The sequence below is a fragment of the Varanus komodoensis genome, unplaced genomic scaffold (genome assembly GCF_004798865.1).
Source record: "Varanus komodoensis strain SLA01 unplaced genomic scaffold, ASM479886v1 scaffold32, whole genome shotgun sequence".
Taxonomy (NCBI): domain Eukaryota; kingdom Metazoa; phylum Chordata; class Lepidosauria; order Squamata; family Varanidae; genus Varanus; species Varanus komodoensis.
Window position 1 is genome coordinate 11,389,589 of NW_025335798.1, and position 71,886 is coordinate 11,461,474.

Sequence of the window (71,886 nt, forward strand, 5' to 3'; positions counted from 1 at the left end):
GAAAGGAGAAGACAGTTCAAAAGATTCACAACAGATATTGTCCAAAGAACTTGCTATCAGTTGCAATTTAAGTTTCAATTTCTTAAAAAAAAATACAATTCTTGCGAAATTTTATCTTCTGAGAATGCTGATAGTTGTAGGCCTTTTTTCCCAAACTTGCACAGGACTGCATCTGCCTCCTTTTTTTTACTGTATAATGCCTAATCCTGCAAAACCTGTTCAATCTACAAATCCTAAAGACCCATGTAATTATTAGATTCAGCCCTCTATTTGTAGGATTGTTCTCAATTTTTGGTTTTACAGCCCGGTTGTGAGGCTGTGTTTACATTATAAGGGTGCAGTTGCTCTAGCTACCACTGTAGCTCAGTGGCAGAGTTTGCAACAAGCCTTGCAACAAGCCTTGCAAACTGTTGCAGGAGCAGACAGATTGGGAGCACAGCTACTTTGGAAGCCAGCAGATGTTCTAACCCCACATTTCCTTCAGTAGCCACTACTGTGCAGGAGAATAATGAAAAAAATCCATGGAAATTAAGGGGCATCCTTAAAAACAAATCCTTAAAACATTCCTGAATACAGACAAAAACAAGAAGAAAAATGTCAAAAGCAAGAAAACTAGTGAGCTGGCTGAATTATTAGACAGCAAGTATGTAGAAAAAATACTGGAGGAGGATATGGAAATGAAAACCAGTTAATTATAGGTTCTGAGTTCTTAGGAAAATATAGCCTTCAAAGCTGGTTTACACGATCAGCCTTCTACTCACATGAAGCTACTATAAGATGCTGAAAATATGCTGCCATGATTGCAGAACCCAGTGTGCGGAAAAAACATCTATGTGCTTATACAAAATATTCCCCATGGGCATGGACCCCAGCATTTCTCATGGAAGTACTGTACCTCCTTAGGAACTGCTGTTGCTGCTTTTGCAATGGGGCTGCCATCTTTTCTTTTTTACCAGCACCTGCTGCTGAGCCTTCAGCAGCAGCTTGACCTGGCAACAATGGCAGATGATCATACTTATCCCTGGCCCTTAAAAGCTTTTATCACCTGAAGTGGACTCTAGTCCCCCCCCCCCCGGCAAGCTTATCCTGCAATACATCTGTCAGCCTTTAAGGCACCAGATGACTCTTTTTTAATTTTATCCAGTGATTTCTGTATGAGGAGAACCAGTTAAGGCACAGAAGCAGAACCTAGCCAGATGGCAACCCTATTTACAAAACCTAATAATGCTGAGGTATTACAATCAATTGTGGACATGGCCACATCTTAAGGCAGGGATGGGCAACTTGCGTCTCTCTAGGTATTTTGGCCTACAACACCTCTCAGCCCTAGGGAACACAGTCAGTGGTTAGGAATAATGGGAGCTGTATGCCAAAATATCCGGAATGGCACAAATTCCACACTCCGGAACAGAATCTGCAGCCTCCTTGTCATAAGTAAGCAAGGTGCCAAGCTCATTCCAGTCCATGCTGGCTAAGGCAACACCTTCCAGCGTTCTACAGACTTTGGATTCCAGGGTTCAGAGGCTTCTCAAGAGCCATATGCTGCCTGTAATCAGGGAAAGAGGAGGGTGAACCTGTAGGACAGTATGTGATACCAACTGTGACAAATGCCACACAGAATACTGCAAGCTGCTTTTCTAAAGACAAAGAGCGAATCACGATTCTGCTTCACATCCATAATATAATGATTAATCACAGACACAGAAATGTAGCAATGATTTGTCCCATGGTGTTTTATCTATGATTCACCACCAAGGTTATTCTGTGAATAGGATTCTAGATTCTGTTTAAATCATTCCCAGGGTATCATCCCTGCCCAACCAGAGTGAAAAACATATTGCAACATAGTATCTTCTGATTTTCAGCCATGGGAAGAATTCTAGAAACTGTCTCATGCATGCAAACACTTATATTGGAACAGGGGGCAAAACCGCAAATGTGCTAAAAGAAGCTCCCACACCTAACACAATGCAGTTGTCTCCCACTTTACTTCAATTGTGTACCCAGCATATAAGCTCACTCTCCTAAAGTTAATACGAACATCCACATGGGATGTGCAGAAATCAGGTACAAGAACAAACATAATTAAAGATGTTGTTATGTTAATATTTTGCCTATTAACAGCTCTTTGTTATGCTCAAACAATACATTTATATTTCCATAGTATCCAGTGTTGTATCCAATGTTAGCCTAAATTAAGTCCCATTCCCATTACATGAGTCTATTCTAGTTACAACTAACTTTGGAGGCAACTTGCCTGTGCATGGAGGTTTCTGATATGGCTCAAAAAAGACCCGATTCCCCCAATCGGCACAGGTGTTTGTGCAAGGGACATGGACATAAGCAGCCAAATTGGGTTATGGTAAATGGGATTCCCCTGACTAGTCAAGGGATGTGTCCCCAAAATCTTGCTAGCCCAAGACATTTGCTTGCAAAGCACAAGGCGTTCCTCCCTCCCCATCCACATGCAGAATCCAGCCAAGCCGGCAGATGAATCCTACTTTAAGACAGCACTCCGGGCCCTCCTCAGGGAGGGTATGCTTGCTCTGGGGAACCAGTGAGGAGGCTGCCACCATCTGCAGCCCTCACATTTGCCACCCAGCCTAATGGTAGTGCCATCCTTGCTCTGCAAGTGACTCGAGAATAACTTACAAGGAATTAAAAAGAAGGGGAAGGGCAGGCTAAATGCACATACCATATATACAAGCATATAACATGCCTCACATACAAGGTGAAGTTGATATGTTGGGCTGTCTTTCTGGTGTTTCTCATATGTCGGGCGTATAGGATAGCCCTCAATTTTGCACAGGGCATCTTATATGCTGGTATTTATTTATTGCATTTGTATGCCATTCCATAGCCAGAGGCTCTCTGGGTGGCTCACAGTGCAACACGAAAATACAAGCAAAAATAAATAGCAATAACAATCCATACCATAAAACATAATAGGATTAAAATACAATAAAAATACAACTACAGTGATACCTCAGCTCACGAATGCCTTGGTTCACAACCAAATCGGGTTGCAAACAAAAATTTCATGAAAATTTTGACGTGGGTCGTGAACTCCGCATTGGGTGGCGACCAAGATCGCAGCCATCTCTTCACCCCACTGAGTGGGTAAATGGCTGCGATCATGCTGGGGGTGGGGGGGAGACGCCGTGTTCGCGCCCGTCTCTCGGTTCCCCAGCACGCCTCATTTGCACCCGTCCCTTGGTCCCCCAGAGCGCTGTTTGTACCCATCTCTTCCTCCCCCAGTGTGCCCACAATCACACCCATCTCTCCCCTCCATCCCCCAGCGTGCTGGGAAGACTGGCACATGCCAGGATGACGGGCGCCTGCAGGGATGACAGGCGCGATCTCGGTCATGCTGGGGGTGGCGGGGAGATGGCCGCGCTTATGCTCAGGGTGTGGGGGGAGAGATGGCTATGATCTTTCTTGTTGTCACTTTGCTTCACATTTTTCTGATTTAAAAAATGGTTACAGAATGGTTTAACCATATTTACATTGAACCTTATGGGGAACTTTAACTTGGCGCATGATCAATTTGGGTCACACCAGAGTCACACCTCCCTTGGAATGGATTAAGTTCGTGAGCCAAGGTACCACTATATATGTATTGAACAGGAGGAAATAAAAACAATATAACCAATAAAACAATAAACAAGCAGCAAACCAATAATCCAATCTAAAAACAGATGCTGAATAAAAAAGTCTTAACTTGAGCTGAAAGCAAAAAAAAAGTGGTTGCCAGTCACACCTCCCTTGGGAGGGAATTCCAAACTGAGGTGCAACAACAGAGAAGGCCCTTTTCCTCACCGAATTCCCCCTCAACTCATGGGGGGGGGTGTTGCGAAGGAGGGTCTCATTGATGACCTGAGTGGTCTGGTAGGGATATATGGAGACTGGCGCTCCTTTAGATATCCCAGCCCCAAGCTATTTAAGGCTTTATACGTTAGTGTGAGCACTTTGAATTGGGCCTGGGCAACGACAGGCAGCCAATGCAATTGGCGGAGAACCGGCATGATATGTTCTCTAGGGCCAGTCCTAGCTTGTAACCATGCTGCTCTGTTTTGTATGAATTGGAAAACCCGGTCCGTCTTCAAAGGCAGCCCTACATAGACAGTAATCCAGGCGAGAGGTTATCGGCACATGAATAACTGTGGCAAGGCTCCGCTCGTTCAAGTAGGAATGTAGTTAGAAAATGAGTAGGCCATCCAAACAAACAAACAAAAAAGCTTTTAACTATAACAGTGTTCCCAATTAATTGAGTGACAGATGTTTTAAAGTTGCTATTTTTACCATTTAAATTACTATTTTTAATACAAGTACCTCTGAAAACTGCAGCATGTGGTACTGAGGGCGGGTGGGCGCCAGAGTCCCGACTGGGCATGTGGCTGTAAGTGAGGCTCATGAAGTCAGGTGGCACAGCAGGAGCTTTCCAAAGCACTCCCCTTCCCAGCTGCCAGCCCAGAAGGGTGCACTGCCCCCAACAAAGGCAGGGATGTGGGTGGGGCAGCCACTTCTGGGCTGGGCAGGCAGCCATGCACAGAGCCTTGCAACCCGACGCGAACTATGGTAAGGGAAACTTTTTCACCTCACATATAAGACGACCCCCCAATTTTTGCTTTGCTATTTTGGTTTTCAAGGGTCATCTTATAGGATGGTATATATAATAGATCTACCACTCCACATAATAACCCTAGGGCAACCTTATCCTGTGCTGCTCCCTTTCCCCTTATGCCCAACTATCTTTGGGCATCTGAAGAAATGCAGCATTCCAGGCAGCAAATAATATTGCTAGCCATTATTTTAATAATTGTGGCAGCACTCTCCCCAACTAATGCCATCACAGGAAGAGCTGGCTATATCTCTGTGCTCTTTGTTCACACTTTGTTTTGCCTGCCTGCTTGCACATTAAAATACAGCCGCACCCACAAAAAAGAGCACACCGTTTGAACTGAACCTTAGCAAAATATTTTACCATCACCACATTCTGCACATGTACACATGTGCACATACCTCCCAAGCTCTGGAAACCCCATGCATCTCATCAGATTGTAGCTGAAGGTGGCACTGTTGTGCCCTTCCACATTGTTCAGCCAATGCGAATGCAGAGGGCAGAGATTTCTTACTCTGTATTATGAAAAGCGGCTGTCACTCATAAAGCCCCTGAGTCTTACGTGGACTTCTGTAGGTGCCAACAGAGCCCACAGTCCCCCTGCAGCACTCCAGTCATTTGCAAGCCACAAAAGGCAGGTGCAAGTGCACCCACTGCAAACCAGGCCCCAGGCTGCTGTTCAAATCTCCTCATGGATTTGAGTCAGGCATGCCGTAAGGCAGCATCCTTTCCTTTGGGAAGGTAGGACCAGCCGTACTTTCAGGCAGAGCGAGGCCACTATTCAGGGGTCAGAGCCCTGGGAAAGGCAGAGCGGCAGCAGCGGCAGCCCCTACTGCCTCTTGTGAGCTCATCCTGACTGTTCCCTGACTGTTCCCCCACAGCCAGGGGACCTCGGAGGACCAGGGTGTATTTGCCATATGGCAGGTCTGGGGAACCTCTTCCATCCTGGGGAGTCCAATCTCAGAGCACCTCCTAGTGCACCACCATCGCAGTGGTGGGAGGGACCAAGGGCAAAGGGGGCAGGGCCAAAGGCAAAGCCAGAGGTGTGGGGATTCAAAACAAGCCAGCATATTGTAAGGGGCTTACAGGTAAGCAGGTCTCAGGGTGCACAATGGTTAGAGGTGACATCCACAGAGAGTCACCTTGAACCCCGCCATGGAAGAAAATTGAGGAAAGGAATAAATAGGCCTTAGGAGAGGCATTTCAACTTTTTGAAATGGGTAACAAAAACATTGCACAGAAGCTAGGAAAGAAGTGAATGATCAGTGGTTGAGGAAAAGAGTGTGGGGTCCACAAAAAGGGGTGAAGTGGCCTGGGGAACCTCGGTGGGCCAGATTTGCTCTTCCAACCTGAGGTTCTCCACCCCACCATGTAGCTGACTAGCTCCCTAAATTATCCTGCTGCCTCTGGTGAGATGGAAGATGCCATCCTATCACCAGTGTTGAAGTTTAAGATTCAATTGCCTGTCCAGGCAGCTTCTACACAATGGAGTGGAAGGAGAGATGCCATCTTGGCTTTTGTCTCAGGCCAGAGAAAATGTCTTGGCCTGTCCCAGGTGGACCTAGATGATGAAAGCTGCCGAAGACCACTGGAAACCCTGTACTTCCCCAACTGAGGGACTTCAGAAATTAAGGCAGCTGTGGATCATGCAACATCAAGAAGGGCTTGTGGAGCTGCCGTTGGTGCAGCCTGGATCATTTTAGACCCTGGGTAGAATGACGTGATTCCCTCTTCCACTCCTCCTCTTGAGAGCACATCACTTCATTCGTCCTGGTGCTTAACATTTCTCTGCCCCATCCCCACCATTCCCTGCTTCAAAACTGCTTCTACATTCCTGGTACGTCAGCAAAGCAAAGGTGTGCACAATCCAACTTTAAAAGAAACGCCCTGAGCACGTGGAGTTTCATATTTCCAGCTCGCTTAAAGCAGAGCACCATCAGGACCACGAGCACTGTCGGGTGCACTGATGCCCTCGTCACCTGCTGCTCTCTGGGTGGCCATTTCGAGTCCTCCTGGGCCTCCACTTTGCACCCCCTCCCCCGCGCGCGCCGCTGCACCACTGAGCGAAGTGATTCAGAAAAAGTGCTAATACTGCACACAAAACAAAGGTGTCTGTGGCCCTAGCTAGCCGGGAGAACCTGGCCCTCCGGCTCAACTGAGTTTCGCGTCCGTCTACGAGCGCTGAGCCCAGGAATCGGCTAAGCCTGTTCCCAGAACGAGGCAGGAATGGCCTTTGCGCGGAGGCGGGGTGGAGGGCAATGGAAATCGCAACAGAAACTGCACATTGCAGGGAGAGGAGGGCGAGCGCGGCTGACCTTCGTTCTGGAGAGGTACGACAACAAAGGCTGGGAAGCTCCGAGGCACGACCCGGAGAGTCCCTTCTCCGCCCCACGCGCTGCCAGCCAGGGGTCCCTCGCGCCTTCGCCCAGCCTTCGCCCTTCACTCAGGGACCGGCTTCAAACATTTCCCTCCCGACGCTCCAATTCCCCACGCGCCATTCTTAATTAATGGGAAGCCGCCGCTGCTCCAAGGTAACCGGCGCGGTTCACGCCCGCTCGCTTTCATCACCAAGCAAGCCTCGTTACGAGCCGAGGCAAACCAAGGGAGGCAGCTTTGCGCGCGCTGGCGCTGCATGCAGCTCGGCCCCTACTCTCTGCAGCACCCGGGTGTCGTCGCGTGTGCACTCGAAACACACTCGCACAGAGCGTCTTTGCATTCACCCACCAGACGCCTTCCCTTTTGCAATTACGAGGTCGAGCGAAAATAAATTTCTGAATGGGAACTCTTGCCTCCACAACCCGGCCCCACGAACTATTCAGGATCCGACGATCTTGGACCTACTCAGGAGTAAGATCGTCCAACAGAAGCCAGAGGGGGCGCGCGCAGAACTGCAGCCGTTGCATGAGGTTTGCTTTAGGGGAAGAAAGTCGCGGTCTGCCTAAGAGGCTCACTCCCAGGAAGGCGTGCGTGGAATTGCAGCCTTCGCGAGCTAAGCAAACGCAGTGGCAATGTAAATGAATGAATGGATGGATGCATCGATAAATTCACAAACGTACTCCTCGGCGCAGAAGGAGACGCATCTTGCTCCCAGGAATCTGCACCCCGTTTTTTTAAAGGGGTCATCTGTCTTGACCTGCCTTTTAAAGTACGAGGTGGTCGTCAGACCAAGGCAGCGAAAACAGAGCCCATCGTCAGAGGCGACGAGGAGGGAGCCAGGGACTCACCGCGATCACTCTTGTGCTGCAAAACAAGTTGGAAACTCCCGCCGGATCTCTTCCTCGCTTGCGAAGTTTCTCAGCGACACCATCCAAATCCGGACCTTTCTGGACTCCCCGGACTGCCCCTTTTGAAAATGTGAGCCGCTTAATGCCCGGGGAACCTTATTAGGCAATGTTTGCCGGAGTTCAGGGGCAGGCGGAGAGCCGGGTGTGGGGGGTGTGTGGCCTGAAAGGCAACGCGGGTGAGGGAGGGAGTGGGCGACTGAGAGGCAGCAGCCGGCTCCGGATCGCGCGGCTGCCGTTTTGACAACAAACGCTGGTGACCTGCAGCCGGTGGGAGGAGGGGCGGGGGAGAGCAGACGAGGCGGGGATGGGATGGGATGGGATGGAGAGGGGAGGGCCGGCTGCGTGAGGTTGCCGGGTGCAGGCGACGCCTGTAGAGCATGCCACCTACAGCCAGAGATCCTTCGAGCCGGCCGGGCTGCTTCGCACATCAAAGTAACGGGAGCGACAAGCGGTGATCCGCGTGAGGCGGCCCGTTCACACTGCTTTGAGTACAACCCAAAGTTCGTGGCACCCACAACCCGCCAAGACACGCTCACCCCAAGATTGCCTTGCATTATTTGGATGTGTGTGCTGTGAGTGGAGGACAAAGCAGGTGAGACGAGGCATACATTTCAAATTGAAATTAAAGAAACCAAATGTGGAAGCTGATATTTTCTTACCCTCCCCCCCCCGCCCGGTCTTTCTTTCCTTAAATGACTCAGTCAGTCTGAAGTGGTCCTCCTCTGCCCCCACGCTGTTCTCATAACCAGCGGAGATCGGTGTGCCTGAAAGTGATGGGCCCAAAGTCACCCTGGAGTTTCATGTCCAGGTGGAGTTTTGAACCAAGTGGTCCGAGCACAACACAGTTATCAACGAATCTGTGCTATTTAGCTGATATTGAGAGACCCAGGCATGCTCTCTAGTTTGCGTCTTCCTGATTTGTTGGTGACTATCTGTAGCGAGCATATGGCCAACCATTTTGGTGTCTGCTGGTCTAGGTGGAGCCTCTAAATGGGTTTGGTACAGCCTGAAAAATACTGGAGGAGCTGAATTTAGACCAGAATTGATACAAAGCAGTTTTGGAAACACACACAAATAAATAAATCACCCCAGAAAGCTGGGTACCTCTGCAGGTCCTTACCCAGGGCTAGTTGAACCAGAGTGAGGCAGTTTCTGCAGAAAGCAGAGGCTGGGAAACAGCAAGTATGACAGGAACTCTGCACCATGTAACCTGCTTTATGCCCCTAAGTTAGCCCTCTACGTTCAGGTGCTAGAGAAAGCAGTTCCTCCATCAGAGCTGAAGAAAGAAAGGTTCATCAGCCAATCCAGTGTGCTTCTGTACAAGGAACTAGATAGAAGAAGCACCAGCTTGTTGAGCACCTCAGGCAGCAAAATGTGTTTGTCTGGTCTTCTCTTTTTCAGACATTCCTGAGACGGAAAACAATCCTTTGCCACCACACAAAATAACCCTTGCACTTGTGTTTTGGCCTCGTTACTTAGGAAATAGGAAGTGGCCGGATACTTCTGTGCAGGAGTGAGCAGACCCCAGGCTCGCTGCATCTGCACTTGCTTTGCTTTTTAGTAGAACTCTGACATGCAGCAAGCAGTGGTCAAGGCAGACCACTCTCAGCTAGAGGCATTAAAGCACAAACAGGCTGTCTCTCAAGCAGATGCTTAGTGCAGGATATTTGATCAGTACCAGAATCTCACAAGTCTTTTCACATAGAAATGTATTCCTTATTTACCACCAAGCACTCTTTTTAAACAGCCTAATTTAGAGGGAACACACCACTCTCTTAACTGGATCATGAACCAAGAGTACTTTGGGGTTGGAGCATGACAGAAAGGGACATTCTGCTTCCAGGTGGGCAGAAGCTAGATCTCCAGTTGCTTTAAACTTCTACTCCTGGAAGTTTCTGCTGACATTGGCAATGCTCAGGAGTCTGGGAGAAGATGGCAGATCTGGGAGATCTACTTACTTCCACCATTGGTATATGGAATAAAAAGAGAGTTTCCCAACATGCTTCTGAGGCCCAAGATCCAATTACAAGAACATCCCCCTCCAGGCTTGAGTTACTTCACTGTTTGCAGGAACACTCTGTAAAAGTAGTTGGGCATGTAAGCACAACAAACAGAAGACAAGTCACCAGTAATAGTCCAATGGTGTGAGCTATGGCTTTTGTTTGTGTCAATAAGGCCAGGCTTTGAATATTTGTCCATAGTTCTTTCACCTAGTGGCATAATTCACCTGAGTGCCAAGGGCAATGTTGAAGGAGAGAGCTCGTATATGTAGACCAGCTGCATTTATTCCAGGTTGTTATATGAGAAAACCTTTTGGATGAAATTGGGCACTGCTTCTATCGCCATAGGGGCAGGGCATATACTGAAAAGGAGCAAAATCTGAATCATCAGGTGTAAGGACAGAAATATAACTGGACAGAAATATAAAATTGCCCATTCCCAGCTGTATCTTCATAGGAATGGAGAGGGCTTGCATTGAGTCTGACCCCTGGTCCTCCTAGTCCTGTCAGCAGTGACTGGCAGCCTTGATGCTTCAGGCACGATTCATTCCTAGTCCTATCTGGAGGTGTTGAGGATAGAAGCTGGTACTTTCTCAGTGGCTCTTCCGCTGACCTAGAGCCCCTCATCATCATCTCATTACCTACTTGTGTCAGGGAATTTGGAAGGAAAGGAAGCAAATGGAATGCAACATTTTCTCACCAGAAAGAATCCAAATACTTCAATGGGCCAGATTATTATAATGGAATAATCACACTTTCTGTATGCAGATTCCTTTCATTGTTTAAAATCCAGCTAGCTCAGAACAGAAGTTTGCTCTATTGTAAAGAAACCTGAACACGTACACATACATGCATTCACATAATATACAGAATTGGAATGGTTTCAGCAATTCTGCACATGAGATGCAGTTTATCTTGTTTTATCTGCGCAAGGATCTTAATACTCACGTGTGCACACATACCTATTTACCCCCTTGTGCATACTGTTACCTGAGTCATGTGCACTGACACCTAAAGGAGGTACTGCATGGACTGCTACACTTACGATACTGGCTCCTTCACTAGCAGGGAGTGGATGGAAGGGAGAGGACTGGATGGAAGGTGGGATGACACCAGGGATACCACTCCCACTGCTCCCATTCAGCCCCTTCATTTCAAGGATAGCTGGGTTAGCAGGAAAATGTATAGAAGCTAAACACTTGCTACTCATGCAGGAAGTAAAGCTTAAGAAGAGAATAGGGGTAGACGTCTATGACAATCTAGGCTGAATCTTTCTTTTGATCTAAACTAAGGATGGTGGCATAAGAGGAGATCTCTCATCCTAGCAAGTGGAATTCATTGCTTGCTTCTAAAAGTGTTGCATGTGTTTGCTGCAGCAGGCACAGAAGAGTCTGCTTAAAGTTTTAACTTTTTGTATTTGTTGAAATGGTTTTTAGTCTAGTCTACAAATAACTTACGACATCATAAATCTAACAGTCCTTAAGGTGCCACAAGACTATTCATGACAGAAGTTTGTGGCATACACAGGATGTGGAAGTGGGGGGTTGGCTGTGAAGCCTAATATATGATGTTGCTCCTAACTGGTCATGTATTGCTTTTAACACTGTAAACATCTTTCAGGCAGCTGCTATAGAGGCATGCTTAAGAAGCAGCGTCTGAATGGGCTTAGGCCTTGTTAAGGCACATTCTTGGCCTAACATTTATACTTGCAACTTTCCAAGCTTATGGACTTCAAACCCCTGAGAGAGTTGTCAAGCAGCTTCTGTAGGAAACAAAAAGCAGGATAAAGTTACCAAGGGGATGTGTTTAGGGAAGCAGATGATTGAAGCTGAACTGTAAATACTGCAGTTCAGAGATGATTATCAAGAGATTAGGAACAGAGCTTCCTAAAATGAATTACAGTAAAATTTAGTAATGGATAAGGGGCAGTGGCAATGGAGCAGGGGGAGACACAGATGCTTCTGCGGAGTCCCTTTGCTGCAGTTGCCACTTTATACTACAGGAACAATGTAGATAAAGATTTCTTATCACAACCATTTTTAACAGCAGTCATATTTGATAATGCCACAGTGTTGTGAAGTTCTGTGTATGGATGCAGCAAAATACCAAAATCATAGCTACAGTGCTTTTAACCACTATTCTGGTGCATGTGTGAGTATTTCCATCAGCAGGAATGTTTGCTTAAATATACTGTTATCTGCAAAGAGAATAGCCTTCTTTTCACCAAGAAGCAATGATCTTTATTCCGTGTAATCATTAGATTCTCACCCAGTTAAACAGTTGGTGCTTGAAAAGTAATTGAAAACAGAATGAGTTGGATAAAGAATTCAGTACAGGGTTTCAGGAAAATATATTAACTTATGGTTGAGTTTTCATTTACTGCACTGAATCATTTTAATTGCTGGAGGGTGACCATCCATGCAGTCCTATGCATGTCTGACTTATTCCCAGGTAGGTGTGTACATAGGAACCCAGACTACACATTCAAGGGATGATATGTTGATATAATATGTTGATATAATACTATGTAGTATAATACATTATTATATATTATAATGTGTAATAGTATGTACATATTACAGTATATTATATTACATATTATAGTATGTAATGTATTATATTACATACTAATGTAATAGTATGTAATATAATATATACTATACATATGTTGATATAATACTATTTTAGTATATATACTATTTTAGTAATATTATGATATTTCCTAGTCTTTAACTAGGAATGCAACCCATATAGCCTAGACATCACCAAGGGAGCCATGGAATACCTCAGATTTCAAGAGTCAAGGCTCGAAACAGAGCTCCGACCTTGGATCTGGGGATCCACACTCAAATCCTCTTCAACCTGAAAACTCACATGGAAAGAATCACAGTGGCTGCTTCTCTAAGGTCAGGTATTGAAGAATGGAGAGCAGGGAAGAGAGGAGACCAGGGCTCCCAGCATACACAGAAACTTGATGGCATCCCAACATCCTTTGCACTCCCTCCAAAATGCCACAGCTGGAGGGCCGAAATTGGCTTATCAAGCTGAATGGTGGAGTAGGAGGAACATGAGGTTCAGAGTACTTCCTCCACTTTCCCCTAACTACTCTGGTTTGCTCATAAAACCCTAAATTCAGAGGCTTACAAGCACTATAGGATTCTACTCTAAATGAGTTCCAACAACAGGACTTCCTCTTTGTCTCATCTCCTGTGTAACCCATCCAAGTCTGCCTGGTAAGGGTCCTACAATCCTGTAGGGCAAATTTGGAATATGGTAGGGAGCTGCAGAGGTAGGAAGAATCACTAGTCACATTTAACAGTTTGTGGCCCTTAAGAGGTGTTTTCAACCTATGCACATCAAAATGCATCCACCCAAATATAGGCACAGGAAGGAGAAAATCCCACAACTCCCAGACTTCCACAGCCAGCATGGCTGACTGGAGAGGGCTTGTGATTGCAGCCCAGTGTGCTCTAGGTGAGGCTAGGTAAGGCTCAGATAAGCATTGCTGCATAAATGAGAGTGCATATCAGAAAAGGTGGTATGTGCTGAATGCTACTTCCAAAAACAAACCTTCCTTCCTGGAGCAGTACAATTGGTATAGACGAAAGAATATCTGCAACAGCCCAGTTTCTGACATTTGAGGGAGGAGATAGGTGTAATCAATTTGAGCACCATGAAAAGGGGGTTAATGATAAGGTTCAAGCTAAACAAGCTAGTTAACAATCTCCATGTGACCTTATAGGTAATGACCTATAAAGCCCTAAACGGCTTGGGTCCTGGGTACCTGAAGGAGCGCTTACATCCTTATATGCCCAGCCGCCCCCTGAGATTGGCAGGAGAGGCCCTTCTCCGGGAGCCCTCCGTGGAAGAAGTTAGGAGGGTGGTTACTCGGAGGAGGGCTTTCTCAGCGGTGGCGCCTAAGTTATGGAATGCGCTCCCCAGAGAGGTCCGCCTGGCGCCGTCGTTATTTGTTTTTTGGCGCCAGGCGAAGACCTTTTTATTTAAGCAGTATTTTAAATGTTAATATTATTGAATTTTATTTGGCCAGGGCGGCTTGTTTTATATTGTATGTTTTATATTGTATGTTTTATATTATATATTTGTATTTTAATGTATACATTTTAAAATGTTATTTTAATTTTTTGTTGTAAGCCTCCCCGAGGCTTCGGCGAATGGGGCGGCATAAAAAATGTTTTAATAAATAATAATAATAAATAATAAATACTAGCATTTTGCTAGAGAATTTTAAAAACAGATTGAGAGTTACCTATAGTGAGAAAGTGCAGTCTTGCATGCAGCCATTGTACGTTTATACCTGTACAAACAGCACAGAATTGCCCTGAACAGAAAAAAACAGATACAGTATTTGAAAAAGAAACAAATTTAAAAAGAACCAAAACCCAAAGCAATGTATGTGGAAGAGAGATAGCAGTGGATCTGGAGGCTGAAAGTGTGTTGCTACAGAAGCCAAGGCAGTGTCTGTGAGAGAGGAAGAAGAACTTATCCTAGAGCTGGAAAAACTTGCATTCTAGTCCTGTCTGAAGGTACGTCAGGCTGTTTTGACATGTGTATACTAAAAATAGGCCTACATTTTTCTCCCCATTTCCTGGGCTTCCTTTGTTGTTTCTTCCAGTGCTGACATTTTGATTGAAAGATCCTGGGATAGGAATAATCATAATAATCATCTACCAGATAGAAAAACAACTAAAGATATAAGATACTTAATATATTGCAAGCAGATCAAACATTGGGCTGATTTTCAGATAGGAGTCCAGGCTTTGGTCTGGCATTACATGACAAGTCTTCAAGACTCCTTTGGCTCTGTCTGGAACTCCTTCCTACCTCGCTCAACACAATCCTCTCTCTCCATCGTTTGCAATTTCATCCAAACAAAGAGCAAACTATAACTTGCACTTGCCTTCCAAGCGATAAGGCAAGCACAAATGATGGTTTGTGGATCAGATTAAATGGCAGAGCAGAAAAAGAAGCACAATGCACAAGGGGAAGATTATGAGCCCAAATGTCCTTAAAGAGGCATTCATGTTGTGCCAGACCATGGCTTGGTGTTATTTCTGAACCAGTCCAATGTGTCGGAAAACAAACAAACTGGTCCTAGCACATTGAAAGCCTAGCAAATTCTGGCAGAGTTAAGAAAGATCCACAATATCTTTCTTTTTTCAAGTATTAAGCTTAAAAACACATTGAGCAGACTGGAAAAAAGGAAACAAAGGCAGATTGCCCTGTTTCAGTTGTGCTTGTAATAAAGAGTGGGCTCTTGGAGAAAGGAATGTGTTTCATGCAGCCAGGATCTCCTCCAATGAATCCCCCCTACCCCCCCCCCCCGGCTCCCCAGTACATAGATTTTCATCAGGCTTCAGTGAGATGAGAGGTGGTGACTTGAACTCTGTTTCGCTCCACAGCCCAAATCTGTACTTCATTCTGACTGCTTTTGTCAATTTTGCCTCTGCTTAATTGGAAAAAAAATCAACCACAAAAAGTGTTGCCCCACAAATACGCGTAGGGTTAATTAACTTAAGTACTTTTTGAAAGACCCCAAAGGCCACAAATGAACAATTGTTCATAAACATTACATAACTGGGTATGTTTTTTTCTTTATATAGTACAAAGAATTTTGAGTTCAGTTGGGTGCATAAGTGCTGGAGAAGAAATCAAAACCTTTATTTGTGACATTATTACTCAAACCATATGGTTGAAAATTATTAGTTTCTGTAGCATTGATGTAGGTGCCACTCCATCTCAAGAAGCCTCATGGCCAGTTTGTGGACACCATTTCTTTCTTGGAGGTGTCATCTTGCAACTGGGCAGCCCAAAATGTCCTGCACGTAAGTGCTGTCACTGTTTGAGGTGTCCTTTTCCAGGGCAGCATATATGTTAGAGGCTTCTTCTTGAGCTAGCGACTTTGGAGAACTGTTTCAGCTGTGCAAGCCTGTGTAATTTCTTTTCCAGTTTGTAAAAGTCCGTACCTTTCTGCTCCATGCAGCTACTCATAAATAGATTTTAGACTATGAGAACTCCTGTAAAAGAATTATTCAGTCAAAGCTATAAGGAAACTTGTGCCTTCTGCAGTCTGACAATTTCCATGTAAGATTAATTGTTGGTTTCTATTTCATAACAAATCTAGTCCAACCACTGAGTAAATGAAGTGATTGCCTCAGGCACAAGGTGCTGGATGCTGGCACAAGAAGAGGCAGTGAAAACCCTCTGGCCTTTCTTCAAGTTTGCACCTATGGACAGAGCATTATATGCCACACAAGCTGTCCTGGGCCTGCTAAGCCAGCCTGCCACCTCATGTGTGGTGGTGGATGTAATCCCATCAACAGTGGTGAAGGACAATTCAACTGCTAGTCCAGTCCATTTCTGTATCAGGGTCGGGAGGGAGGTACCATCTCATCCTTTGCTTCGAGCAGCAAAATGTCTCGGGCTGGCTTAGCCTACTACAGTGGTTCATTGTTTATCCAAGACAGCAAATATTAGGAGATAGTTGCTTGCTAGGCGAAGGATCGCCCTGAGTTTTCAAATGAGATGCCCATCAGATCAGGGGAAAAGATAATGCCCTCCAAATTGAACAGAAGTGGGGAAATGTAAATTTAATGTTCATCAGAGAAAAAGGAGCTGGCAGTTTTATTTTAGCTTTTTGTTAGGAAAGTGTCTTTTATGACAAAACCCTACCCATCCTGTACCCTGTATGTCTATGCTGATGGCTATAAAATACAGGGAGTGGTGGAGAGTTACTATATGGTACCTCCTTTTAAAAGCATTTCCATATTTCCAAGATGTATTTCAGGAAAGTATTCTATATATGCTACATAGTTTTTTTGTTTTAGTACATTTAGGAGAAGTGGGATGTTTCACCAGGACATATTATTTGGGACTGCTAATCCAATCTAATTCTGTGGGTAGTTCGTTTCACTCTTGGACCTTTTTGGAATGCTTAAATGTTTTTTTATATATTAGCTATACCCAGACCATTTATTTTAATCCCTTATGTCAGGGGTAAGCAACATGATACCTATAAACACCAATATGCCCCAGACACATTTCCTGAAGTCCACTAAAGTGCCCTATATCTCCCACTTCTCCATTAGTTAATGCCCTTTCTTATTGGCAGCTGGGATAACTTCTAAGCCAAGGGAGGTCTTCTGAATGCCGCCATCTTAATTTCCCATTAGTGCCTCCGTACTACTAGATGGGGCTTAGATATATTGTTGTGAAATGAAGACATTTGCAAGAAAAAGAGAGGGAAAGAAAGCACCCAGAACTGCAGGTTCAAAGAAGTTGCTCAGTGTGTTGCAGTGGAGAGCACTCCTCTGCTTTGCATGCACCTGGTGGGCACGTGACTTGCCCTTTGTGACCACCTGCATCCGCCATGGCTGCCATTTTGTGGTGGTGCATATGACAGTTTCTGAAATTAGGCACTGCCTGTTAGTGCCTAGTTTGTCTTGACAAGTAGGACAATTTATGGGGCAAATTAATGGAGGAAGTGGCGATCAGTGGTTATTAGCCTTTCTGGCTATGTGCTGCCTCCTTTACTAGGGGCAGCATGTCTGCATACACCAGTTGCTGAGGAGTTTGGATAGGAGGAGGTCTTCCATCCATTCTGCTAGAGGGATCCTTTGGGCAGTTGGTTTGCCACTGTGTGAATGGACTGCTGGACAGGATGGACCATTGGTCTGATCCCGCAGGGCTTTTCCTACATTCCTACTATTTTCTGTATAAAATTGCTGAAGAGTTTCTGCCATCTCTGCACAGACCAATTCTCACCAGTGGATGCTCTGCAGGCCCCACTCCCCAGCAACTCTCTTGCTGTGGCATGTGCTAGACAGGAACTTGTTGGGTTCACCAGTTACTGCAGCTTCTTACCATGGGCAGCCACCACCACCTGCCCACCTCTCCATTTAGCCAGCTACTCTGGTGCTTGCTCACTTTTTTCTGCCTGGCTACTCCCGCCCTGTGCCCCAGCCAGCTGACCTCTCATTGCAGCCCCACCAGCAGGGCACAATGCGAGAGCAGTCAAGTGTGCAGACGTGAGTGGCCAGCCAAGCAAGCGAGCTGGTGGGTGCTGGTAGCACCAGTGCCACCTGACTTAAGGCAGAAAGATGTACTGGGCAGTCCAACGAAGTCACATTCTGGAGAAGCATAGGACTGTGCTGCTAAGGTGCTTAATTTTCACTGGCTCACACCCTAAAATTGGTGACATCTTTGTTTTTGCAGAGCCACGATAGCATTTTGTGATGTATATTGCTGGAACTGAGCTCACATTGGATTCACAAATGCCATTCTAGTATTTCAGTGGAAAGCAGTTTACTGGCAGTAGAAAAGCTCTGCAATGGCAACACACGTATGTTTTGTTTATTATGGAAACACTTTACTCACAAATGAAGTCAATTATCTAAGCAGCTGGAGTTGGAAATCTAACAATGGAATGGTGACATTCTTGGATTTGCATGTAATGTGCTTAGCTGGAAATGAAGGCGGTATAAGACATCAGGGTCAAACAATACAGTATATTAGTCCAGACGAAATTCTTTCTCTACATTTAATACAGTAAAACTAACAATTGTGGAGTCCTCAGATCTCTTTGGAACCAATTCACACACTGCTTGCATTTAAGAACAGAAGAGCCATGTAGGATCAGAGTTGTTCTTTATTCTTTGAGTTCACCTACAGTTTTGTGTTAACCGCTGTGGGGGTAAGAAATGGAAGAGGAAGTCTACTCACAGGCAGCCCCTTGCTGCCTGTGAGTAGACTCTAATCTGTGTGTTCTCTAATCAGTCCAGCACCCATATTAGGCACCAGAATGTCAACAGCTTAAGCTCCTCATCTGCCTCTAGCCCCTAAGGAGACCCTCATAACCTGGCATCAGGGTCTAGCAACCCCTCTTTCAGGGAATACCAGAAATCAGCTGACACACAGCCATGCTTAGCATATGTGGGTTAAGAAATGAAGAATGGAAACCTCAACCAAGAACAGAAACAAGAGCTTTTTAGTTTAACACATGCCCTCACATCATTTTCTTAACTAATATTTCCCCTTTATTCTCTTATCTAGTTTCTGAAATACAGGGAACACTGAGGAATGCCCTGAAGCTTAGGATAAGGTACCTATGCAAATGGAAACAATATAATTCCTTGTATAATAGCAATTATTAAAAAAAACTCCTATATGTAGGAGAAGCATGGCGTACCCAAGCAAGAAGACTACTCCACGCAGAGCTGCTTGCTCCAGCTGCCTGACCCAGTAGTCAGCTGTGCCTTTTAGGTTTCTGCAAGCATTGTCTTCCACGGGATGCCTGCCTCCTCACAACAGACTGGCAGGCTCGCTCGTATAGCTCTTGAGAGAGCTGTTGCCCCACACCTGTGCCAAACACCGAGCCAATTCTTTATGTAAGTTACAAAGCAGGTACTGTTGTCTAAAATAACTTATATTTAAGATATAAGACAATACTAAATTTCACCAAGGAAGGGCCTGCATGTGGTCTGGCATGCCATGGAAGCGTTGTTATGATTACTGATTAAAGCTTCCTTTGGCCATTGCTTTTGGTTTTCCCTTCTCTGGGCAGCACAGGTAGGGCACAACAAGACAGAGACTTGAGGAAATTCTGGCTCATATCTAGCAAGATTTTCAAGGAGCCAGGGATTGCAGTAACCAATATCCTTTTGAACCACAAGCCTATCAGGAGTCTTGGCCTGCCCTGGCAAGCAGCTAGAAAGTTCTGGGATTTGCCTGCCACAAAACTCTGAACTTCAGCACTTTTGAATTGGCTGGCATTCATCAAGTTTCAGTCATAGTCATCATCATCACCACCACCTCCTCTAGGTTGGATCCTGCCAAGTTTAAGACTACCAGGCTTTGAGTGTGGCTCTTTTTCCTTTGTTCATACACGTAACACACTTATTCATGATCCGGAATACAGTGATAAAATGCTGGGAGTTTGTCCATACTTAGAGGGGGAAACACCAGAACAGATTCCTGATATTAATACACTGGCAAGAGAGTTCCAGTAATTTTTCCCTGCAGGTGCATAAGTTGCTTTGATGCTGCTCCAGTACAAACTGTTATAGTACTTGAGAAGGAGAGCTGCTAAATGGTGATACTTCATTTTTAGCCAAGCATTGAGCCACCACAGTATTAAGCATTATTAATATACTTAAAATAACAATATTTAAAATATGCCTAATATTTTTCTCAGAAGTACCTGAGTTTCAGATTACAATTGCTTCAGGTAGGGTCCAGAGTTAGGCTGCTGGAAGGTGGTTTTGGTGCTTCCTCCTTCCCGCAGCAGCAGCTTCATCCCCCTGAAATGAGAGAACCAAATTGTGGGTGGGTTGTGGTATGAGGGGAAGGAGAAATCCCCCCAAGACAGGCAGAGGGACCTTCCATGAGTATAAGCCTTCCTGTGAAAGATTTGTTCATCTTGGAGAAGTCACATTTTGGATCCAACCATAAGGAGCTGTGTTTCACCGACCATATTACATTTAAGACAAATCAACAAAAAGAATATGGAGCTATGGCCCTATGGCCATTGGTTGTCTCTATTGTGGCATGTAAAGGCAATTGTGGGTTGGTTATTCAGTTATAAATTAGGAATAAGTTGTCCCATCTCAAATTTTAGGCGTACATTTTCTTGAAATACAGTCTACCGAATGGGATTGTCCATCAGAGTGAATAAGCTTTGTGCAGGAAAGTGTATATTATAATTAAGAGTGGGCAGCTAGGACTCTCACAGTCCAATAACTCACATGTCTACTCATAAAAAGCCCCACTGTATTCAATGGGAATTACTCTCAGGGAATGCTGCATAGGTTCAGGGCACAGTTCTGGTGAAATGATTGTGCAAAGACTGAGTAACTGTGGCCAGGGTGATATTTGAAAAGGGTTTTTAATTGCACTGTATATATGCCAAAATACATGTTTGTCATAAAAGTGCAACTTCATTTTTTGCCTCTTTCCTTCCAAAGGCTAATCTCATTATACATACCTCAGGACTTCTTGCACACATGGAGAAGGTGCTGTGGTGCACCTATATAATGGTAGACACTGGATTTAATGCTTAGCTGCTTCCCCTGCTCTAGGCTTAATAGTCTTCCATGCCAGGTTCTGTCAATAAAAATGCACATGACTTCACTTACTTCGTAAGCCAACTCTGCTGCATTTGGGGGATTTTCTCTGTCTTGCAGGCTAGACCCTAGGCCTGCCCTTATGGTACCACTGCGGTGTGCAGTGGTGGTGGTGGGGGCGGGATTTTGCCACCTAGGGCACTGGCTGTATTGATTCCACAATGGTACAACACGTGCATCCTTTCTAAAGAGTGCAGGATTCAGCATACTGAGAACCCCGGCATTTAAGTGTATGTTGGTTTGAAGATGATTATCAACAGACAAAATGCTGAGGTATGTAAACAGTTTCATTCTAACTGTAATCCCACAGCCATTTAACTGTGAGCAGATCTCACTTAACTCAATGGGGTGTACTTTTTAGTCAGCATTTGTAGGTTTACAGAAACATTCTTCCATTTCTTTTCTATTCACTTGTGCTGTTGCAGGAGTGCTAGAGACAATGAGTGCATCACTTCTGAAGACAAAAACAAGAAAACACACCAAAGAAAAAATGCATTTTTTAGGAGTAAGAAATAGGATAATATTTTTTTAAAAAACTGGTTCATGCTCCAGCACCTTTAGCAGAAGCTTGACAACTGAAGATTTGTAGATTACAATACTTATCCTCCTCTTGTGAAAAGTCTCCACATTTCTCCACTTCAGGCTGCTGTCAAAAGCACATCTTCCTGACTCACATAAGGTCTTCAGTAACAATCCATGGGGTGACTTCCATGATCTTGCAATGATGCCACAAATACATGGTTGATTCCTTACTATATTTATGTGGTACAAGGCTAATTCCTTACTATCTTTATATAAGAGAACTCCAAAGCATTGTATTCTAGCTGTCACACAACATAAACAATTAAATTCAATACTATGGACCAGTGTTTGCAGTATAATCTTTTTCCTAGCAAATCAGGGTAACCAGACTGGTTGTTGGCTCTTTCTTCAGCATTTGTGGAAGGATGGTGTCATCCATCACTGCCCCAAAGGGCTATAAGCTGATGAATGGAAGGTATGCAAGATGGGCTCTAGGCTGCACTGGTTTCTGTCCACCATGGTCACACTGGTTCATACTACTATGTAATTCTGTCTAACAGGAGTCTCAGCCCTACCAGAAGCATGTCTAGGTCTCAGGTGGGTCTGAAAAAATGACTTCAGAATAGTCAACCCTTTGTTTCAAGGTCTAGTATGCCACCAGAGAAAATCTATAACTAAGTAGTTGCTTGCTTCTATTTAAAAACAAACAGAGGTTTTCAGAGTTTCAAATTTTAGAATAGTTTCCAACAGCCAGAGGATCCCAGTGTAGCAGCCATGCTCCCACCTGAGAAAAATCTCTGAATTACTGGAAGCTTCTCAGTCTTGTTCCATAGTGAACCCCCATTCAGATTTTAAAATCCACTGTCAGGCAGTACATTAACAGGATCAACCCAAATACCCTAAAATAGTCAACTGAAAAATGGTTAATGATTCTGTAATTTGAATTTCTCTAATAGATCAACAAGACTTCCTCGATTTTTTATCATTCACTGTACAGTTTTTGCATATAGCTAATAACGATGCACACATCTCTTATTTCATTTGTTCACAGTTGTTGGAAGCAGTGAATCAGAAGGTGTGAAGATGTAAGACTATCTGTATTTAGTGGGTGGTAACTCAATCTGAAGCAAGTTGTTTCAGGAGCAGTGTGCTACCTTACTCAGAGTGGCTTGGGATTTTTTTCAGCAAGTTTGTTCCTCTACAACAGAATTGCCATTTGCTATAAAAGGACTGTTAGCTTGAAATTGGTGACAAGTGTGATAATTGGAAACATTCATTGGAGTCAGTATATCTATCCTTACCAATGGTCTCAAGAGGTATAAGATAGAAATAAGCAAAATGATGGGAAAAGAAGTTGCTAATTGGGAGAGTTTTGTTAAAATATCTTTATGGCTGGCTATCTTACTTTATTGGGTAAGGTTTTAAAAATATACTTCCTTTCCAAGAATATTTAGATGCTACATTGTACTCATAATATGCTATTATTTGAGTAAAGGCTATGTATTGATCTGTTATGTGGTAGGATTTGATTTGCTGTTGTTGATTTTGGTTTTAAGGTAATTGTACTAATATTGTATAATAAAAATGTACTTTAAACTGGAGTTTAGATAGCATTCTTCTTTCATAAATTTGAGCATGTTGCTGCTATCTGTGATTGCCAAATGTGTGGGTAGTAGTTCTTGAAAGGCTAATATGTTCAGGCCCTCTAAGGTCCCTGTTGCAGTGCTATACAGATAGCTAAATACATTAGTTGGTACTTAAACCTTTGAACACCTACAGTGCAATCTTATATGTATCTACTTTGAAGTAAATCTCATTGGTCCAAAGAAATCTTGGAGGCATCCAAGGGCTTTGGTATGCAACTAGTATTATTGAGCATCTAAATAGCAGTGTTGTTTAAACATTATTTGATGGTCTTGCTGGATTTAAAAAGCAGTTAAGCTGGTAACATCTGGTGGCTGCTGGGATGTTACTCTAATCTTAATCCCTTTGAGTATCTTAAACTTTTTTGTATAGGCCATTAGATCCTACCTCCAATTATATTTCATGTTGAGCTGAATTGGATAGATGAAATAAATGTGATGAAAAGCCTTAATCAAATGTACATGGCTATGAAGTATTTTTTCCCTAAGCAACTATAGTCTATCTCTGACATCTTGCTCCAACTCTGCTTAAGATGTCTTTAAATGCTATTCCTTTGTAAGGAAGGTAGGAAATGAGAGGTAATGCACAAGACTCATGCCTATGTTCTGAGAGCTGGGGAGACCTATAGGCAACTTATTGTTGAGAATAAAGCTCATTTCAGACCATACTGCTTGTTTCTCTCTGATAAGGTGCTTCTTTTTCAGAGCTTCATCGTCTTGATTGTTTTCTCTGTACCCATGCACTGAGACAGCTTCAACATTTTGAGTTCTATCTGTTATTAACCCTGCAATCCTATATGTGTAGACCAAAGAGTAATTTCTACTGAACTCAGTGGAGCTTACTTCTGAGTAGACATACCTAGGATTATACAGTAAATTGCCAAAGAGGCAGGAATCCTCTCAAAACTCCTTCATCCTTCTGTCAACTTGGTGTTCTCCAGGTGCTTTGGTCTTCAGCAATTTGGCCAACATAGCTAATTATGGGAATTGCTGCTCTTTGGATGTTTTGGTGTGCAAATTGGGGAAGGCTGCTATAATGAACTATGAGAGCTCTTGCTTTCTCTTATCCCACTCTGATAGCTCCTTCTTAGACCCTTTGGACTATTTCTAGAATGCACTGCTACATGGCATGTATTGCATGGTTTCTGGCAATCTTATAGACACCTTGTTTATAATAAGCACAATGTCTTTATCATAGACAAAATGGCTTCTGTTCTACCATTTTAGTAAACCTTGCTAGTGTAAAATAAGTAGTTGGATCTGTAAGCAGCAACTAAATTGATTTTAAATGCATTGATTCAAAGGGTTACTTTATATTCCATGCTAGATACAATACAAACTTTTCTCTAAACATACATACTTAGGCACATGGAGAAAAGTGATAATTTACTTGTTGTGCATTTATGAAATATACTGTTTCCTAAGAGGTATAATCTCATTCCTGAAATTCTTCAGAATTTGTTCCAAACAGTGGGCAGCCTCCTTCATTAACAATACCTTTTATCTTCTAACCATGTGTATATGAAAAATTATTTCATAAAAGGTCATATTAGTGTTCTCCATCAAACTGAAGTGTACTCAAAGGTATGTGCAATACAAATATATCTTAATTACCAATTAAGAAAGTTGGAAGGCTACTATATTTTCTTGTTCCCACTGTGGCTTTCTAGCTAGTAGGATGAGAAAACATTCCAAATGTACAACAGAAGAAAAAATATTCTTATTTAATTAATTTCCATACTCCACTCTAATCATGCTAGAGTCTTACTCTTGATGAGAGTACTACAAGCCAGGAGAAAAGAGAATCCATGTGCAGACATGTGATGGTTGCTGAAGAGTTTTTAATTTTAAAACACTTCCCTTCATCAAGAATAATCCCCTGCAGCTTCTGTAACTGACTATTTAATATCTAAAATTTTAGATTTCTGGAATTGTGTTAACGTGCATAGGAGTGTCTATTCAAGTGAAGCTCCATGATACTTTCACAGTGTTGGATGATGCAGCTTCAGGGGTTCCTGTGATCATAACAGTTGTTGGCATGCTTATCATCCTTGTATCTACCATTGGGGCAGTTGCTCTACTAAAATGCAACCCTAAGATGATCAAATGGGTAAGTGTTATCCATATTGCAAGTATGATCCAGAGCATCCTTTGCTTAGGGTGTAATCCTTTCCATATTTAGATAGAAGAAAAGTCCTTCAAGTCCCAACATTCCCTAGCTATCATGGCCAGCTTCTTCCTGTGTAAGCATGCATAGGATTGCACTCTTAAGTTTGATAAAGAAAGAAAGACAGAAAGACAGAAAGCTTCAAATGAATCCAAGAGTAACCATCTCAGCTTTATCTAAATCTTGGCTACCACGTTCAGGTCTAAGGGGTGACCAGGTCAGAAGTTGCATGGCTGAATGCTGTTTATGGTTGCAGTATTTCTCCAGAACAGACTCTTGTTGATCAAGAATGTGTATCCAGATGACACAATAGGGAGGTGCTCTCTTGAATTTGCCACCCTGTCCTCTATTTCTGTGTAATAGCCACAGGAAAGATGATGCTAGACAGGCATGAGAAAACAGCATAAAGCAATGAACACATGTAGGATGGTTAAGTATATTCTACATACCAGCAAGAACTGAGCTAGCAATCTTGGACAGCTCAGTTGCCCATCAGGTCCACATAACAATTGTAGAATACCAGTTTTACTATGTAACTAATACAATGGCTGCCTTTAAAGAAAGTTATATATAAACAAACCTTTAGAGGATGTACTGTTCCCATATGAACTAAATTAACTTCAGCGTATAGTTCATAATAAGCTACAAATGCCCCATTTAGGTAGCTGTGCTTCATCTCAGATCCTGGCCCCATGATGATTTGAGGAAAATTACTCCATCTGAGTGCGTGCCTCGTGGTTTTAATGCTGAACATATGCCCCAAAATATGTTGTCTTGGAAGAGAATGTATAAACAGTGGCCACACTCTAACCACAGCAGGTTATTTTACCATATATGGTGCCAGTGGCTCAACTTGGGCACAATCAACCACTTGATTTTGACTATTCCTAATCATGACTTCATCACCTCTGATTTATCTCAGAGTACTGGTGCCAGCAAAAATAAATTAATGTTGATCCTGGCACTATAAATATCTTAGAATCAATTTGGCATGTTAGATGGATTGAAAATTGGAGGGGGACAGGGATGGATAAATTAAGTGAGAAAATAGCAGTACTGTTCTCTACAGATTGTAAATACTTTTCATAGTGCAGTTGTGAGCCTCTTCTTTGAAATTCACTAGCCTTTAAGGTGAAAAAGTCTCTTTCTCTTAGTTCATAGGCTTATTGCTGATACAGTTGATCATCGAAATTGCACTTGGCATGGCTGCCTGCACTTACAGAGAAAAGGTAAGGTTTTTGTCTGGTGGGTGCTTTGTTTTCTAAAGCCTGCATTTTTAAGGAAGAATCAACAATGACTGTAAATAGAATTAGTTCTTCCTTAATTCTTCAAGCCAGGGATATGCAGTTTGTGCCCTCCAAATGTTTCAAGCTCACCACTTCTCCCATCTCTCATCTTTTACTATACTTGCTACAGCTGATGGGAATTGTAGCCCTCTAGGTGGTTTAGTCTGTCAGTTTGCCCCTGTTCTAAGGCAATGAGACCTCTTCTCTCTTCCATTCTCTCTAGGAAAGAGGTGTCTTATTTTCTTTCCAGTCCTATGAAACAATTTGACAGCCATCATATGGTAGCTCAGAGAGTTGTACAGAGATGGCTAATGAAGTCCAGGGCCCTCTCCTTGAGCACAAGTTGCTGCTTCACCGTTGCCTGAGCAAGTGGTCTCTTCACTCAGGATACTTGGCTGGGTGGCTTTCCAAACATTGTCCATGATCCAGGAGGCCACTGCAGTAGAGCAGACCTTGAAGTGGTGGAATCAGCCTTAGCTTTTAACAGCTATTCCTGGCAGTAAGTGGGACTGTAGTTGTTCCTCCAGCTTGGGGAAAGTGGATGCCCATGAGAATAATGTGCCCCTCAGTCAGATGTGCCTGGTAAGCAGGTATACATGATGCTGTTTCACCTATCTGAGCTTACTGTCTGCTGCTCCTGCATATACCCCCTCTGACCAAGCCCAGTATTTTAATGAAATACAATTATTTGGGGCAATCTCCCATAGGGGCTATGGCTATATTTAGATAGCAAAGCTAAGTCTGTACCCTTTATAAAGAGAGGAAGAGATGGTTGCAGGTGGCCAGGGCTAATGGATGAGGAGATGGTTGTGGGTGGTTAAGACTAACACTGCACTACCTGAAGCAGCTGTGATGGTCATGGGGACAGTCTCCTTGCAAGCAGGGCTGGCCCAAGACATTCTCTGCTTGAGGCAGAGCAGCACCCACCCCTGCTTCAAGGTGCATGGTGCCTCTGGCTGGCCAGGATGTTTTGGTTCCCGAGACAGAAAAATCCTTGGATGTGAAAATACAAACATAGGCCTTTAACCTGATCTTACTGTGTTATTAAAGGAATGTGTGGTTGTGAGTCTATTGTTGAGAGAGCTATCTTAAGATCACAGAGAGGTGATCTGGTTTATCAGATCCTAGTTAACAGCAAATATCTGTAGGAGTACTTAATTCTACCCAATGCTTTGTTTCCAGCCTGCTCTGTGTATGTTTGTAAGTGCTACTGTGTTTATACCATCTCCTCTGCAAAATAAATGAATAAATCAAGCTAGCATGCAATATTTTAAAACAATAAGCTGGTGTGATATTACCTAGGCACTGTTTCTTCAGTGTGAGGCACATGGAACTTATTTAGAAACTCAGTGGCTTGAAATAGGGCTGGATCTGGTTGCAGTAGTATTGCCCATTCTTTCTGTGCTTGTTGGTCTCTGCCAACAGGGGACCTTCATGTTATTCTTCTTATAGAAAGTGTGATCCTGAAGTAACACTTGAAAGTATTTACTACTTTAAACAGTATTTGGCATCTGGATTAAAACTTTGGAACTGAACTGAGTTTTTCTTTTAGCTATAATTGTTAGCCTTAAACCACCTGCTGTGCTTTTAAATAAAGAATAAAATCTGAGGAAAACAGTATGAAAATATATGCTTTGGCTGCCTTTTTCAATTAGGTCTAGCCACCTAGCTAAGAAGGCAAATGAGTAAAACCAGAAGCTTTGCACAAACATTATTGCCAGCCATGTTTCAGTGGGGTTTGCAGCCAAACTGAAACTATAGAAAAACTAAAGTGACTCACCCCTGCATGATGTTTCACTGTATCACAGATGGTAATGATTTTCTCATGACATGGTATAAGGTGGCCTTCCATTCCTGCTTCTGGCTCAAAGTGAGAACGTTCATGTTGCCTGTTTGGGATAGCTGATGTGTAAAAGGTGTTAGCAGCTGAGAAGCATTTTAGTTCCCTGTGAACTTGCATGCATGCTAGAATCACTGAAGCTTCTTATGAGCCATGATTTGCATATGCTCATCTCTTTGGATGTTTGACATCAGGTAAAATGTGAGGTAAGAGGCAATCGAGAGGAAGATTTCGTGAGGTAAAGTTTTGAAGGAAAAAGCAATAAATGTGAGGTAAATTTATCAAAGAAAGCAGCTAGGGGAAAGAGAACAGGGCTCCTGCCAAAAATTCCAGGCTTAGCAAGGAGAATCTTCTCAAATGGAGGCACTCTGCAGGCACAGCACCAGTAGGTGTGACCATGAAGGAGGAGGAGGAGATGTTGAAAGTCAGAGCGCTTAAAATTATCTATATTGGCCTTCCTCAAAATGGCCCCCTGCAGGTGTGTCAGACTACAACATGATCATGATTTATGTATGAACCATACAGGCTTAGACTGATGGGAGTTGTAGTCCAAAACATCTGGCGGGCACCAGACTAGGAGGAGGGATGTGCAAAATGCAATTCACGCATAACCTACTGTGGCAGAAATTCTAGTAGGCAGACTAGGTAGACTACTTGCTTATAACCCCCTCAATGGACCTGATAGTTTTGGAGAAAGTGTCTAAGTATGACTAATAGGATAATTAAGTTTTAACAGCCAGCCTTTTGTAGAAATCCTGCCCTTTTGCACTTTGAAATGGTTCTCTTGTCACCATTTTGGTCTGTTCCCCACCCTTGAGCATGTTTTCTTCTGCCTTTGAAAAAGCAAAACAGTATAGATAAATCTCTCTTGTTCAACCCAATCTGTTTATATTGACACAGGTACATCAAACTTTGTTGAAAGATGTCTTGAAGACCTTGGAGAAATATAATGGAGAACTGCAAATCACCAAGGGTGTGGATAGTCTACAGACACAGGTAAAAAGGCTTCCCTCTAAACTTTTACATGTAGAGAACAATCAATGAAACTCAGATTTGAGTTATAGTGAAGCTCAAGAAAAAGAACAGTTTCAGTCTTAATTTTCTGGAATGTAAATTTAGCTAAAGGTTTTGCCAGTTTGTTGGTATGTATTCACTGGCTAGAAAACTCAGAGCTGAAAAGAAGGGTAAGAACTTGGCTTAATCAAGGAGACACAAAATAAGGGCACAGACCTAAATATGATTAGATAGAAAAAGTTCTCATACTTCCAACACGCCCCAGCAAGTCTTCCCAAGCTGTGTCTAACATGTATAGAGCTGCACATGCATGCAAATGGTGGATAGCATGATAGATATGGTTAAATGGAGTCTTGATTTTTTTTTTTTTTGGTAGTCAATCTAGTAAAACCTGCTTCAACTACTTGATAGTAGAATTTAAAAAATGGAAGCATTCCATGGCTTGTGATGGTTTTATCACATCTCCTTCAGTTAATGAGCATGTTAGTAAGGATAGGCTGTAAGAGGTTTTTCTTTCTGACAGTTTTGCTAAGGAGATTAATCTTCACCTGTTAGCACTTTTTCAGGTGGCTCATTCTCAATTATACTTCTTACCAACTAAACTACATTTTCTCCTATCCCATAGTTCCAGTGCTGTGGTGCACAGAATTATACTGACTGGTTAAACACAACGTTTGGGTCCCTCTCTTCATCTGTCCCAAGGAGTTGCTGTAAAGTACCTGTGGAAAGCTGTGTAACAGATCTAAGCAAAGATACATTAGGCATTAACAAGAAGGTACATCCCATATGGTTGTGAAATGTGTATTTTATGAGTTATATATAGTTTTCCTGGTGGTACAACTGTAGGGTGGAGAGACTTCTGATCCATCTTTAGCTTTGTGTTGGCCATGTATGAACTCTATATAGGTACTGTTGCAAGAGTAGAATAGCAGGAAGAGTAGGAGTGTACTTCTTTCAAAGGTGTGTTCTTGTGAATGTGTGCACAATCAGAGACATAGGGTACTTTTGTAATGTCAGTGCATGCACAGAGTATTGAAGCCACAGCAGGTAGAAGTTTTTGCCAGCTCTTCCCAGAAATCTGGCTGTGTCCAGATTCCAAATGCTGCTGCTACCCACATGCTTATCTCCCACTGTGGAAATATAATCTCCCCATCAGCCATTTCTTGAATATTTATTGTTTCTGTGCTGCCCCATAGTGAAGGCTCCCTGGACAGTTCACAGAGTCCATAAAAAGTTAAAAATAGAATAAAAATATCAAAATCAGAATATTAAAGTTGAAAACAGCTAAAACAGATAGTAAAAACAGACAATAACAAGGAGTAACAAAAAAAAAAAGCAATTCTGCAAAACACCTGGATTTTTAAAGTGGATTCCTTGCTAATTCTTCACACTCAAGAAGAACATGTATGTTGCAGTAATACTGAGATTAATTATTAGAAAATTGCAGACATGTGCTGCTTTGGTAGCAGTCTTCAGAAGTGATCTTGGAAGGAGAAGCATCAGGTCAAAATATCAATGATAGCTTGCCTTGCTCAATAAGGGCTTCAAAGACAAAGGTCTCCATTGTCTAGGAAAGTATGAATACATAGTCCTAGTTTTAGTCTGGTGCCTGCAAAAGTTTCTCAGTCCTGCGGAATGTTAAGAACTTCCAAGCTATCTTTGACATTGCCTTCTACAGTAACTGAGATTAGAAATGCCCATTTCCCAGCAAGGATCAGCATGTATTTGTACGTTCTTGTTACTTTTGTGACTTCTCATTTTGTTTGTTCTTGACATTGAAAAAATTGGAGCCTTTCCTGTTTCTGCTTCTTTCCATGCCAAGAAAATCAGCACCCAGTGAATTTTTCTATTGGTCAATTGTTGCATGAGTTCTGTGGGGGTAGGAAGGATCTATCTTTACCCTTTGTGACAGCCTGCTTAACTTCTGCTTCTAGAAGGTTACTGGGGGGAGCATGATCTGGCAGAAACAGGAATGTTGAAGAGTGGAGTGCTTGGATTTCATGAAAAACCCTAATTTTCTTTCATAGTTTAAGCATTACTGTCAACACAGTTGTTAAAAAAAATCAAAACTTGTGTTTAAAAGTGGGGAAATTGGGCCTTCAAATTGAAATGCATTTAGAATTTTGAACAAAGCTAAAAATAGTTTCTTCACTCTAATTGTGGTTCACAATGCTTGATATCTGAGTTTGTTGGTGGATTATGAGAAAAATGCAGCTATTAAAATGTAAGGTTTTTTCCATTATCAGGGATGCGTTCTAAAACTGAAGAACTGGGTTGAAGAACACATTACTATATTTGGAGGAATTGCGATGTTTGTTGGACTTGCTCAGGTAGTAATACGGAGGAGAAAGTACATTGCTCAGTTTGCATATTGGTACAAACTTGCCAAATTCACACTTCCCAAAACATTATGCAAACTGGAATGCAGTTGTCCTTCAGTATTTATACTTCTCCTGATGTGCAGCTTTTGAACAAAAATTACACACAGTTATGCATAAATCAGTGAACAATGTATACAAACTTGCCAAGTAGTAGGCAAATGTGTATTAAAATGCTTATATTGATAGAGACACATGCCAAAAAATGATACAAATTTCAGCTTAGTTGTCTTAAACTAAAACCTGAAAACTCATGAGACCTAACAGAAGGCTGGACAAAAGGAAATCTGAAATTAATACAGATTCACCCATCCCTAAGTATAAGGTGCTGGATGGCTGAAGGCACACAAATACTCAAGCCAGGCCATTGAAAATTCAGAAAACTAGAACTGGCAATTAATTGCATTTTAATTTGTTAATGTTTTTCTAATGCATTCTGATTTTCTCCAAATGTGTTAAGACTACAGTGTCCTCTATCGCTAGTTGACTGGGGATTGGGAGCAAAGTAGTCCAGTACATCTGGAGGTTACCAGGCTGGGGAAGGCTATTCTATGTTGGGTCCTGCCTTGCACAATTGGTGGCCCTGTTGTGATGTAGTCCATTGTTAAATCAGAACTAATCCACATTAGAAACATCTCACTGGAATGGAGTTGGGTCAAATGAATTCAAACCTAACCTTTTAATGTGTTCTGTTTTCCTACCAGCTAACTGGGATCCTGTTTTGTTATCTGCTGCTGAAACTATTAAAAGAAAACTATACGAGTATCGAGTAAATTAAAGAAGCTGATGCAAATTTTATGGAAAGAATTGGAAGGCAACATTTACACTGTTCTCACTGTCTTGCTGATTGTTACGTACAAATAAAATACATCACTCTAATCAATGATTTTTCTTCCTGAAAGGCAATGGCAGAAACCTGCTTGCAGAAAAATGCCTGCTTTTAAGAGCAATATATCAGTTTCAGATGCAACTCTGTGCTGGGAATTGTAGGACATTCTCCTGTTTCCACATCCATCCTTAGGTGACTTTCCCCACCCCCAAGCTCTTGCCTCTGAGAAATGTTGCAGATGGTGATTCTGGGGGTGCTTCACTTCCTGAAAACAACACCTCCTTTAGCATCACTTCACTGAAGAAATTTTGAAACAAAGTACTTGTAAAACACCTATTCTGTGGTCCTATACATGCTTGCTTGAAAGTGAGTCCAATTGGATTTAGTAAAGCTTGCTCCCAGATAAGCCTACATTATAGCAAGTACAGCAGTAGTATTTAAAAAAGGGATTCACAAACCTAGGCAGACATAAACAGACATACTACCATATCTACTGGCATGTAAGGCTACTCATAAGACGGTCAGTCTTTTGGCCTGTTTATGTATGTTGAACATATAAGATGCGTCCCATTTTTGCTTTGCCATTTTCAGTTTTAAGGGTCACCTTATAGGCCAGTATATGGCAATTATCAGAATAATTCCTAGCTGATCAGGTGAATGCAAGAGATGCTTCTAAGTTATTCTGGGTTCTTTGCAAGAGGAAGATAGGTGGGCTATGAATATAATTTTTTATTAAGCAGTTGTGGTTTGGCGATCCTTATAATGAACTCCATTGACATAAAAAGGCAGAACAGAAAGTGCTGTGAATGGATATAATTTTTATTTTTTGGATGGGCAGAAGTTCTATTGTGAAATGTGCATAACTTTTGGATGGACAACGGTAATCGCAGGTGGAGACAATGCAAAACTGGGAAAGGTAAAGAACAGAGCTAAAACTCAAGCTGTATTCATTGTATTAGAATAAAATATGGCTTTCACTGGGGCCAGTCATACTAATGTGATGCAAACTTGAGTTACACAACTTCTAAAGGTTTCTGAAATAGGTATGTCTTAAACCGTCTTTCCCCCAACTCAGTTTTGCACATTTGTGTAACACAGAAAGCTTGCAAGTTGCATTGTCAACATGAGTCCCCATAAAAACTGAGATCCTTCAAATCTCCAGAATAGTTGATTTGAATAGTTGACCATCTTTCCGGGCACGGGGTTCAAATCCAGAGTCTAGTTTGCTATTTTATTGCAGCAAGTTATTTTGAGAATCCCTGGAAGTGGGAGCATCAAGGTGGAAAAGACAGCTGGTGGTTAAGAGACTGTTCCACCTCCAGTTTAACCTCTATGTAGCCACTTCCTGTGGTCATTCACAGCCATTACATAGCATGAAGGACAGAACTACACCACTGAGTATTTCATACCACTGATCCATGGTACACTGCTGCTATTCCAATCATTGCAACTTTAGAGAAATGCCCAAGATTAGCTGCTTTTAAGGAAGCCAGAACAAAACAAATTCCTTTATCACAGGCATAGCCTATAGTTATTTTGGAAAAGCACAGAACAGCATTATCCATTATCTGACCCAGTTCTTAAGATGACAAAGTAATAACATATTTGGGTTTTGAGGTACTAGAAGTTAGCTTTCCACCAGTGTATCCAGACCCCACCCCACAAAAAAATGCAGACTAGACATCTTAAGTTTCATTTAGCTATCATTCTTTCTAGGAATGGGTGAGTACCTCCTTGCTTAACTGAAAATACCAGAGGCTCAAGTGCTTAGAACAAGTCATAAGCTTGACCGGATTTTAATTGTATTTTGTGCCATATATATATTTATTTATGTGAGCCGTCCCGAGGCTATAAGCGATGGGACGGCATACAAAAACTCTAAATAAACTCAGATAAATTGGGTGCTTGATTTGAACACCTGTTTTGACAAGCCTCTGTGCATCTTTTGCTCCTTGCCACTTCCCTCATGCTCAAGCAAAATATTACATTGAAACATGTGTACCTGTGTGTGCCCACAGATCCTTAGGAGACACTATTGCTTACTTGCATTATGAAAACTATTCATTTAACAGTTTCTTTCCTTTGACAAGTTATTAATAATCCATGACATCCTCTTATTTCATTCATTATGACTGAATTTATTCAAGAGTCTTTGATGGAGAAGTTGGTCAAAATCTCTTTGGAGGCCCAAGAGAAATGTTATAATAATAATAATAATAATAATAATAATAATAATAATAATAATAATAATAATAGAGCTGCTGGGAATGAAATTATGCTCAGATACGACATTCTGCATCTCTGCCCATCTCTGTTCTAAAGCTAGCTGTTGCACCTTAGCTCTGCTATGTATGTAAGAACTAGCCTGGTAGCCCCTGCACAAGTGAGTAGGTAGGCTGGTGGGGAGAGGGCACTGTTCCCTCTGCACTAGCAGAGCAGGCAAATGGGCCGCCCAGTTAGAGTTCTCTTCCCTGCACACAGCACAGAAATACAGCTCTCCACCTCTCCTCTGCCAGGCTGGCAAATCTCTTGTCTACCTTAGCAATTATGGGGGCCTTGGTGAACCAAGTCTGGTGAGGGTTTACTCTGGTTTGGGGATGGTGTCTACACATGTGATGTGTCTATGCATGTGATGAGTGCAGTTCTGCATTTTGGGCAAAGTGGAAACAACTTTGTGTATTCCATCTGCTTCGTGATCTTTCCCCAGACTTTAGATGAAGAAAAATCAGATTCTTACCTTCTCCACTGTAAACACTGTCTTGCTTGCCACAGTATGACTCATTCCTCCCTCATCAATAAGGATTACCCTTATTTTGGCAGTGACACTCCAAGGATGCCTTCCTTCACTAACATGCATTTTCCTCCAGAAACGCAGGGACCCAGAGGGAACACAGGGGTTTACAAAGGGAACATGGCTGCAGTAATGCCAATCACAAGTCCTAGACTGAACCCTTGTCCCTTACATCCAAGTGTTCCATTTTTGAGAGGGAAGCATTCAGACTCACCATTGGAAGTACAGCCAAAGATCTGCTGCTTGACTCTGCAGCAAGTATGAACTGCATCCTTGTTACTACTGGATTGAGAATCGCTGGAAAGGTGCTGTTGAAGATGTGCTCTTACAGCCTAGCAGTGGGAGTTCTGTGGATGGCATTGATGAACATGCAAGGAGTTCTCTAGAGGCAGAGACTGATGGGCTCACTAGCAGGGCTGAACATCTTGGGGTGCAATCTAGTTTCTAGCACGCCCCAGCCAGCAGTGGTATGTGGGGAATGCTGGAAACGAAGACGTTTTCTATCTAAGCATCCTTAGGATTGCATCCTTAATGTTTGCACTTTGGAAAAATAAGTATCTTGTGATAATCAGTAAGGAAATCCTATAGAAAAGTAGTTCTATATAACATCAAGTCTTTTATCTTTATTAGAATAGCTAATTTCTTTAAATTCTAAAATTAAAACTTACAGGCATATTTCAGATCTATGCTTGATTTTTTTTGTAATCAAAGACCTTTTTCAGTAAGAAAATAAGTTAAATTTTACGTCAACTATTCAAGTGACAGTCACATACAAAAACAGTACCAAGTTATTATAAATAATTTGGTTGTCAAGAAAAGCATGTCTTCACAGCCTGTCCTGTGGAAATGTATTTAAGGACTCATTTTTTTTTCCAAACTACTCTGCAAAGTCTTTTGCAATCTAGCTATGTTGGCATCCAAAGCTGCCAGACCATTTTTGAAGTCTTCTTCATCTCTGGATGTGAATGTTGAAAGGGATGATATAGTCCATTCAGATTTTCCTGACATCCAGTCAAAAGTTGAAAAACTGGAGTTTGGAGCTGACATTCCAGTGCCTTTCTTCTGTACGTCTCCTTTCTGATGTGAAATAGGAGCACAGAGGAATTTATCAGGCTGAAGTCTGTCTGGATTGTCCAAAATCACTTTAGCAGCTCCGTTTGTTATTTCTTTTGGCTGCATTTGATGCTTCTTGCCTTCCAGCTCTGCTATCCTCTCCATCATTTCAGAGTTATTTTCAAAAGCATTCTTTGGACTATGGCTACCATAGAATTTATCACAGGCCTTTGCATTGCCCAGCATCCTAAGCCCATCTGGTTGCTCAGAAGCACCCAACCGAGAGCTATGGTCCAGTGTCTGGGGAATTGGATGGTGTGTGTTTGTCCTCCTTTCAGTAACTGTCGCCGGCTTCCAAGATGGACTGTGACTTAGTGGAATGTAAATAGGCTCATTTGGCTCATGCCCTTCTACTGAAGCACTTGAGTTGCTGGCTGCTACAACATCAGGCTTTAGAAAGCTAAAAACCTTCCTTGGAGCTGCTGTTTCCTCTGCAACAGTGTTTCTTTGAGGAGGCTGTTCAGCTCCCTTCATCTTAGGCACTTGATTTGGTTCCTTTATTTCAGGCTTTGACAAGGGAGGCTTTGCACTGAACAGAACAGGATCTGTCTCTAATTTCTTGAGGTAGTTCATTATGGAATCACTTAGAGGGTATGCATCATGCTGCAGCTGGTTCTCATGAATTTCCAGGGCAGCTTTTGATAGACCCCTTTCCTGCTTGGGTTTAGCAGTGCCCACAGTGAGGTCTGAGAGAAGTTTGGACATACTGCCCTGGAGAGCCCTGTTAAGAACAGTTCAGCAGTTTAAGTTTAATTAGGAAAACAAGATAGAACCCCAAAACAGTGTATATTTTTTCCAAATTGCTAGGTTCAGTACTTTACTCACAGCCTACTTTTTTGGACTTAATTCAGAGTACACAACTGCATAATTGGGCTGCCAGCCTCCTTCAGGAGACAGCCCACCTTGCTATCCAAATGTTCAAGGTATCCAAATGTCTCCCTTGATAGAACTAAGTGCTCTGATACTACAGAATTTTCAGAACTTTTTCATCATACTTATGCTGAGCTTCAAGACAATTGAAGTAGTTAATGGCATGATCGTATCCATATTAGAACAGAAACAAGTCCTAAACTTCCCAGCATTACAGAGCCAGACCACACCAGGAGACACGTTCATAAGATTAGTTTTCCAAACTACCATTATAGGATGGTAGAATATTATTTGATGGTCTTATAAGAAAACAAACACATCTACCCTACTTCTACTAAATTAAAGGGGAAAATATGCATACAAAGAACACCCTGTTCCCACATCCTGTACTACACTTCCGGCATGAGTAAGGCCATTGCTCAATGGCTACACCCCAAGCCATTTCCATGTTGTTCTATCTGTCATGGCTTCAGAGAAAAAGCAAATACCACAGTCGAGGGAGAACAAGAGGAGAAAAAGAAAAGCTCATATATTCTATCTGATTGTGCTGTTTACAGACACTCCAGAGGCATACTGGTTAGAGACACAAAGCAACAGCTTAGACATGTTGAACTATTAGTGAAGAGGGCTTGAGAAGAGGATCCTAGATCAGCACAATGTTGTCAGTGGGCTCCATGGGGCAAAAGCAAATTGCCTGCTACCAAGGCAGCTGGGACAGGGGGGAAAACTACCCACCCTTTGGCAAAAATCGGGGAGGAAGGGCAGTATCCTTCCTATAGGCCCTGACTAGAAATAGTACCAGCAAGCCAAGATAAGAGAATTGGTCTCGCACCATCCTGGAAAGGGAAGCTCATTCCAATGCCTACTTCTGGGAAGGGGGCAGCCTCCACAGCAGGGGTGGGCAACTTGTGGCCATTGAGCTATTGTAACCTGTGGGTTATTCAACTCAGTTAAACCATGGTTTAGACTGCATTTGAGCAGTGATGAGCCATGGGTTTTTGGCCTCCCTTCCCTGGTTTGTGAGAGGAACACAGAAAAGCAATTTTAAAACATTTGGAAAGGTACAAGTTAGTGATCCCTGTTCTACTGAGGTGAGATAGTGCAATTGGTAACTGTGGAAGCAAGGACCTTCACCCTGCCATCATAATAAATAGCAGTTGCCTGTATTCCAGAACACTAGCAGTGATTCAACTTACTTAGCACCACTTTCCCGGACACTCAAGATACTGCTAAGCAAACTTTAAAACCTGCATCCAAAATGCCACCCATGTCACACTCTTACTTTAGCGAAGTTAAAATCCTGCTGATTTGCTACTTGGGGAATGGCCTAGCATGTGATGCTGAGCCTAGCCCTGCTGCTCCCCCTCCTGAAGAATTGAAGGATCACGTTTGCACTCTTTGAATTTCCATGGGTACTGCTTCCACTTTTTGGATCAGAAAAGTCCTCCTTCCATGTATTATAATATAGTCCTCTGAGCAGACTGGACAATCAGTATAGGAAATAAGGAAATGAGCTAAAATTGAAAATGCAATAGCTTTCATCTAACTGGCAACTGTAAAGGCTTGTTTTCCTTGCCAGGAAAACAGATTTCAATTCAATACATGATCAACCACCACCACCTGGTGGCTACCCACTACACTCACAAGACAAGATTTTACACTACCAAGTATTCTGGATAAAATTATCAACCTTTTGTAAAGGTATTTCATATTACTAGCTGTTCCAGAACAGCTGTGTCCTCTTCAGTCAGTGATCAAGCAACAATAGTTTCTATCCCACATGGTGTCAGTGGACTGCCATTTGCACAATGGGATTTACTTTCCATCTTCCCCCCTGCAGCTCTTCCAGATGGTGCCCCCCCCCCCAGCAGTGGCCATTCCACTGGTAGACAGACACAGCTGGATACAACCTGATCATACAATCAGCTGCTGGATGTCCTGTCATCCCAGCAGTTCTATGTGCAAACTGAAACCTGCACAACAGTTTGCAGAGGCTAATTTGAATGTCTGCAACCTATTCTCGCACTTTATCTTAAGACTGGCTAAAGGCAGACTCAATGGCTTCAACATAGGGAGGGCTGTGGCTCCATGTTAAGGAACATGCTTTGCATGTAGAAATCCCTCAGTTTAATCTTTGGCATCTCCAGGTAAAACAAGGGAAAAAATCTTGTCTGAAACCCAGGAGAGCTGCTGCCAGTCAACATGGAGAATACTGGACCAGACGAATGGAGGGTCTTGCTCAGGGTAAGGCTACTTTCAGTGTTGCTAATAAGAGCTAACGGTCTTCCTCCCCCACTGCTCCTGCTTTAGCACTGAGCCTAAAGAAGAGCTTGCATACTACGTTGTGCTACTGTGGCTGGCCCAATTAAGATATTGCCCTATTATGGATTTAGGCATGACCAGCATGGCTACTTCTGCTTCCCACCCTTTATTCAACAGTATTTTTTAAAACAGCTGAAATAAGTCTGTTTATTAAGTCTTCCAGGTCTGATTAAACTTGTCTGATTCCAACATCTGGAAGTAACTTAGCCAAGTTCCTTTATGTGCATTTGTTCCCACTGTCTCTTTTTATGCAATTTCTTTTATTTAAGATGTCACTCTCATGAATATCTTAAATAAACTGGATTCTTGAAATAAAAAAGAAGAAAGAGCTTTCTGGGAAGGTCTTCCAGAACCATTCATTATAGAAGGAAAATAAGTACATCATGCATCTTTTCTGTCCTGACAAACTTGGGTCTGAGTTATTAGATGATTTATTGGCTGACAAAGCTACGCTATGCCCAGAATGGTTCCTCACCCTGGTATCAGCCTTCAAGCCAATCAAATTTCAAGAAACAGCACACTCATTTCAAACAAGTGGAAAATTCTTAGCTAGGAGTGTCTGTGTGCATATTTTACAGCAGCAAAGTGATAAGACCAAGGTAATCTTGCCGAGCTCAAATGGTACAAATTGGTTTCTCCTGTATCAATGTGGTCCTTACTCCAAAGACAAAGAGTACAGTGAAATTAGCAAGTGACCTCAACATTTGGCTACAATTTTCAACTTTTTCTTCTATGTCCCTTTGACAATGTGAGAACCTTATGGTACAATCCAGGAAATCCTACGTTTTAAAATTCTACCCAAATGTTTTGTATGTCTTTGACCCTTTTAAGTGCAAGAACATCCAATTTGACTCATCAGTGTCAGATGGATCCATTTAGTTTCAGAAATATATAGATTTAAGTTAAAATAAACAATCTACTATTATACATTCTGTAAACTCCTTTCCCAGCTCATTTTTTGGGGGATTTTCCATCATAGCTAGTAAATGAATATGCCCTGCAATTTTCAATTCTAAATGTCCAGCTGGGCCTAACATTTTGCTACATGCAGTGGCCTAAAACTGGGACAGTCAGGAGAAAGAAAGCAAAGGCAATATTACCTAGTCAATTCACAGAGTCTGTTCACTTCTGCATCTCGCTGACGTAAAGTTATGACCAAAATCTGGTTTTCTTTCTCAGCAGATTCCAATTTATACTGAAAATTCCTCTTGTCAGCCAACAGCTCATCTATTTCTGCAACATAAAATGGAAATCTTATTTTCCATGATTATTTATTAAAATATTGTGTATCATCTGTTATGTGTAATGTACAGTTTATAGTGGTATGATACAATACAAATATAAATCATTTAAACAATTAGCTATAGCATAAAATGAGCAGCTGTGAATTAGAAAAATCATAAAGTGTCAAAAATGCTGCAGTGAACAAAAAGTCCTCTTTCTCTTTCACTAGACGGACATTTGTAGTACCACCAGGAAGGCCTCTGATGATCACTGCTGTCAGGCAGATCTATATGAAAGAAGGATTTCTTTCAAACAGCCAATTTCCAAGTTGTTTAGGACTTTGTAGATTAATACCAAAACCTTAAATCCAGCCCTGTAACCATCTAGCAGCCAGTACAATTCTTCTTGCAATGCTGTTATATACCAGTCACTTGCTACATCACACAATATAGAATAGTAGAGTTGGAAATGGCATATAAGGCCATTGAGTCCAATGGCAATCTTGCTGCTGTACTCTGCGCCAGCTGTGCCTTCTGGACTATGCTTAAGAGGAACTCTGAATGATGCGAGGTATAGCAGCTGAGACATGAGGCTACCTGAAAGGCCATCTAAAAATAATTTTAGATAAAATGTACAGTCATGGTTGAAAATTTCTCTTCAGCATTGGCTTATGTTGGCTAACCAGCCAAAGCTCGTACAAAGCAGTTTGTCCCTGCGGCCTCTTGGGCCTCCAGGGATAGTGACAGTTCTGTAAATATCCTCATGCACTACGTACCTTCTTCAGAGGAAGTGCAATCTTGTCCAGAGTAGGCAACCTGCCTGATTCCTGGACCCAGTCATGCACAAGGCCACTGCCCAACCATGATTCAGTCTCAGTTTAATGGCAGTGCAGCCTATCACTGCTTTTAATCACCAGGTTAGACATGCATGGTTTCTCCCAATTCAGGTTTAACACAGAACTAGAGCTCTTCAAATATCCTGATAATAGCGCCTAACACCACATGGTCACTATACAGATGCTGAACAACACTGGGGGCAGGATGATACCCTGTGGTACTCTCTTGCAAAAATAGCCACCCCATGCAGGGCCGTCTTAACGCATGGGCCTGATGGGCACTTGCCCATGGGCCCCATACTAATCTGTGTATGTTAACCCTTAGAAATTGGAAAACTTCCAAAATTAACAGTAGTTGTAGTTGTCCTAGGGGCCCCAGTACACTGCTTTGCCTGGGGCCCATAATGCTGTTAAGACGGCCCTGACCCCCATGCTATTCAAAGTAATTAGCCTTACATCAAAGACTGGAGTCAATGTAAAATGGTGCCTCCTACTCCAAACACCTGTAGGATATTGTGATCATAAATAACAAAGGATACTGAAGACTCAAGCAAGAGCAACAAAATTGCATTCCCTTTGTTCCTCTCCAGATCAGTGATCAGGGTGACCAAGGCCAATTCATTCCCAAAACTGGTCTATGCCCAGAATGAATTACTTGTAGAAATTGTGGCTTCTTTGTGAGTGCCTGAACTTTGGGGAAGATATACACTTGTCTTGTGTATCTTCCCCAAGGAGAACAGGGCAAGCAGGCAACAGCTTCCCAGTACGTCTGGCTCTAAAACAGATTTCTTCAGTAGCTGGAAGATGACCTCGTTGATGCAGTGAGCACAACCTTCTCACACACTGTAGCCCCAGGCCACCATCCCTCCACTGGCTCTATTAGCCATGAGCAGCAGGGGTCGAGCAATGAGCACCTAGTCCTCATCCTCAGGTTGCAGCAGCTCAAGCTGAACCCATAAAACCAGCACAGTGTTACATCACCACACTCAAGTCTGTAAGAAACTTGGTATCCAAGTCAATATGCTGAATGAACAAATGTTGTAGCCCAAACAGGCCATACACACACCAATTTTGAGCTTGGCTAAGCCATTATCATAATGCTGTCTCTTTTCAAGCAGATCTTTTTCTTTCTCGTGGATTATTCTGGTCAGTCTTTTGTTTTCTTCTTTTTGGCTTTCTGAGATTTGTATGAGCTCTTCATTTTTATTCTGCAGCAACTCAATGCTTTGCATACATTCATTCAATTCACTCTTCAGTGTCAGATTCAAAGCCTGGAGAGAAATCACTATAGAAGGAAAACACATAGTTGTTTTAAAGACAAGTTCAATTATGTGGACAAATATTTGATCATTATGACAGCACACCCTCATAATTGTTAGAACTGATTACTCCAATAGATCCTTACTTGAGGTTGTCCTTGGAGAAAGTCTAGATGTTCTAGCCAGTGCAGAAGGTTGCAATACCCCTTATGGGAACACATAAGAGCTGTTCTCTAAAGTAGCTGGCTTGTCATGAGAAAATACCTTGGGGATTTTTTTCCATGGGGATTCTTAGTGGGGCAGCAGCTACTCTATTGAACATTTGGGGTCTGTTGGGTTACACCATAGCTTCATTCTCTGTGAACTCGGCATGGGTGGGTTGTTTGCTGCCTAGCTCATTTTTTCTCCAAAATTCAGTAGTGAGAAACACTTCCATATGCATGAAAATTTAAATTTTAAGAGCAACTAATGCAATGATTTTCATGGTGAAGCAAATGCTTCATTCTAATATCTTGAATCAGAATGCTGCAGTGGCATGACTTAATATAAAACAGCATAACAAGGCAAAAGACTGTGATCAGCAATTCCATTATTTTAATAAACTGGGCAGATATTTTGAGACTCCAAAAAAGCTTTATGTAATGTATTAAGTAGTGTATATAATCTGTAGGTACAATATAAAAATTGTTGGGATATAGTACTGGCTAATCTGTATCCAACAATATAGACAACTAATCTTTGCTGAATTTATTAAAAGAACGCCTAGCATCTCTACACAAAAGCAAACTGAAAAAGCGCATTAGTGTATCATGGGTACCACTGCAGGTCACAACTGTGACTGCTAGTTTAATATAGTGGTTAGATTGTTGGACCAGAACTGCAGAGACCTTAGTTCAAATCCCCACTGAGTGACCCTGGGAACCAATCATTTTTGTTACACTAATCACATTGGTGGGGTGAAGAGGGTAGGGCAGAAAAGAACCCTACATATGTCCTTGATAGAAGTGCAATTAATAAATACAACTATGGAGTTCAAATCCACACAAAGCCATAGAGTTTCCAGATAGGTGTCCCTGCAAGACTGGGTTCTCCATCCATGACATTAGCAGTTATGCATCCTAGAGTGGCAATGTGACAGAATGGATAAAGATGCTGTATTGCATAAGTACTTAGGGAAAAATGCTTCCTGAATTGTTAGAAGACTATAATAACTTCTCAAGTTCTGTTGCATAGATTTAAATCTTTTTCACCTTGCTACAACAACAACTTACATTCAAAGTTGCTATCCGGATGACATTCCTTTTCAGCCCTCTCTTGATGTTTGAGCTGCTGATTCAATATTCTTAACCGCCTATGTGTTAATGAGGGGGGAAATGCATTTAGAAAACTATTTTCCATAGCAAAATTGGATTAATTTGGTGTGGAAAAGCTAAAACACACTTTCTTTCTCAATTTGACAAAGATTCTCAGTCCATGGCACATCTGGAGACAGGTCTGTATTCTCTAAGAAATACTTTTGGGCACAGGGATTATTGCTTGGGAATATTGGCCCATATCCATTAAAGACCATGCTGAAATACAGAAAGCCCTAAGCACAAAAATTAACATTAAACAACTGAATCCTGGTTGTTACTGAGATGGCAATTTCTAATTGTAATGGTGTTATCACTGTTGATTATACCAAAATCAGCAGAAATGATCAAGTTGTATACAATCCAACAGTGATGTGGTGCATATTCACAGTGATCATGCTTATTAGCACTGGCATACCAGCCATTAATACTAGACTGCAGGACTAAGAGCATACCCGAAAATTCTGTGTGGACTCGCAGCTCAGCACTAATCAGGCTAAATGGAATCCTGTTGCCCACTAATTCTCAATTCTCCTCTGAAATTCACCAAGTGAGAGGACGTTTATGCAGGAACGTTCTCTCTCCACCTTCCATCCCCTACCTTCAGTCAGAAATTACTGGTGTAGAAATGGGGCTGTGCATACGAGAGGAGGGACTCTGGACAGTTATCACTCTCCAGTTAAAGCAAAAGAGACAACACTAGAAGAGCATGGCATTCCACCCAAGTTAAAACTCCTACATCCTTCTTAATCATATTAGTTGCATATTTAATGAAGATTTTGGTCAAGTTCAGACAACTTAATGCATTGTGCTTCTGCTTCACATACTGATAAGGCAGCAATATATAAATATCAATGTATCTATCCCTTGAACAAATACAGAATCCTGACATAAATGCATTTAATCATTTGCTTATCCTTTCTTAATTGTTTCAAGCTGCAGTCTAAAGTACCAACACTGTAGCCTTAAGTCAGATGTTTCTCACATACACACTACTAACCTGCGCAACTGAGCATTTTCACTTCTGAGAGGTTGAAGAGCAAGTGCTATTTCAGCTTGCACATTTGTACTTCCAACTGCTGCAGGGAAGAGTGATACGGTGTCTTCTACTTCATCTAACAGTCTTAAAATGTCTGAATCATCTACAAGACGAAAATAAATCTGATGCCACACACACACATACACACTTCAGAATGTGTAATTGTGGAAAATTAACCAGTATTCCTGGAAAGGCTACTGAGTGTACTGTCTAGTCCTCCAAATTATGAAACACCTCTAAATCAGCTTCTGTATGGTGCAGTACAAGACCAGGCCCTTTCTTCCAAATGTGCCCTTCAAGGATAGGACTCTAGCAGAGCTAACAAATTTTATTTTGCCTCTTGCAACCCTACCACAGAACTCAACACAGGTGGATAACATGTGGCTGGTGAGGTACATGCATTGCTCAACTGCTTTTGGGGAAGAGCTGCCCCTGCTGCCAATTTGCAACTGTGGAACCTTCTCCCCCATGATTTTACTACAAATCAAGGCATGTAAGGAGAGTGTACCTTGTCTGGAAGCAGATTCATGATCCCAGAAATCTCCCTGTAACAGAATGATCACATAGCTAGTGGAGAATTCTAGGAGTTATGGGGCTTTTTTCTATCTAAACATGCATAGGATTCTGGTCTCGTTTGATCAGGGTGAAGCAAGATAGGAAAGTAACTAAATATTATTTACATATTCTCACCAGTTTTTTTTTCAAGACGTCACATTTAACCCCACCATCACAAATCATTATGTACTATCAAGTCATCTCTACTTTATGGCAACCCCATGAATGAATGCCTTCTAAAACACCCTTGTCCATAAAAGCCCGGCTCAACTCCTGTAACACTATCACAAATATACACCACAAGTTCTGCCAAAAGCATTTACAATTGAGTGATCTGGAGTGGATACCCTGATCAAGGAAGAACCTACCAAAGAAATATCAGATTTTAAAAGCTTAGTTTGCATTGCTATATTGGTGTTGTATTATGCATTTTTGTGAAGAAATAGCACTATGCAGTCATATTTAGATTGTGAGTATTGGAAATATCTCCAACTCATATCAATAAAGCTCTGTGCAGAGGAAAGGTCACAGTGCATTACTGACCATTGTTAAGCCTTCAAACAGAGACTTAACAGACACAGATGCAAACCATGCTTTACTTTGGCTTTGCTGCACTGGTATTCAATTTTGTCAATTCTATATAAGTATCAACCCATCACAGCATAAACAGAAAGTCTGTATTACCATGATCAGTTAGCAGGGCCTTGAGTTCCCCCAAAAGATACTTCACTGTTTTCAGTTTTTGAGATGTTTTTTGCTGGCTTGGTTTTTTAGGCTTTAAAACATCCTTGTCGAAACTAGTCTGACAACTTGTATCTTTCACTGGTGCCACATCAACTCCATTCAAGTCCTCTTCTTCACTAACAGTACCCTCACTGTATTCATCAGCAGTTTCTTCTCTGGAATTCAAGGGCTTGGGTTGTATTGGATCAGCGCCATGGTCTTTTTCATTAGACTTCCCACTCTCCTTTTCATGTGTTTGCAACAGAGCCAGGTGTGCCTGAATACGCTGTATTAGGTCTGTTTCTTTTTGCTGTGGGTCATGGATTCCTTGGTCTGACAAAGCCTCTCTACTAGCAGGTGGAGCAAGAACTGTAGAGGGTGTTGGGCCATTGGGACCTGGCTGAGTTAAATGGGGAAGAACTGAACATGAAACCACTGGCTGTAGTTGTGGAGCAGAAGTGGAAGCACTGGAGCCTGCTGGCAAAAGAACAGGTCCGGCTTGTGATCCACACTGGCTGCAGTTGTCCATGGAAACACCCTATAACAAGGAAACACAAATAATTGCTTCAACACTGAAATCTTACTCTTGCATATTTACAAATAATGTAGGTATCAGTTAATTTGTATGGGTCAATTACACCTCGTGAAGTGTCCCCTATAAAGTACAAACCCCCAGAGTGTCCTCACCTCCTTCTTACACTACAGGACTGAGCTTAGGACTGCTGCAGTTCTGTGTTCCTAGAGCTTGGAGCCCCGGCTCATCACAGGGTAGGAATGAGGACTGACAATCCCTCCACTTACAATACAGCTAATTATTACCATGAATTTGACAGCTCCTTTGAGGCTTTCTTAACAAACTCCTTTGTTCTGTTAGCCTTCTTCCTACTCTCTCTTTTCCACCAAGGTCTGAGATTAATAAATTCTTTCCTGTAATTTAGTCGTCTCTGCTTTCCCAACCTTGCCTATTCATGTCAGGAAGGCTTGATTTCAGCCAGCTAGCTGGCATTGGCAATATACCAACACAAAGCACCCCATTTATCAGGATTTTCATACAGCCTAAACTTAAATATTGTGCTTCTAGAACTTCCACCCCTGTGATAGACAGGAACAGCTCCTTCCTACTTCTAAAACATACTTTAGATAGGTGAAAGATTTGGCAAACTGTAGCTTAATAGCATGGTTCTAAGGAGACCATTTAACAGATGCCCGATGCCAAAAGATTAGGTGAATTTGACAGTATTCTAGGACCCTGTTTGGACTTAACTGTTACACTCAACAGTAATCTGTGGGTTTGTTTTTAGGTTAACTTGGGTTTGTTTGTATCTGGATTAGATATCAAGGAAGCTATTTACAAATTCATAGTCTGTTTCTGGAAAATGGAAGCAGCTTGCATGCAGGGCTGATACCATTAAGACTGAGTTAATGGTGTGGTGCTGGCATTTTTCAATTACTGTATAGCAGATATAGGGATTAATGCTGCTACACTGTGGCTATTCTTCAAAACAGTGTCTCTCTGAAGATAGCCATGGTTTTCCATACAGTGGTATGCTACAGCTTTTATCTTGATAATTATAAGTTCAGTGTTATGAAACTAAAGAAAAGACAAGGAATATTGTCTCCTGTCTCCAAAAAGAAAGTATAGTATAAAAGAATGGCAAAGAATAGAGCAAAAGGTGACATGAACATGCAGTTGGTTGGGGATCTTTTTTACTAGATTCGCTTTCTTTTTATCTTATGGAATAGCAAAATTAATCACATGTAACTGTGTTAGCCCATAGCTGCAGGGAAGATCTAGGACAGGGTTGCGTCATTGCAGCCCTCCAAAAGCTTCGGCCTACAACTCTCTTAAGTCCTAGACATGACGAGGTTGTGGGCCAAAACATTCACACAGCCACTAGAAGAATAGGTAGTGAACAAATTCTACTTTTATGTTCTTGAGTCATTTCAGACATTCCAGCTTTAGTCTGAAGCATTTAGATATATTGGAAAAATACTAATGATTCAAGAAATGACTAAATATAAAGAGGTGCAGAGTTAGCAGCTGCTGGAAATACAAGAACAAAGAACAAGGAACGGAAAAGCACTCAAATCTGCTGTTTTGCCTAGTCTTAGCACAACCTATTGGCCCTAAAATAGAGTCCTGATGCCTTTCTCCTGGAATGAGTTCTGAGGATACTGGATTTGTGCAACAGATAACAGCCATGTAGGGTTAACATGCTGCCAAGCCCATTCGTACTCACCATCTTTGACAACTCCAAATGAAATACATGAAAATGACTACTAATCTACCTGTGCTCTAAACCAACACTTATTACTTTCCATGGATTTAACAACCTTAAGGAAAATTGAAAAGAAAACAAAATAGTTTCCACTACCAACACTGTGTACAGAGTAAGACATGGCAGCCCAAAGCTGACTGCTCACTTAGGACTAAAACAGGGTACTTACAGGCTGAACAAGTGCAGGATTAGCAGCATGTTCTGGGGACAGAGCTGGTGTTGAGGTAGGTAAGCGGAAGTTGAATGCTGTAACATGCTGATATGCTGTTACCAAAGAAGGGCGAAAAACAAAATTGTTAATGCTAAAAGAAAAACAACAACAACAAAATTATTGTCAGGCCAAAACATGGTAACTCTACTCACTATTTTCAGGAATAGTGGAAAGTGGTACTTCAGGAACACCACCGGATTTTTGTGGAGCTTGCATATTTAGCAGAGACATTTGTGTCTGTACATGCTCACAGAGTTTCTGATGAGTTACAGGAGAATGCTGACTGCAAGGTACATGAATTGGTTGAATAGCAGGAACCTTCTGAGTGTTTACAGAGACCGTGTCCTTTCCAGCAGCAGTTACATTTGCTGAAGCTGGCTTCCTATTTGACATAGGCACTATGAAAAACAAGAGCTTAATTTTCAGATGTTTAAGGTCTAATACAATCCCAATATAGTACTTCCTCTTTTAGATTTGCGAATCTGGCTCTTGAAGCTCCACTATACATATGTAGCCTTGGTTATACCAATTCATCATGTAATATAACAGCAACAATACTGTTTCCTAACAGTATAGTGCTTACTTTAATTAGCTATAGCCATATGAAGACAGCACTGCCTGCATCTAGACCAAGGATGAATAGCAAACATTTTGATTCAGTCCTCCTGATGAATACTGAACATATTTAAAGACTTTGGCTGAAGATACACCTCAACTAAGCAACTATATTGAATGTTCACAGCATACTCCAATATGTAAACAACATTACAACTGAAATACTAGAGTACCAATTGTATCTTAAAATAAAAAAATGATGGGTAAATATTTGTTTTAAGTCAAACAAAAACTGCTTACCTATTTCTTTATGTACATTTACAGAAGGAAGTTTTTTCTTCAGGCCTCTCTTCTTTGAGCCTTTTCCTTTATTAAGTAACGGTCTGGAAGTTGTTCTGACAATGGCTGTGTTCCCTGTCTTCTGACAGATATTTGCCATTCCTAGTGTCATTTTAAAAATAATGTATTTATCCATATTATTTAAACTGCCTTTCAGAGTGCAGTGTACTCACAAGGGGGATTATCAGATTACCAAATGCTTGAGAAAATATAATTAAAGAGGCATAGGAACAGAAGGACACACACAGAGAGCAACTCAAGTACAGACAGTTGAACTGAATAAACATACCTCAACAATACTGCTTAGCAGTGGAATAAGCCATCAATACTATACTACAGATGGCTTAGTTAATTACTAAATGACTTACTTTCTATACAATGGAAACTGAACACAAGTAATCAAAAGGATACTACCTTCAGATTCATTTTGCAAAATATCTTTCAGTAAAGCTGCACAGCGATCAAGGCCATGATGAATACTTGTAACCTGTAGAAAGGATCTAATTAAGATTATATATATATATAAAGTTTCCAGTCACAGCTCATTATTAACCCCATTCATTGTCCACATGGGGCGGGGGGAGAGAGAGAGAGAGAGCGCGCGCAAGCAAGCATGTGGCAAAACTAACATGTTTTCTATGCTTTCAAATGATGGAACTGAAAAATGTTTGCATATATTTATTTGCAGATATTTTTCTGTGAGTTTTTAGAAGACTTCCAAAAACTCCCAAGATAGTACTAAAGACAAAGTAGTCTTGGGTGCTGGAGGGTATATGGGTTTGAAATGGCAGCAGGTACATGATGCAGTGGATGAGGAAGAAGAGGGAGGACAGAGAGTGAAGCAAGTCTTAGTGCATTAAAAGCTTTGGCCACTCCGGTTTTTGTCTCTAATAATACTACTTCGCCTTTGCATACTTAGCAAATTCCATCATGACATTACAGATTTTCCTCTAAACAGAAAAATACAAAGAAGTATTAAAGACAAAATTACAGTGGCTGCTACAAGCTAAGAACAGAAGGCTTTAAAGGGACAATCCTTTGCATGCTGAGAAAGAAAACATTCTAAAATCCCAGCAGTCCAAAGGCAGCCATAAAGGCTGTAGGACTTTCCCACAACTGGCTTCCCTTGCTTCCATAAAAGCACAACTGATTATCCCCTCTTCTATCTAATCTGTAGATCAAGTTTAGAATCATACAGATTATGCTGTGGTCGGTACAATGAAGACATACACTGTACCTCCTTTTACCATCCAAGGACAAGTCCTTCAGTCTCACAGCTTACCACTGGAAACAGAATACAGACTGTACCAAGGATAACTCTACACATTAAATTGGTATACATCTAAAGCTACACGGTGTGAGAAATGTGAGGTTGCAAAAACATCAATTATGCAGGTGCATTTACTTGAGAACCTGTACTGAAGATCCTGTGTTTAACCTATATCTTGTCCTACGGTGTAAAAGGTGTTATCCTTTAAATGGATATTTTGTAAATTTGCATTGTTTAATTAATGTTATTATTTTTGGTGCTTTTTTGTTTTTTCCTTATTCTTTACAAATGACTTCAAGAGTCTTTTATGCTCTGTGAAGTGATACAAAAGAGATCTCTTTTTAACTCCACTCCCACAACCATCAAACAACCCATGTCAATCCTTTCCATGTGTATTAATAATGAAAAGATACTTGCAAGTCACTTTGGATTCCTTGCAAAAGGAAGAAACACAGGATATAAATGTAATGTAATAGTAATATGTGACTAACTCCAACACTGGACATGTAAATATAAGAAAAATATTTCTTGTATTAATTTATATATCACTATGTGATATATTTAAATATATGACCACAGCCTCTTAGACTAGACATTCTACAAATAACATTCAATGGCTGGGTTCAAACACCATGATAAATCATATTCAAGTGTTGAGTATGGGTAGTAGCCGAACTGTAGATATCAGGTTACCTGAACCCAGCCAGAGGAACAGCCATGGATTCTTAATTATAAACAACCCACAGTTTACAACCCAAAAATGAACCATGGCTTGTCTTCATGGTTAACAAAATATACTTGGTTAACACCACTGGGTTCAAACAACAACCCACACTCAATGGATACTCAGTCCTTGAGTGTGAACTATATTGTTGTCTGAATCCAGACCATACATTACAAATAGTAAGGTCAGCCTAGGTTTTTACATTGTATTCTTTCATTACCTGATCCTCAGAATCTGTGGAATACAGAGAGTATCCAGAATCAACATTTGAATGTGCCACTTTTCTTACAGGGATTCTGGAATAAAGAGATGCTGTGTTGATAATTGCTTCAATCATATGAAAGAAAACTCAGAAACAATTTGTACTTTGATATCTCAGAAATGAAAAATACTAACACCACGTCATTTTTCTTCACCTGGTTATGACAATATTTTGTGCTGAGGCTTTTAACAATATACATGGATATATATTACCCATTCCAGGTGTTTTTACAGGGCTACTCTTCATCATATGTTGCTTTAGCTGTTTTTAATTTTGACTGAAAATGTTTATATTTTGAAAAAAAAATGGTATTTTATTGCACTGTTTTATGAACTGGGAGCTTTAATTATTGAGCAGTATAAATAATTTTAAAAATAACAACAAAAATGTGTAGTTACAAAAGCTATTCCACTGGAACTCTCACCTGAAAGAACAAGTCACTTTTGATTTTTAAAACAAAATTTGGTCTTAACTAGCGAAATTTTGTGATGTTTTGTTTCTTAACTGATTTTTAAGAGATTTTAAAAATACCCCCCCTTTCCTGTAACTTATTTATGAAATGTGGCAGTTTGCCACCTAAAAGAGCCAGCGGTGAGGACCTTGTAGTTCTTCAGAGATTGTTGTTGCCAACTCACAACCCAAACCAGCAAAACTAGTGATAAGGAATGAAGCAAATTGTAGTCCACAATCATCTAGAGATTTCTCTTTGACCTAAGACAATGATAATAAGTTGCCCGTATCTTGTAGCTATAATAAAAAAAGATATTATAAAGATACTCTTACTGTTTCTTGCTACTTGCTACTTTAGTTGATCCAGTCAACCTTCCTGAAGACAATACCTGTTGATTGTTCAAGCAAGCATTTAGTATTTTATATTTGTTTTCAGCAGAATTATAATAGAAAACACTCATTTCTAGTTCATTAGAAACATACTGAAATCTATTCAAAATATTCAGACTTTGTACAGGAAAGCCATCATGCAAGCGATATCCAAATTTAAAGTATTATAAGTGATGGGCAGGACTGAAAAAGAAAAAAAAATCTACTTCAACAGTACTGCAAAGAAACCCCTAAATACAATCATCTGCAGCAATATAGCATGTCTATACCTCTAGATCAGGCCAAAGGTTGAATTTCATTTTGAAGAAACTCTAGGGGCCACATTCCAATGGTGAGAGGGACTGAAGGCTGGGAGAAGGTGTAAAACAAAACAAAACCAGCATAATTTAGTGAGCAAGTGAGAGCCAGTATAGTGCAGTGGTTAGAATACTAGTATGGGATCCAGGAAATATGAGTTCTAGTTCCCACTTGGCTACAAAGCTGACTCACAAGCTTCTTACAAGGATAATATTGAGAGGAGAAGCACACAATTTTGACCCAACACTGGGTAGAATAGCTAATACCCTGTAAGTCAGAAATAAAACCAAATGCACACTTACAAGATGGGGGAATATTTGGCTCAAGAATACTACAAGCAAGAAGGATCTTGGAATTGTTCTACAAGCTGAATGAGCCAACAAAGTGATGTAGCTACAAAAAAGCAAATGCTATTTTGGACTGCATTAACAGAAGTATAGCCTCCAAATCACATGATGTACTGGTTCTCCTCCATTTGGCACTAATTATCCCCCATCTGGAATACTGTGTCCACTTCTGGACACCCCAATTGAAGGCAGATGTAGGCAAAAAGCTGGATGAGGTTTAAAGGAGAGTGACAAGAATGGTCAGTCTTGAAACAGCCCTGTGAGGAGAGTCTGAAAGAAGTGGGCAAGTTTAGCCTGGAAAAGAAAAAACTGAGGGGAAATAGACTAGATCTTTTCAAATATTTATTTATTTATTTTTCAATTTATATGCTGCCTTTTTCCTAAAGGGCTCAAGGCAGCTTACATCTCCTCCTCCATCTTATCCCCACAACAACAACCCTATGAGGTAGGTTGGGTTGAGAGTCTGTGACTGGCCCAAAGTCACCCACAGTTGGCTCCATGGCTGAGTGGGGACTAGAATCCAGGTCGTCTGAGTCCCAGTCCCATGTTCATAACCGCTACACCACACTGGCTCTCTTGAAAGGCCAGGATCTCTTCTCAGTCATGCCAGAGCACAGGACACAGAATGGGCTTATGTTACAGGAAGACAGACTCCAGCTGGACATCTGTCCAGGAAAAACCTCATAACTCTTAGAGCAGTACTGCAATGGAACCAATTCCCTAGGGAGGTTGTGGGCTCTCTCACACGGGAGGCATTCAAGAAGCAGTTGGACAGCCATCTCTCAGGAAAGCTTTAACCTGGAGTCCTGCATTGAGCAGTAGGTTGACTTGATGATTTTACAGGTTCCTTCCAAACGGCAACTTAGCACATATTTGTTACCTATCAAAATGTATTTACACAGGCAGCACAATGGGAACATACATGCAAACTGCAAAATATGTTTGAAGTGGGGATTACCTGAGAACCCAAAATTGATACTGGAAAACAGAACATATTACAAGTGGGCAGAAAAAGTAGAGGTGAGACTGGAACAGGGCCCTTTCCAGATAAGAGCTATGAAAACAAAAGTGATTGTGACAGATGACAAGCCTAAGGAACTTGCAGTGCACATATTGGAGGAAGGCATGAGGAGAGGCCCTCATTTCTGTACGCTGAACTCTGTGCTCTGAAGGTGGCACATAGTGTACTGTTATTGCATTTGTGATAGCTACACCCTACGCTTCTCAACTTGCCTAAGTTAAGTCCCATTAATCGACGGGTCTTCCCTAACAACGGTCAAGTCCGTACTACAAACAAGGAGAGGTTTGGGCGGTTAAATTCGCACACAGGGCGAACGATCTCTCAGAAACATCTCACAGCCGTGCACCGTGAAACCAGGTAAAAGCTCGAGAAATCCGCGTTGGGGCAGACCGAGGGAGCCGCGGCCCCGCGTCCCGCTCGCCCAGTGCCCCTCCGCCGCCCGGGGGGGGGCACGAGCAGCAGGGAAAGAGCACCCTCCTCCCCAAGCGCCCCGGCGACTGCTACATACAGGCCCTTTGGCTTGTTTTTCGGATGGGAGGGTTAAAAAAAATATCCACGTTTTCCAACGGGTTCAACACAAGCCCGGATCCTTTGTTTTTACGTCCTGCCCGTGGCGGGGAAGAAGGGGATTTGTTGTTGTTAGTTGCAAAGCTGCCCAGCTAATTTTAGCAATTCCCACTCGTCCTCTTTTTTCAAAACTTTTCCCGCCCCCTACTTGATTTGCTGCAGGAATGTTTAAAAAATGTACTTGCAATAGTTCTGTTCACTCGCTAAGCTTATGCGGGAAAGGAATAAATAAGATTCAGGGGCTTTCTAGGGCACATACCTGAAATATTACTTGCACAAAATTGTTGTACATATATTTAGCTTTACGCTCCCCCACACCTTGTTGGCTTTACCTTATGGTGTCGTAAGGAGCCCTGCCTCGCCATCGTCACCGAGCCAAGAGCAGAGAAGCAGCCGCAGCCACAACTGCAGCTGTCCTCCCAAATTGACTGATGGGCCCAACTCTGAGAGAAGCGCCTAATTCTGGCCCCTCCCACTCCCTGCTGTCGTTAGGAGGCGGCGGTAGCCCGAGCGGGAAAGGGATGGGTGGGAGGGGAAAGAGAGTGCAGCGGCCTCCTACTGGCGAAAACCTTCGCGAAATTGGACCAATGGAGTCAGTGGAGCGCAGGGAAGGCGTGGTTTATCCAGTTTGCTGCTCGATTGCTCTCTAAGGTGATCACTGCGCAAATTAAAGCGCAATACTATGCTTATTTCAGTGGAACAACTTGCTGGGAGCTGCAGAACCTGTTTCCGTCTAAGCATGCAAGGGTCTGCGCCCTTAAGCTGCTATATTCAGTTACTTAGGAGGTGTGGTCGAGTCCCGTTTAATTCATGGAACGTACGGCCCAGGGGACAAAGGTAAGATCGCGGTGTTAAAGATGATGCTAATACGGTTTAGGTGAAAACCAGAGAACTGTGTCTTATTGGTTGACCCAAGATAGGGCTCTCAAAACAGCGCGCCCCAGGTAACAGAGCGCAGGAATATACTGAATTTGCTGCAGCCAAAATAAAAGCGTTACAAGCAAGCACAATTGGATTGCAGTGTGAGTTTTCGAAGGCAGAACCTGACCTTTAGTTGCGGAGTTTGTTGCCATTACACATGAATAAGGCTGCAATTCTATACACATGAACCTGGGAACAGACATGTGGAATGACCATGTAAGAGGATGCACTGTTCATCTGTTAATATACCACAAAGACATTATCTTGGTGTTTTACAAAATATTTCAGCTTCTCTGGTGCAACAGCCATTCCTAGTTTCAACAGATATACTGCTCTACGATAGATCCTAGAATCATAGAACAGTGGAGTTGGAATGGGCCAAGAAGGCCATCAGGTCCAACCCCTGCTGTTGCAGGACTCCAGTTTACACCATCTGACTCAGATGACCAGTTTCTTTTTGATTGTCTCTAATGTGAGAAAGCCCACCACCTCTCTAGGCAGCTGGTCCCACTGTTGTATTGCTCTGACAGAAAAAACTTTTCCTGATATCTAGCCTGAATCTGGGTTTTCACAACTTGAGCTGATTATTTCATGGCCTATATTCTGGTATGAGCAAGAAGAGATCTTGTCCTTCCTCTCTGTGGCAGCGTTTCAGGTACTTACAAAGTGATATCATGCCCCCCACCCCTAGCCTTCTCAAGGGTGAACATACCAGTTCTCTCAGTCCCTCCTCACAGGGCAATGTTTCCAAACCCTGGATCATTTACTGTGTCACCCCACTCAGAGAGATGGAATGCATTGACTCTTCTGGCATGGACAAGGCAACTTGGACAGTGCTGGGAAGGGCTATCACCCCAGCCAACCTCCTGGCTTTGTGCAGCATTTGTTGCCCTGAGGGGTGGGGAGATCATGCAAAGCCACTCGGCTAGCTCTAGGAAAAGCAGTGGCTTCTCCAGGTGCTAGCTACGTATGTCCCCAGCCTGGGTACCACATAACCTGTGATGCCAATTATCTCAGAAGAGTGGCCACTAGTTGCAGTGCAGGCCACTCCTCCCCCCCCCCCCGCTGCCACCTTCCTAATATTATCTCCAATCGTAGATCAGAGGTAGCAGTAAGGATTTCCCCAGTGGGTGGAAGACCAAACCTTGACCCCAAGGAACCCAAGAAGTCTCCATAGTCTGGGGTTCAACATCCAACATAAGATATTTGACTAGTATCGTACATATCCCTAAAGTCTGCAACTGAAATAAACCAGACTTCCTAATGCAGTGCATACCTGTTTGGCACTTAAAGAAGGAGCCATAAATTTCCAGGTCTTCAGTTATTTACAATACCAAGAAAAAATATAAATATATATAAGAACATTTTTATATCTTCTCTATGTGAAACTGGAGGATAAATATTATGTAATATGGCAAAAAAGTAAAAAGATTATAGTACTTTTCTAGAGTTATGCTGTTGCCAACAGGTGTTTCCAGAGGGACCACTACAAGCCGTGCAGTCAAAATGCATCCATGCAGCTGTTCTGATATACTCTCCTTAACAGATTTTTATGGTAATTAATGAGTTGAGGAAGGACAGAAAGAATGAGCAGTGCAGGAAAATCTCCAGGAAGTGGACTTTTTAGAAATTCCTATTGTTGCAGGTGTATTTGATCCCCCTAGTAGGGTTTTGGCTAAGGGCCAGCTTAGGGTTAGGAATAGAAAAGCTAAGCATCCTGCCAATCCATAGAGGCGTGCACAGGGTTCAGGAGAGGAAGGAAAATGAGCTGTGCAGAAAACTCAACAAGAAGTGGACATTTTGGCACTCCCTATTATGGCAGGTGTATTTGATGCCAGTATTAACAGTTGTTATGCAGGCTGAGCTTAGGGTTGCAGATGGAAAAATTAAGCTTCCTGTTAACGTGCAGAGGCCTGCAGGGTGTTCAAGAAAGTCAGAAATGATGAGCTGTTCAGAAAAATCCACAGAAAATGGTAATATTGGAAATCCCTGTTGCAGCAGGTGTATTTGAGACCCCAGTTAAGGTTATGGCTAAGGTCCAGCTTGGGGTTTGGGTTAGAAAAACAGAGCTTCCTTGAAGGAGTAGAAGCCAGCAGGGTGTTTAGGAAGGGCAGAAAGGAGGGGCTGTTCAGAACAATCTCAAGTAAGTGAACATTTTAGAAATCCTAATTGTGCCTGATGTATTTTAGCCCATTATTAGGCCCAGCAAACAGTTAGAATTAGAAAAACTAAGCTTCCCTGGAAAGAGTAGAGCCCTGAAGGGAGTTCACAAAGGGCAGAAACAATGAGCTATACAGAAAAGATCCCCAGGAAGTGGACGTTTAGGAAATCTCTATTGCTGTAAGTACACTTGATCGCCCTTTTAGGGATACAGCTAAGGCCCAATTTATGGTTACAGTGGTATAAATTAAGCTTTCCTTGGAGGTTTAAAGGCCTGCACGGTGTTCAAGAGGGTGACAAAAAGAGGGCTTTGCAGAAGAATCCTTAGGAAGTGGACATTTAGGAAATCTATATTTCTATAGGTGCTTTTAAGGGCCCAGTTTGGGTTACGACTAAGGCCCAGCTTGAGGTAAGGGTTAGATATAAGCTTCTCTTGAAGGAATAGAGGCATCCAGGGTGTTCAGGAAGGGCAGAAAGAATGAGTTGCGCAGCAAAATCACCAAGAAGTGGAAATCCCTTTTCCTTCAAGGACATCTGAGCCTCATATTAGGGTTATGTTTTTAATCCTAACACTAAGCTGGGATTTAGCCCTAACCCTAACAGGGGCCTCAAAGAACCCTGTCACAATGGGGATTTGAAAAATTTCCACAACCTGGGGAATTTTCTTCTAAATGTCCACTTCCTGGGTTTTTGTCTACACAATTCTTTCTGCCATTCCTGAACATGGTGCAGAACTCTAAACCTTGAAAGGAAGCTTAATTTTACTAACCCTAACCTGGCCCGTAATCCTAATAAGGCCCTCAGATACACATGTCACAATGGGCATTTCAAAAATTTCCACTTCCTGAGGATTTTTCTACACAATTCGCTCTTCTCACGCTTCCTGAACACTGTTCAGGCATTTGTACCTTTCAGGAAAGTTTAATTTTTCTAACCCTAATCCTAAGTGGGCTCTTAGCCAAAAGCCTAATAAGGCCCTCAGATGCACCTGTCACAATGGGGATTTCAAAAATTTCTACTTCCTGTGATTATTTCTCCACAGCTCATTATTTCTGCCCCTCCTGAACAGCGTGCAGGCCTCTAAACCTTGGCAGGAAGCTTAATTTTTCTAACCCTAACCTGAATATGGCCCTTCCCCGTAACCCTAATAAAGTGCTCAGATGCATATTCACAATGGGTATGTCAAAAATTTCCATTTTCTGTGGGTATTTCTAAATAACTCCTTCTTTCCGCCATTCTTCAACACTATGCAGGCCTTTATACCTTTCAGGAAAGCTTAGTTTTTCTAACCCTAACCCAAAGGTGGCCCTTAGCCACCTAATAAGGCCCTCAGATGCCCCTGTCATAATGTTGATTTCAAAAATTTCCACTTCCTATGCAAATTTTGGCACAACTCATTCTTTCTGCCCTTCCTGAACACTGTGCAGGCCTCTAAACCCTGAACGGAAGCTTAATTTTTCTAACTGTAAGCCTAAGCTGGCCCTTACACCAATAAGGCTCTCAGATGCAGCTGACACAATGGAGTTTCAAAAATGTCCACTTCCTGTGGATATTTCTGCACAAGTCATTCTTCCTGTTCCTCCTGATTATTGTGCAGACCTCTAAACCTTAAAAGGAAGCTTAATTTTTCTAACCCTAACCTTAATGTGGCCCTCATTCCTAACCCCAATAAGGTGCTCAGATGTGCATGTCACAATGGGGATGTCAAAAATGTTCACTTCCAGTGGATATTTCTAAACAACTCCTTTTTTCTGCCTCTAAACCTTGAAAAAAAGCTGAATTTCTCCAACCCTAACCCTAAGGTCATCTGTACCCGTAACCCTAAGAAGGCCCTGAGATGCAGCTGTCATATGCAGTTTAAAAAATTTCCACTTCCTGTGGATATTTCTACACAACTTCTTCTTTCCGCCGTTCCTGAACACCATGCAGATCTTTATTCCTTTCAGGGAAGTTAAATTTTTCTAACGCTAACTCTAAGGTGGCTCTTGGCCATAACCCTAACAAATTGTTCAGATTAACCTGTCACAATTGGGATTTCAGAAATAGTTTTGAATACTGTGTCATAATACAAAAATAAAAAGATTGAAAGAAAGGTACCTGAAAAAAGAAATGTACCAGAATACAAAAATAAAAAGATTATATTAAGGTGGGGACCATAACTCAATGACACAACCCTTGCTTTGCATGCAGAAGATCCCAGAGTCAATTCCTGGCATCTCCAAGCAGGGTTCGGAAGCAATGCTGCCTGAATTCCTTGAGATCTGCTGCCAGTGACTGTGGACAATACCAGGCCAGATAGACCAATGGTCTGACTGAATATAAGGCAACTTCCATAGGTCTTGGTATCCTTATTATTCCTTCGTTATAACATGAAACAACTTGGAGGAAAAAGCAAATGATGTATGAATGGATCGCCTGGGCACCTGAAAAACAACATCAGTCATGAAAAGAGCCTGAATTATTCAGGAGAGAAGCAATAAGACAGAATGCAACTACTGGGTTTCTCCCTTTCAGCGTCTGCCCTCAGCTTCTGATGCAGCATACCAAAGCTTCTTCAGTGTTGGTGTTTGTGCCTGAAGCAACACAGCTTTGTGTCCCCAAAACAAGATCAGCTCAGGACATTTTGCTGCCTGAGGTAAAGGACAAGAGGCCCACCACTACTCCATCTTCAGAAGCTAAAGGGACTGACTGCTGGATCTTACACAGTGCTGCCTTTTTCTACTTTACCTGAGGACAGCAGATAACCTGAAGGTGCAGGACAGGCTGTATAGTACACTTAAAAATCTTTCCTCCACTACCTTCCCTGCAGTATCTGCAAAAATGCCGTTGCCGCTACCATGAGAGGCAGAAGGTGGTGAAACACATCAGTAATTGTGATTTCCTTATTTACAAAAGTCTTGGTTAGGAGAAACCATAACTTAAAGTATTTATTTTCCTCCCTTTTGGTTGTAAGCAACCGTGGCCCTTTCTGTGATTCCCTTAAATTTCTTCTATGCCTGTAGTGTGAACCATCAAGCTACACATATAAGCTGGACAGATCCTTTATGCATGGCAGGCTGTGCAATCAGTTCCAGAGTTCAAATTAAAAGGTGTATTAAAGTTGCTGAAAACAGGAAAGCTACTTTCTTCCTCCTCAGACCGGGACTGCAGCAGGCAGAACTGTTGCTGTTCAAGCAATCACCAGGGCATTCTTTTCTCAGTGCAGCAAACTAAAGCTTCACCTGTTGCACCATGTCAAAACTCACACCTGGAGTCTTGCTCATTAAGAAAGGACATCTAAGATGGTGTAAGATTTAGCTGTAGGAATGCCACTTTGCTATGGTGGAGAAAACATTTTAAAGAAGTTTTTTTTTTGCCACAGCAAGGCAGCAATTCTTCTATGGTTGAGTCAAGCTGGAAAATCATCTAAAATATCACTCAAATGTTTCATTCTCTGAAGATGGATGTGTCCTTCGTCAAAGAATCGAGCATCAGAGTGTGATCTGAGTAGGCACTGCCTTATCAAGGTAGGAAAACTTGTTTTAAAAAATACTTTTTTTAACTAGTGATGTACTGTCTCCAGGCTCTGGAGAAAAAGAACTAATTTCCATTATGAGGCTGATCCCAAAGGGCAGAGGCAGTGGCTGAAAGGAGAGGTGGTGGTTGAAAATGGAGGAGTGGCTGTAAATGTAACAGTGAGGTACTACCCCAACACCAACACTGCTGGGAGTCCCCACTTCCAGGCAGGCCACAGGGGCCAGGAAAACCCACCCCCAGCTCTTAGTGAAATGGAAGGCAATGGGCCAGCACACGCTGACCCAAGTCTTGGGGGAGAAAGGAATTTTATTAAACTAGAACACACACAATCCAAATGAAAAGTACAAACAACTTCAACCACACAGGGGAAAAGGGGAGGGGAGAAGGAAATGGGTTAGCAGCTTTTAATCGGTGGAATACAAACACAGGTATACCCCCCTCCCGCCATTTGACCACCCCAGACCCTAAAAGAACAAAAGCTAGCTAATCTAAAACCTAACAACTCACACTGTACTTAACAGGTCTTTTCAAGAATAATGGCCCCAGACTCCAACAGCAGAACCTCCGACAGTAGGTGTCCCTCCTTCTGCCACAAAAGTGTGTGCAGCCTGGTCTCAAAGCCCTCCTTTTATTCCTCCCCCAAGCAATCAAAATCCTTTGTTCTCTGGAGTGACATCAAAGGATTGGAACCATTTGCTCCCTAAGGAGGCACCAGGCAATCAGAACCGTTTGATCTCTGAGGTGACATCTCCAGAGTCTCCAACTGGAATCCACCCCTGGGAAGGACATGACTATCCTTGAGAATCTCCATACTCTCAGATGTTTTCCAACCTAGGCCCCAGCTTGTCCTTGAAGTGGCCACCTGTGCCTGGCCAGCTTGCTATAGCCCTTAACCCTTTCTTCTCCCTCTATGGCTTAATGCCCTTACCATTACAGTAGGCAATGGAGGAAACACTGACTGAAATATGGGTGGTTGCAGGTGTGCCCAAGTATGGGCAGCCAAGGCAGTAGCAGGCTGCGGGGGGCGGGGGGGTGATCTATCCTCCCATTGTTCCTCTGTGACACAGGTCTCAATCCTCATGAGTTAGGGTTTCAGTTCTTGTTTCAATTCAAGAGTGGGGAAAACAGGAAGCAGCAAAGCAAGTAAAACAGTTCTAACTAATCAGTTTCTAGACAGACTTATATAATATCAGTATCAAAAAAGGAAAAGACCAAAAGAATGTTCTTGAATGTATGGCAAAACATAGTAAAAGCACTTCATATTGATTTGGTATGCCTGGCATGGGTTATGTTTGACAAGTAGAGGAAATTAACCAACCAAGAGGTGACACAGTGTTTTCTGGAAGTTACACCTAGTCAGGGAAGCCTCAAGAGATGGGCTATTATAAGTTCAGATGACCTGTTCTTACAGAAGATTTGGTGTGAATGGGGAGAATACCCCCCCCCCGCCCCCGCTGCACACACACTGTGAAACAGATTTAGCATGGAAAGGCTCCCTGACTGTGGATTTATAGGCAAGACATGGAACCTTTGTTTGCAGTAGTGCCCTATTTATATTCCACAAATTTTTATTAGGGAAAGTTGCACTAGAAAGGTTTGCATTAAACATAGGAAACACCACCACCTGCATTTCTGTAGGTGATAGACACAAATCCCCAAACCTTTTGTCTTTCAGGGGGAAAAGGTACATGGAGAGTAAGCTGCTTTAAGCAAATGAGGAATTCAGAAATAAAGGTTTAACTCCTCTCCATATTTTTTTTTTTGCCAGCAGAACCTGCTTTAACTACTGAAAAAATGAGGAAGGTACTTGTACTGTGCAATTCCACTCCAGTCTTTTACAAGCTTTCACAGGCCTTTACCAAAACAAATAATTGCAAGTAGGCTAGTTTGATATTAGGTATAATACTATTATGTACCTTGGGAAGACCAGTCAGAAAAAAGAACTAATTCTTACAGGAAGGTATCACTGCAAAATGCATATATGGGGACAGTTTCTATTTCAATATTTAGGAAGTTTTAGATAAGGGGAAGCTTTAAAAAAAAAGTAATATAACTGCCTGTATTCTGAGTTGTTCCCCACCTAAAGGATGTTCCTTCTGTTTTCTGTGTATGCTTCACTGTAGCTCCCCATTAATAATTTCGTACTTTCCAGAAACACCCACATTCAGTTGCATCATGAAGTATAGCAAAGGATAAAAATTATAGGCAGTACAGAGGTTTGTCTGCATCATCATCTTTTTTTATGGTGCAAAAACCTTATTCTCTGACCGTAATCCAGGTCCTCTGGGAAAGGTTACTCAATGCACAAAATTTACATAAAAGTTTCTTGAGCCATTACCTGCTTTCATCAGTACAAATTAAAAAGTAAGCAACTTTCCATTACTGGGTTTTGTTAATAAGTTAGCATACTCTTGGGTTGAAGAGTGTGTGTGAGAGCCTTTGTTTCTGGACAGGAATAAGTATAAAAAAATGATATCAGCATGGATTAGCTTCATTTGTTAAATCAGTTTTTCCCAACCCAGTGTCTTCCATATACTGGCTGAGCATTATGGGAGTTGTAGTCCCACACAGATGGAGTATCCACCTTGGAGAAGGCTGGACTAATTGTATAGAAAGTTCGTCCTGCAAAGCGATGTTCCTCATTGTATTGGAGTAAATTGGGAAGGAGACTGGGAATCATTTGGCAACAGCTGAGGTTTTAGGAAGGTATGTTTCATAATGGGAAATGACTGAAGGCAAGGTAAGATGGGTTTCAGAGTGAGAACTGAATCACCACCCACTGGGGCATCCACAGGCTAGATGATATGATTTCTTAATGCAGTGCGTACCTGTTTTGCACTTAAGGAAGGAGCCATAAATTTCCAGGTCTTCAGTTACTTACATTACCAAGATAGAAATATAAATATGTATAAGAACATTTTTATAAATCTTCCCTAGATGGAACTGGAGGATAAACATTCTGTCATATGGCAAAAGATACAAAGATTATAATACTTTTCAAGAGTCATGCTGTTCCCAACAGGTGCTTCCAGAGGGACAGCTCCTAGCCCTACAGTCAAAATGCATCCATCCAACTGCTCTGATGTTCTCTCCTTAACAATTTTTTATGGTAATTAGAAAAGGGAAGAAATGCTAGGAAAACATGGATCATAATACAAGGTGAAGACAGCTGTACCTTTCCAGGAAATCTCTGTTGGAGGCAAGGTAATTGCATAATAAATACCTCATCCAGAACATCCTTGTATTACCTTTGTGAATTTATTTGACATGTGACAGTCACAGTTGTATCTGCTAGTATGATTTATTTACTATAGCCAAGTGAATTCTAAAGCCAATGCATTCGATGTAAGAGGTGTGCCCTATACCTGGATAAATATGTGTCTGAACAATCCTGATAGTGGACAGCAAAGTTAACAGTTTACTGTTTTGCATAACTAAGGAAAGCTCGGAAACTATGAAAGCCATGCAAGCAATTCTGACATTTTTTCCTGAAGATGTTTTTGACATTCCAGCAAATATACATTGTACTGCAAGACAGTTTAAAATGCAACAAGAGGGGAGGAGGGTGGACCTCAAATATATTTAATATAATAGGTTTGTATTTAGTAGACTATTATATTTATTTGGGTAGACGTGTGTATATCATAGCATTAGAAAGTTAACAGCAGACAGAACTCTACTTCAGTGGTACTTTCTCAATCTATGTTTCCATCTTTCTTATTGGTTGCTTTGCCAAACTGTTTATTAACGGACACAAAGGGAAAAAAGAGGCGGAGAGGCTGGCCTATTTGTAACTGTTATTCTATCCTCTGTTTCTTCTTCGTCCTACTAACATGTACTGAGAATCTACTCCAGCCTGACCCGAGGGTTCTGGGTAAAATCATTCACCTTGATCAAGCCGTCTGGCCCGATGCTGTGTAAAGAACATAAAAATACAGGTTTGCTCAATCAGCAATACTTGTTCTTTATCAAACAAACATTCTAAATTTTTCTCTCACACACAACTGTAGCAATATATTCTGTCTTTCCAAATGCCATGCTTGGTTCCAGTAACTTTAGAAAATCAAGATACAGATGCATACAGTTTTTAAAAGAGGTGCATTGGACACAAACCATGTAGTAACACTTGAAAATTAGACTGCAAGCCAATGAATGCCACAAGGTGGCACCAACCATATTTTTCTTGAACACTGAGCTACTATTTACACATGACCTTTGCCCTGTTTCTTACCATTTAAGAGCACACAGTAAACTGATTAATTCTTGGTATCATGGACAGCACAGGAGCCTTAAATCCAAAATGAGGCAGGGAGAGAAGAGTAGAGAGTTACACTGAAATGTTAGGAAAAATCTCCATGGGGAAAAATGGGATAAAGGTGCAAAGCTCTGTGTGTACTCCAGCTAAAATCAGCTGAATCTGCAATCAGTGTGGAAAAATAATTCACGTTCCTAAGCACCAGAATCAAGTTTTTTGATACATGCAACATTAGAAACTAGGATTTTCCTGGCATTCTTAATGTTGGAACCTGCTTAATGTTATTTTCTTTAATGTGCAAATCCTATACACATACTTCTGTGAATGAGTGAGTCAGAGGATTTAGCTCTTTAGGTTTCTCTATGCCTGTAACATTCCACAATAGATTAGCAGTTATTTCATAAACCAGGAGTAGGCGGCCTGCTACCCTCAAGATTGTTTGTATTACAACTCCGTAATCCCTGACCTTTTGCCATGGAGCTTATGGAGCTACTTGTCTGAAGAACCCAGAGGGTACCTGGTTGCCCAGGCTAACATAAACAGTCACACACTGTGATACTTACTTCACCTATATGTTACTTACATCTCCTGTTCAATGTAATTCAGCATTCGACTGACATGAGAAGCTGAAATCTCCCCATCTACTTCAGCAATGTATGTATAGAGAAACTGGAAAGTACTGAAGGGGATACGGGCTGGTCCGGAGTCATGCTCATTGGATAAAACCTCACATATTATCTTCAGAGTTTTTGCAATAGTCTATTTTTTAAAAAAAGATAATGGGTATCAGTTTTGGAATTAACAACATTGAGCAACTGGTTATCATCTTTTTCTAGAATTACCATCTAATAGCTCTGAGCCTGGCTAACAGCCGTAACACAGAATAGCAAGGACCCATTTTCACAATTCAACTGGACTATTGTATCTTCTGTGTAAGAATTTCTATGTGGCAGGCCACAGACTTATTCAATGGAGAAAGCTAGTTTGGTGTAGCATAGCCTTCCTCAATGTGGTATTCTCCAGATGTTTTGAACTTGTGGCCAGTAATTGAGGGGGGAGGGGTAGAAGCAGAAGGGCAAGGGGAAAAGAGAGAATACAATGGATAAAGGTAAGCTACTTTGAGGAATGCATTAATTATGTTTTAGCAATATACATTGTGATCATATAACTAGAAACTCAGTGCATACCTCCACTAGACTTTTATATGTAGAAATATACCTCCATGTGCCAAAGAAACCTTGAGGATAGCCCCAATACAGGGCTTTCTGAGATTTCTGTAATGCTGTATGAATTTGATTAGATGAAATGTGCTTAGAAGGACATTATGCTGAGCTAGGATAGCCCTCTCATTATTATATGTAAAATTACAATAGAAATAGTGGTTTTGGTTCATAATCAACTCAATTATAAAACAATAGTTCTATATGTTCCTAACAGTTTCAAATACATGTGATCTAGTTAGACAACTTTACTGATCTGGTATTTTGTAGGAGATTAAAATATTAACAATTATTTTCAATATTTTAAAATATGTAAAACATAACAAAATACCTAAAATATATTAAGTTAGATAAACCTAAAATATTATTATTTTTAAAATTTGCAAAGTTTTTTCCTTAAATATTTTCATTGTCATCATGACAAAAAGCCATCTTGAGTGCCAGCTCCTTGATGGAAAGATGGGGTATGAATCAAATAAATAAGCAGACAAACTACAGTCTTATGAATGGGAATTCTAGTCCAGGAAGTTTTTTCAAGTCCCTCCCAGAGACAGTTGTATCTTTTGATGTTTTGACTAAGGCTGTAGTTACTGTACTATCCTTTTGCCTAGTCCAAAATAGATTTCTGCTGCCTGCAGCAGAGAAAGAAGAAAATAAACCCATGAGCTGTGAGATGTTGCAGCTGCTCTAAGTGGAACTGTTTTTAGGGCTGGCCATGGCAATTCTACTCTGGTCCATAGGTTTTCATGATGGAATGGTTTATATACCTCATTGTTTCAGTCATCGACAACTCTTACTATCTCACCTTATGTTGACAAGTCATCTATGAGCACATCTGAGAATTAAGTGTGTAAAGAGGGCATATGTAACACATTGAAGGTGCATCTGCTATAAAGTTCAGATTCAGGACTGATCCTGAAAGCAGCTTTTCAAAAGTCATTACATTCCAAGTTAAGTTTGATTATCTTAGCAGAGGAAATTCTGGACAAAAAAGGTTGTCCATTGTGAGATCTACTTTCAAACCCTCTTTCCCACAGTCTACATGTTACAGTTTCAGTCTGCCACAAGGTTCATTCCTTATGATTGCAGGTTCTTTAGTCAAGGTACCTTGGGGAGAACTCCTTAGGTGCTTCACTGTAAATGGCACTAAATCCCCCTTTATTAGCAGCAGCCATTTATAGCCTTATAATGACTGATCTGTTGAGAAAGAACTTTTGGTGACAGAACACTGTTTCATAACACCAACATGAAATAAGTGCCGTAAAAAGGGATGGAGCTTATTTTAGTGCCAGGAGTGGGCTAGAAGTTTTAACATAAAACAATGAGCAACCTTTCCACAAAGCTTACTCTGGGAATGTTTAGTTATTAAATATTGTATCACTCCTAATATACTTTCCATGACTTGTATGGTTCCTACATATGTAATCACAGATTCATAGGTGAGTGATGCCTAAATAATCTTTCATAATTCTATTAGGTCATGGTATATAATAATTCAAAAGCAAAAGTAAACATCGATTTTTACCTTTGGGGCAGATCTGCAGTGACCAATGAAAAATGCAGCCTATTAGCCAAATACAGTGCAGAGAAACCTGTGATTAAACTCACTTGGAATCCTGTGCATCTGCCCTTTTCGGCGGAGTAATAAATTGCCCTCAAGTGGGGTGGGGGCTTAGAAGTAGCTTTAATAAACTGAGGTCAGCACTGAATCACAAGCCTTTTCCTGTTCACTAGGTGCTCTATGCATGTACGCATGCATGTGTGCATGCCCTCTACATATTTAATCTGAGGCCTAGTCTAGACAATCCTGGTGTTGTTCCGTAGAGTGGCCCAATTCAGACAGAAAACTGAAAAGGCCATTTTTGAACATTTCCAGTATGAACAAACTTCCTTCCAAGAAGAAAACTAGCACTCCAAGGAGAAAACTTGTAGACCAGTACATCCTTGCTTTATATATTTTTTAATTTGTTGAGAGCTTTTTTAATGCAACAAAATAATTTAAAAAGCGACCTCCCCCCACACACACTTGGTGTCTGAAGTGGTACCTGTCTAGTGTCTCTACTGCTTTGTTCTTATTTCATACTGCCTTAAAGGTATCTATGTTAGGCTTAAGTGCAATCAGATTAATCATTTGTAGGAAATGAAGGCACTCTTCTGTATTATACCCAGGTGATATCTTCACAGAACAGCTCAATAAGCCTTACTTTTGCTTCTTGTTTGTGATTGCAAAAAACCCCCATAAATGCATTTAAGGCAGTGCTAGTATGCCATAATATGTGACCAAATAGATACGTTTAGGTTGGTGGTCCATGTGTTGTTCAGGGCACAGTTGCACTGGGGCTTCTTCCTGTCATTAGTAAATTATGCATTGTCCACCACCAGACTCAAAATGGCACGGGCCCATTAAATTTAAGCTATTATGTGAAAAATACATGCAGGTTGGAAATTCAAGAAACAGGATACTTACTACTCCAAGAGAGCTACAGGCCAGAGCTAAAAACTTTAGCCATTCAATTTCTTCAGTAAAACGCCCAACATTCATAATACTGTCAAACAAATCCGTAGGGAGATTGAGCACTTTCCACATCTGGGCTAATTCATCTACGTGGACTATCAGCCTCCCACCCACCTGAAAAGAAATAATAATATTTATAATAAATGAAGAAATTATTGTGACTTTTGATATACATTTGGTCACCTTCAGCAATAATTCAGTTGCAGGGACAGTAAACATGTTGCTTACTCTATGGAAGGGATAGGCAACATATTACTCCAGCCTTTGGGATCCTTACTTCCCCAACCACTGCTACATCACTGAAATTCAGCAACATGGTACCAAGGACGGGCAGGGTGGTGGTGGTGGGATCTCTTTTTACTAAGGAAGATTGGTGGTTTGCTGGGAAAAAAAAAGAAACAATTTTAAAGCAAAAGAGCTTTCAGTGGCAAACCATCAATTTTCTTTCAAAAAGGAACTTCATTTTGTGCTGATGCACGACTGACTTTCAGTATCCTAGCAGCAGCAAGATAGCGACAGAAGGGGTGTAGTTTCTGCTGCGGTTCATGGCTGCCATCAAGTCCCTAGAAGTTGTCCATCCTCACTCTAGAGAAGACATATTATGAGGCAATCACAGGACTGAGATATAATTAAGCACGTTGGGATGCTTCTGCATTCTTTGTTTTCTGGGGCTGTGTCTGCTTGCTGTGTCACACTAATGAATGGGTCAGAAATGTCCTATTATGCAGCACTGTTAGTGGGTATGCAAGGATTGCATTAAGGATGCCACTGCTTTGCAACAAGGAGCTCTTGCAGAATTACTCCCAGAAAGGAAGTAGTCAGGGTGCAATTATTCCCTTTCCAGTTCTGTGCTAGGAATAGGAATGAATGATCATTTGGGTATACAGTGTACCTTGGCTCACGAACTTAATCTGTTCCAGGACTCTGGTCGTGACCCAAATTGGTCTTGAGCCAAGTTAAATTTCCCCATAAGGTTAATTGTAAATAAGGTTAATCCATTCTGTAACCATTTTTTAAATCAGAAAAATGTGAAGCAAAGTGACAGCAACAAAGACCATGGCCATCTCCCCCCACACCCTGAGCACAGGCTCGGCCATCTCCCCACCTGCCCAGCATGACCGAAATCGTGCCCGTCATCCCAGCGTGCTGGGGGGTGGAGAGATGGGTGCCAACGAGGCATGCTGGGGGAGGGAGGGACGGGCGCAATCTTGGCCATCTCCCCCCCCCCCGCCCCCAGCACGATTGCAGCCATCTCCCCACTCATGCTGGTTGTTGAGGGGGGGATGACTGAGATTGCGCCCATCTTTCCTGCAGGAGCATGCCTGTGATCACGCACACTTTCTCTGCACGAAATCAACTGTGATCACGGCCACCTCCCCCCGCCCCCGAGTGGGGAGATGGCCACGATTGCAGTTCCGTTCATGCAGGGGAGATGTGTGAGATCACGGGCGCACTGCTGCAGGAAAGACGAGTGCAACTCAGCACAGCCACGGGGGAGATGGCTGAGATGGTGCCCGTCTTTCCTGCAGGAGCACGCCTGTGATTACGCACACCTTCCCTACACGAAAGCAACTGCAATCGGGGCCATCTCCCCACTCGGGGCGGGGGGAGGTGGCTGCGATCTTGGTCGCCACCCAATGCGAAGTTTGTGACCCAAGTCAAAATTTTAATGAAATGTTTGTTTGTGACCTGATCTGTTTGTGAACCAAGGTGCTCGTGAGCCGAGGTACCACTGTATCAGTTTGCCAATATATTGATATATTTTATAGATGTGCCTGACAA

At 41.9% G+C, this 71,886-nt stretch overlaps 3 protein-coding genes across 5 annotated transcripts in view; 1 reads left to right on the top strand and 2 right to left on the bottom strand.

Moving 5' to 3' along the window:
* Positions 1–22,903: 22,903 nt before the first annotated feature.
* LOC123027309 (tetraspanin-6-like) lies at positions 22,904–32,763 on the top strand. Its single transcript, XM_044437947.1, has 7 exons — positions 22,904–22,978; positions 25,130–25,318; positions 26,530–26,604; positions 29,402–29,497; positions 30,141–30,290; positions 31,762–31,845; positions 32,598–32,763. Exons 1-7 carry the CDS (start codon positions 22,904–22,906, stop codon positions 32,664–32,666), a joined length of 738 nt encoding a protein of 245 aa, XP_044293882.1. The 3' UTR covers positions 32,667–32,763.
* Positions 32,764–36,106: 3,343 nt separating this feature from the next.
* Positions 36,107–55,936, bottom strand: CCDC14 (coiled-coil domain containing 14). Of its 3 annotated transcripts, none has more exons than XM_044437949.1 (13): positions 55,850–55,936; positions 53,229–53,284; positions 52,404–52,479; positions 50,604–50,676; positions 50,151–50,291; positions 49,448–49,693; positions 49,254–49,348; positions 46,767–47,343; positions 45,489–45,630; positions 44,408–44,487; positions 42,944–43,162; positions 40,919–41,051; positions 36,107–37,347 (listed from the first exon to the last, which is right to left on the bottom strand). In XM_044437949.1, the coding sequence occupies exons 1-13, from the start codon at positions 55,880–55,882 to the stop codon at positions 36,366–36,368; spliced, it is 2,853 nt and encodes a 950-aa protein (XP_044293884.1). In that variant the 5' UTR covers positions 55,883–55,936; the 3' UTR covers positions 36,107–36,365. The 3 variants fall into 3 exon arrangements, with proteins under 3 accessions (XP_044293884.1, XP_044293885.1, XP_044293883.1); XM_044437950.1 differs by having other exon boundaries at positions 45,489–45,567; positions 49,254–49,351; XM_044437948.1 differs by having other exon boundaries at positions 49,254–49,351.
* Positions 55,937–65,960: 10,024 nt separating this feature from the next.
* Positions 65,961–71,886, bottom strand: part of LOC123027463 (ropporin-1-like) — a 9,970-nt gene continuing 4,044 nt past the window's right edge. The window contains 3 exon segments of the mRNA XM_044438366.1: positions 65,961–66,027; positions 66,953–67,128; positions 70,057–70,218. Of these exon segments, the coding sequence (XP_044294301.1) occupies positions 65,961–66,027; positions 66,953–67,128; positions 70,057–70,218 (405 nt within the window).

Bases quoted from the DNA above. Each gene is read 5' to 3' on its own strand.
- LOC123027309 (XM_044437947.1), top strand. From the start codon at position 22,904: ATGATGGGAAAAGAAGTTGCTAATTGGGAGAGTTTTGTTAAAATATCT. The intron at 29,498-30,140 runs GTAAAAAGGCTT...CCTATCCCATAG, and splicing joins TGGATAGTCTACAGACACAG to TTCCAGTGCTGTGGTGCACA. The intron at 31,846-32,597 runs GTAGTAATACGG...TTTTCCTACCAG, and splicing joins TGTTTGTTGGACTTGCTCAG to CTAACTGGGATCCTGTTTTG.
- CCDC14 (XM_044437948.1), bottom strand. From the start codon at position 55,882: ATGGCGAGGCAGGGCTCCTTACGACACCATAAG. The intron at 49,352-49,447 runs GTGAGTAGAGTT...CTTCTTTGGTAA, and splicing joins TTCCACTATTCCTGAAAATA to CAGCATATCAGCATGTTACA. The intron at 43,163-44,407 runs GTAAGTTGTTGT...TTCCTTCTATAG, and splicing joins TCCGGATAGCAACTTTGAAT to TGATTTCTCTCCAGGCTTTG.